The sequence below is a fragment of the Ursus maritimus genome, unplaced genomic scaffold (genome assembly GCF_017311325.1).
Source record: "Ursus maritimus isolate PB19 unplaced genomic scaffold, ASM1731132v1 scaffold_7, whole genome shotgun sequence".
NCBI classification, from domain to species: domain Eukaryota; kingdom Metazoa; phylum Chordata; class Mammalia; order Carnivora; family Ursidae; genus Ursus; species Ursus maritimus.
Genome location: NW_024426885.1, coordinates 69,832,731 through 69,904,819, shown reverse-complemented (window position 1 = coordinate 69,904,819; position 72,089 = coordinate 69,832,731). Strand labels below are relative to the sequence as shown.

General features: G+C 46.4%; 1 protein-coding gene across 1 annotated transcript; it reads right to left on the bottom strand.

Moving 5' to 3' along the window:
- Window positions 1-24,074: 24,074 nt before the first annotated feature.
- Window positions 24,075-64,341, bottom strand: KCNK1 (potassium two pore domain channel subfamily K member 1). The gene is made up of 3 exons (XM_040624256.1): window positions 63,949-64,341; window positions 28,506-28,901; window positions 24,075-25,309 (listed from the first exon to the last, which is right to left on the bottom strand). The coding sequence occupies exons 1-3, from the start codon at window positions 64,301-64,303 to the stop codon at window positions 25,050-25,052; spliced, it is 1,011 nt and encodes a 336-aa protein (XP_040480190.1). The 5' UTR covers window positions 64,304-64,341; the 3' UTR covers window positions 24,075-25,049.
- Between the last annotated feature and the right edge of the window lie 7,748 nt (window positions 64,342-72,089).

The window sequence follows — 72,089 nt, the reverse complement described above, 5'->3', positions numbered from 1 at the left end:
TCTTGGCTTCCCTACCTCCAGTAGAGATAGCAAGGAATATTCCTCTCCTTTCTGGTCTTCTGCCGTCAGCCCCAGTCCATTCACTGAATGCTGGTCCCACTTTCCAGTTTCCAGACATGCCTTGTATTGTAGCCAGGTCCCTGCGATGTCAGGAATTCTGGATGTGTTTGGCTGGAGTCAGGAGGTGAGGGGTGCCAGGGACACAACTGCCAACTGAATCTCAACCCTCGAGCACCCACTCGGTTCTCTATCAATCAGCCTCCAAGAAACAGAACTTTCTTAGAGTAATTTGTACACTGTGGATACCTTTTATAAGACCAGCCAGCCTCCAACTCACAGACCACAAAGTTAGAGGAGGAGATTTCTTCCCACCCACGGCTACCCAAACCTCAGAATTACTCTGCATGCCAACAATGGACTGAAGGATAGAGCTTTCTCAAACAGTACATTTTTTGCCGAATGTCTTTCCCTGTAGGAATTCTATTCGTGTTATTTCCACTACACCAAAAATCCTGCTACTTTTTAGATGGTGGAAATTTTTTTTAAAGATTTTTTATTTTATTTATTTGACAGAGAGAGGCAGCGAGAGAGGGAATACAAGCAGGGGGAGTGGGAGAGGGAGAAGCAGGCTTCCTGCTGAGCAGGGAGCCCGATGTGGGCTCATGACCTGAGCCAAAGGCAGACGCTTAATGACTGAGCCACCCAGGCGCCCCAGTGAGCCACCCAGGCGCCCCTAGATGGTGGAAATTTTAAATAGCAATTGCTTGTGGTGGAGGGATGGGGGCAATGGGGAAGGGGAAGGAGTTGCTCATCTCAGATATTGAGATAGTGGGAATCAGTGAGATCGTGGCCATATAATAATCTCCTACAGAGGAGACGCCCTTGCTTTGGGATTCCTTCAAGAAACACTCGTGGATCACCCAGTGGATCTGGGGAAGAAACAGAGAACAAGACAAAACCCCTGTTTTGTGCAGCTTACATGCTGTAGGGAAGACAGACAACAAACACGTAAACGACTGGATTTTTTTTAAATTGCAAAAATGCAATAAAAGGAAATGAACCGTGTGATGAGATGGGAGTGGGAGGAGCCCTTCAGGGAAGGTGGTGAGAGAGCACCTACCTGAGCAGGGGGTCAGTGGGCTGGAGCTGGGACAAGGAGGCCAGGACCAAGCCAGCCACACAAAGATCGGGGTGGGAGGAGTGAAGAGGGCACTACTGGTTTTGGTTTTGTCTTTATTTTTTTCCATTGGATTTAAGACACCACTAAGAAAGAAAAAAGCAACGTAATTATCATTGCAAATCACCATTGATTGCAGAACACATTTTCATTCCAGAGATATTAAAATGTGTTGAAATTTATGTCTTCCCATCAATGTAATACACCAAAGCAAAAGCTTAGAAGTGAAAAAAAGGCTTGGCTGCTGGTTTGAGCAACTGAAAAGAATCTGATAGGTTTGTAGCTAGTGAATTGAAGGAGAAAAAGGTGTGAGGTTTCAGGAGGTAAAAAGACAAATCATGGGTTTTGGGCTTAAGCATAAAGGTATGATGCTGATGCCCTCTGCTGAGATAGGAGAGACTTGGAACTTGCCAAGACGTACATTTTAGACAGTTCTTATATATTTTAAGTGGCAATTAAGACCAGGCAGGTTAAAAGGAGATTTAATACTCATTTAAAACTCAAGGCTTATAAAAAGGCTTTGTTCCATGTCTATCAGGAAACCAGGGGTCCGTGAAATTGTTAGCTGAAGAAATTGAATACGGTTAACGTTGCCTTTTTTTATACATATTTTATGCCACCTGCACACCATGTCACATAATCAGTAAACTGGTAGAGTGCCAGAAAATGCTTCTGTATTACTTTCCTTCTGAGAGGAGGTAGATGGAATTGGCATGTCATCTAGAAAGCCGAGTTCCTTCAAGATTTACGGTCCAGTTTCTCTGACAAACTGTTTAAAGTGGTGAATTTTTCTTGGACGCCATCGGCCAGCACAATCATTGTGTCTATAGGGCTGCTTATAGCAAATGCCACAGCATCTCATATCATTTTAACGCTGTGTCCTTCCCAAAAGGCACTTAGCGACTGCAACTGTTCCCTGCAATTATATAGATGAGAAAACTGATGTCTGGCTCCTGACGACATGTGCAGGTACCGGAAGGGCTGCAAACGGCACCAGAGCTCTCCAACTGCAGCCCTGGTCTTTGGCCCCAGACGCTGAAGTCCTTGGTTCTTGATCGCCTATTGGTGCTACCCCACCCCTAGGCTCGTTTTGTGTTTCTACAGTGAAATCCGGGATACGTCCTTCCCCACGCTGTACTTTCTTAAATAGATTTTGCTAATCTTGTTTTGCTCCCGCCACCACGAGATGACAAAAAGCAGCCATGCTCAAGGTCGTTGGTGCCCCAAGGTAACGACGGTTGCTGCTACGTCTTAGAAATTGATCAGCCTTGCTCTTTGAACATTGTTTGAACAGAGGTTAACCGATCCTGCTCTCTGCTTCCAAGCACTCAGATCCAGAATGTATTGTTTTCACCCCAAGGAAGTGTAACCGTGTTAATTTTCTGGGAAAGACGAAGAGAAAGTGCTTTTTCATCAGTTAATGAACATTCAGCCAATAGTTTTGAAGCTTGGATAATTATCAGACTTCCTTGGAGGGTTTTAAAATAATATCTGTTACTGCCTTTTTATTATATTGAAATCTCCACATTTATTAAATTAGATCCTGCAGGAGTGGGAAGAAGGGGAGACACTTGATTTTTTTCTAAGCTCCCTAGTAATTCTGATGATTATGCATTTGGGAAATGCAGCCTTCAAAAGCCCTCTTAAAATGATTACAGCTGTTCTCCGGATTAAGCCCTTGACCCTCCTCCATCTCTCACCCCCTCAGAGACTTCTAGAGAGCTCATTATCCCATCCTTCTCATAAATTAGACCCTCTTCCCCTGTTCTGGTACCTTCATAAGCATTAAACAGGTTCCAGTCTTCCATCTTTAAAAACAACAACAAAAAACTTTCAACCCCATACTTTTCTCCAGCTAAGCTCTTGTTTTAACCAGACAAGGTTTGCTTTTCCACCCCCTGTCTCCACTCCTCTGCCTTCTAGGTTCTGCTCACTGCCCCTCTGAGCTCCACTAAGTCACAGTCCCTACCCTTTGCTGGTAACTGGACGCACACTTTTCAGTTTGTATCTTCCCTGGTGTCTTGGCATCCATGACTGCTAGCCTCAGCTTCCGTTCTGGAAAACTGTTTGCTTGGCTTTTGTGACACCACACCCCTCTGTTCTGTTTTGTTTTTATTGTTGTTGTTTCGGACACTGCTTCTCAGAGAATTGAACACACCCCTTCCACATGACCCTTAGGATTGTGTTTCTTTCTTTCTTTTTTAAGATTTTATTTATTTATTTATTTTGGGAGGGGGGCAGAGGGAGAGGAGAGAGAATCTTACAAGCAGACTCCGCGCTGAGCACAGAGCCTGATGCGAGGCTTGATCTCACGACCCTGAGATCATGCCCTGAGCCGAAATCAAGAGTCTGACGCTTAACTGACTGAGCCACCCAGGCGCCCCTAGGATTGTTTCTCAAAGGAAGATCCTCAGCCTACCTGGATCAGAATCACTGTAGGTGCTAATGAAAAATCTAGAATCCTCGACTTACTAAAGCAGAATCACTTGGGGTCATGACCTGAGAATCCGAATTGTTAGCATACATTTTAGGTTAGAACTTCCCACAAATGAATTACACAAGATACAGATGTCCCTGGTCCCCCTCCCCCAGCTTTCTAGTGGCTGGTGACAAAGGCCACAGGCCCTGGGCTGGTTGTTCTCCTTCATTCATTTATCCCAGGTCTCTTAGCAATAGGATCATTGCCATGGACGCCAAGAGCTGAGAAAGTTTGGGAAGCACCGCCTGGGGCAATTTTTATGCACAATCAAGTTTGAGGACCCCTGCCTTCAATGTTGTGTCCCTTGGGTTCTCCTGTCTGGACCAGCTTCTTTCCCTACTACTCTACACACTAGCCCAGGACAGTTCCATCCACTCCACAGCTCCAGCTCCCACGGCCACAGATTTGCCTGGATCTCCTGTCTGAAACCCCTCTGCCTACTTGCTTTTTGGCTGATAACCGGGAAATGTCCCAAGGGTCCCTCAAAACCAGTCTGTATCAGGCCCGGGATGAAAAGCAAACCTCCACGTGTCCTAAATCAACCCATCTGGACACTATTCTACCTTCCCAGAGCCTAATAAATTGCTTTGATTATAACAGTTGGGATGAAACTTACCTCCCCCATGAGATCGTGAAGTTATTTATGGCAGGAACTTCATTTGTGCCGTTTTAATCTATCTTGGTGCTGTTATATTACTCTTCACATAAAAGATACTCCATAAACAGTAACTTCCGCCGGAACCATTTCTGAGTTAGCCCAAGGAATCAGACAGGAGTTGGTTTGAGTTCATTGCTCCCACTTAGGAGCTATGTGACTTTAGAGAAGTTATTCTATTGTTCTGATAACTGAATTTTTTAACCTGAAAGTTGAGACAAGAGCTTACAAAGAACCCAGCAAAGATGCCAGGCATATAGTAGGTGCCCAATAATGATTAGTGTCCTCTCCTAACATTTACCTTATGAGGCAGACACTAGCCGCCTATCGTAGAAGAGAGAAGGCAGACTCAGTCAAAAGAACATTCTCAATGCCATCTGGGAATCAGATAACATATGTAAATTATCTAAGTGGGGCCTGGCACATGGTAAGTATCCTCCTAAACGTAAGCTCAAGACATATTTGTTGCTAAAAGAAAGTTATTTTAAAGTTGCTAAAATAAAGTCACTATCCTCATTTCCATGTTTTGACATGTGAATATACCATTAAGAGGTTTCTGCTCCCCACGTAGCTTGCCTGTCTTGGGCGTATATTCAGGCCATTTTTGCCAGACACAAGAACTCAGGCGGGATGAGACATGGCTCCTGTTCAATGGCCTGACAAAATCATTTCCTAGCAAAATATAAAAATCCATCTGGGAGAAAGAGAAAAATATAGCGTGAGATGTAGCCAAACCACGTAGGGCAAGGGGATTAGGAGAAAACATTGAGATTGAACAGCATTACTCAAGGGAGCAGTTTCGAAACAACAACAGAAGAATCTAGAGATGAATGTCACGTCGGTACATAGCGGGTGGTGGGGTGGAAAGGAGGAGGGAGGAGGAGAAAATTGGAAACAGCAGGGACAGAGCTATAACCGGCATCAGCAGAGACACAAAGGTGAAACCTGGTGCGGGAACCGGGTTGGGTTATTAGAGGACCAGCTGATTGCAGTCAGGAGAAATGGGCTCTGACTCAGTGCCAACAATGATGGACATAAAAGGAAGCAAGTGGGACCTGAAGTGGCAGTAAAATTGAAGTTAGGCAGATGAACATGTAGTCTAAGACCCGTTCATGCACGCATGGGCCATTCAATAGCAGTACGGTTAGTCCTTACTGGGCAGTAGGCACTGTGCTAAGCGTGGCATCTGGGACTTTATTGATGAGACATACAGTTGAAGGGTTTACGTGGCATGTTCTTTCCCCCTCCACAGCATGATTGTATTTCCCCTAAATACCTAAAAGGAATAAGCGGCGCCTGGGTGGCTCAGTCCCTTGAGTGTTCGCCTTCGGCTCAGGTCATGATCCCAGAGTCCTGGGATCGAGTCCCACATGGGGCTCCCTGCTCGGTGAGGAGCCTGCCCCCTCTGCCTGCCGCTCCCCCCTGCTTGTGCTCTCTCTCTCTGACAAATATAAATAAATAAATAAATAAATAAATAAACAAACGCTTTTAAAAAATACCTAAAAGGAATAAACAAAAGAAGAAATTAGGAGTATGGCTCGTCTGGGATGCCAAACGGAAAGCAGCTTCTAGAGGCATAAACACCAGGACCTCCTAACAACAGTAGGACCTTCTCTACGTCCGGATCTGTCCAGGGGGTGAGTCACAGACGAGCGTATCCGTGCTCCGAAGAAACGAGAGGAAGGTAGAAGGAGATCTGCATGAGGTCCTTAGCGTTCAGTCAGTGCGTGGTAAGCGAGAACGTGCAACCTGCTAGAACGTTTTATTACTAACCCGCCACTTTGAAAGAGAATATACAAGTACAGTATTGCTCTCAGAGAGGAAGACATGCTTTGCAAGCGAACCTGTCTGTTACGTGTTTATATCCATATGTATTTACGCATCGAGACAGGAAACATGAGGTCTCTGTGGCTCGCAGAGCGTCTTAGCGGTATCAGTTCCCATGGCCCGATTTCTCAGGGGCTGACATGACGAAGGTCTGAGGTCATGTATCATAACAGAAGAACCTCGAAACTAAGAAACTGAGCTTACACAGGTGGCTGGTGCAACCGTTCTTTCTTTCCTGTTCCGGCAGGATGGGGGAGGGTAGGTAGGCAGGGCGAGACTGAGAGAGAAAGTGAGAGAGAGAGAGAGACCTTTGCTCTGGAATGTGTACAAACACTCTCTGGGAAAGGAGGGGAATGTTCCTACTTTTTTATTACCCACTTGAATGTAAGCGAATGGCTCCACCGGAGATAAAACTTGAAATTCTCCAGAGCAAAACACGATCTCTAACTTCCGAGGCATGTTTGTCATCCAATCATCCTTGAATCCAAGTTGCCAGTCATTTTTGCTCAGAAGACCTTGACTGTGGATAAATATGAAAATGTTCCTGGAGAATTATTTCCCAGCACTAAAGAACTGATGTGTCTTAATGCTTGAGTAAATTGTATTGATTCTCTTCGTTCATTCCTATTTTCTAAATAGTTCCTTTTCTAATGTGTCCGTACAACCCTGACTTCATACCCTTTATTTACTTTGCTCCCTCCCCCACACCATGGTTCTCCACCTGTTCTTCCTAGAGCCTTAGTGTTTCTGCAATGGGCCCCACGGAACTCGAGGGAAGCTGGGGTGTATAGTAAAGGAAGGGCCTCTTTCTTTGAATCCCTCCCCATTTCAATACCCAAACATCGGTAGCTTTACTTTTACCTGTTCTATTTATAGGGTGCTTCCACATTTTAAAAATAGTTCTCATATAGGGAGCCTGGGTGGCTCAGTCCGTTAAGTGCCTGCCTTCGGGTCAGATCAGGATCTCGGGGTCCTAGTATCGAATGCCTCATCAGGATCCCTGCTTGGTGAGGAGTCTGCTTCTCCCTCTCCCTCTGCTCCTCCCCCCACTCATGCTTTCTCTCTCTTGCTCTGTCTCCCAAATAAATAAATATAAACTTTTTAAAAAATTAAAATACGTTTATAAGAAGAAAGGGACTCCTCTTAGCAAAGTCTTTTAAAGGGCAAAATTTTAATTTTGATGAAATCCAATGTTTCAGTATTTCCTCTTCTGGATCATGCTTCCGATGTCAAGTTTAAAAAGTTTTTGCCTAATTCTAGATTCTCTGAGTATTTTCTACTTATTTTCTAAGTGTTTTGTGTTTTATCCTTAAGTCCATGGGCCATTTTGAGTTAAACTTTGTATAACCGTGCAGTTATGAAACTTACCTCAAGACAAGATTTTTGGCCTCTGGATGTCAATTGCCCCATTTGTATTTGTTGAAAAAGTTGTATTTCCTCGACTAAATTGTTTCTATACCTTTGTCAAAAGTTTGTTTGTCATATTAGTGTTGATTTATCCCTGAGTTCTTGACTCTGTTTCATTGATTGATACGTCCATCCTTCTATCAGTACCACTCAATTTGACTGGCTGTGTAATAAATCTTAAAGAATCAGGTAGATTAATTCTTCCCTTTTCATTATTTGTCAAAATTGGTTTAGCTCTTTAAGTTCCTTTCATTTCCATATAAATTTTATTTTATTTTTTTAAGATTATATTTATTTATTTTAGAAAGAGAGAGTATGTGTGAGCAAGCAGGGGGAGGGGCAGAGGGGGGAGGGACAAGCAGACTCCGCGCTCAGCATGGAGCTTGGAGTCTGATGAAGGATTCCATCCAAACCACTCTGAGATCATGACCTGACCTAGAACCAAGAGTCGACGCTTAACTGACAGAGCCACCCTGGCGCCCCTCCCTATACATTTTAGAATAATTTTGTCTATATCTACAAAATGTTATTCTGGGGTATGATAAAAATTTGGATTAAACTTAGGTACCAGTTTGAGGAAAGTTGGTATCTTTACTATGTTGCTCTTCTAATCCATGGACATGATCTGTCTCTCCATCTGGTTCTATCATCTTGAATAGCTTTCATTAGCCTTTGTAGTTCTCAAAATACAAGTTCTGTACGTACTTTTGTTAGATTTACATCTAAATATTTCATTTTTATTTTGAGTGGATTATAAATGGAATTCTATTTTAAATTTTGTTGTTTATGTGTTCATGGCCGGTATATAGAAATACAATCGATGTTTATCTTGTATCCTGTGCCTTTGCTGAACTCATTAGTTCTAGAAGGCTTTTTTTATAGTGATAAAATATGCATAACATAAAATTTACCATTTTAACCATATTTATATGTATAGTTCAGTGGCATTAAGCGCATTCACCATCACCACTATCCATCTCCGGAACTTTTTCATCACGCCAAACTGAAACTCGATAGCAGTTAAATAATAACTCCCCATTCTCCACCTCCCCCCTAGATGTGGGGCAACCACTATCTATCTCTATAAAGTCGATCATTCTAGGTACATCCTATAAGTGGAATCATAAACGGTATTTGTCCTTTCGTGTCTGAAGTATTTCACTCAGCACGTCTTCCAGTTTCATCCGTGTTGTAGCCCGTGCATATGTGCTAATGAAGCAAGCTCCATGTTGTAGCATGCATGACAATTTCTCTCCTGCTTCCTTCTTTAACCAGTCGAGCTGTCTATATTATTTTATTATACAAAGACGAGTCCTCTATAATACCAGAACACATGGACATTTTATTTCTGTCCTCATTGCCCTTTATTTTGAAGGCAAACAACCCATTGGTTAACTTTTTAAATTCAATTTTCTTTTCTTTTTTTAAAAGATATTTATTTATTTATTATTTTATTTTATTTTTTTAAAGATTTTATTTATTTATTTGACAGAGATAGAGACAGCCAGCGAGAGGGGGAACACAAGCAGGGGGAGTGGGAGAGGAAGAAGCAGGCTTCCAGCGGAGGAGCCTGATGTGGGGCTCGATCCCATAACACCGGGATCATGCCCTGAGCCGAAGGCAGACACCTAACTGCTGTGCCACCCAGGCACCCCCCTCTTTATTATTTTAGAGAGAGAGAGAGCACACATGAGCAGGGGGAGGGGCAGAGGGAGAGGGAGAGAGAGAATCTCAAGCTTACTCTGGACTGAGCGCAGAGCCTGATGCAGGGCTCCATCTCACGATCCTGAGATCATGACCTGAGCCAAAATCAAGAGTCAGACCCTCAACTGACTGAGCCACCCAGGAGCCCTTTAAGTTCAATTTCCTTAAAGTAGAATAGATACTGTATAGATGCAACTAAAGCTAAAATTGCCATCTTACCAGAATGAAGAATTTCCTTCCTTTCAAGGCGCAACAATATTTTATTGTATGTGTATACCTCATTTTGTTTATCCATTCATCCATCAATAGCCGTTTGGATTGTTTCCATGTTTGACTATTGTGAACAATGCTGCTATGAACATGGGTGTACAAGTGTCTCTTGAGACCCTGCTTTCAATTCTTTTGGTATAAACTCAAAAGTGGAATCACTGGGTCATATGGTAATTCCATGCATTTTTTTTTTGAGGAACTCCCATACTGTATTTTACACCAGCTGTGCCATTTTACAATTTACAAGGGCTGCAATTTCTCCACATCCTCACCCACTCTGTTGTTTCCTGTGAGGGTTTTTCTTTTTAAATACTTGCATCCTGATAGGTGTGAGGTGGTATCTCACTGTGGTTTTGCCTGCATCTTCCTAATGCTCAGTTATCATCTTTGCATGTGCTTGTTGTTCATTTCCATATCTTCTTGGAGGAATGTCTAGTCAAGTCCTTTACCCATTTTTTTAAATTGGGTTGTTTGATTTTTGTGGTTGAGTTGTAGGTCTTTGTATATGCCAGATATTAATCCTTTATCGGATACATCATATGCAAATATTTTCTCCATTCTTTGTGTTGCCTTTTCACTCTCTTGATAGTGTCTTTTGATGCACTGAAGTCTTTAATTTGAAGAAGTCTGATTTATCTATTTATTCTTTTGTTGCCTGTGTTTTTGGTGTCATATCCAAGAAATAATTGCCAAGTCCAATGTCATGAAGCTTTTCCTCTATGTTTTCTTCTAAGAGTTCTACAGTTTCAGCTCTTGCATGTAGGTTTTTGATCCATTCTGAATTACTTTTAGTATACGGTGTTAAGGTAAGGGTAAGGGTTCAAATTCCTTCTTTTGCTTGTGAGTTCTAGAAAGTATTTGTAGATTCCTTAGGATTTTCTATATAGACCATCATATCACCTTCAAATAGAGATAGTTATATTTCTTTGTTTGAGATACTTATGCATTTTATTTCCTTTTCTTGTCTTGTTGCACTGGACACCATTAGTATCCAGAATTATGATGAATAAAAATGGTGGTGGCAAACCTCCTGGCATTGTTCCCAATTTTAGGAGGGAAGTATTTGGTTTTTCATCATTAAGTATACTGTTAGCTGTAGGGGTTTTTGGGGTCTTAGGGGGGGTTGTTTTGTTTTGTTTCTTATATATGCTTTTTATCAGGTAGAGGAAGTTCTCCTCTTGTCTGAGACTTTAGTTTTTCATGTGTTTCAAGTGTGTTCATAATTGTGTTTTATGATGGCTGCTGTAACATCTTTGTCAGAGAATTCTAACATCTGTATCATGTTGTCATTGGCATCTGCTGAATCTTTTTTTCATTCAGTTTGAGACCTTCCGAGTTCTTGGTATGAGTATTTTTCATTTATTTATTTTTTTTTTTAAAGATTTTATTTATTTATGTGACAGAGAGACAGCCAGCGAGAGAAGGAACACAGCAGGGGGAGTGGGAGAGGAAGAAGCAGGCTCATAGCAGAGGAGCCCGATGTGGGACTCGATCCCGGTACGCCGGGATCACGCCCTGAGCCGAAGGCAGACGCTTTAACGACTGCGCTACCCAGGCGCCCCAGTATTTTTCATTTAAAACGTGAACATTTTTATATTATATGACTCTCTCTTATTTAAACCTTCTGTTTTAATTGGCTTTCTCTGATATAGCTTAGGCAGGGGAAGGTGAGGAGCACGGCCCCATTACTAACAGGAGGAGGTGCAAGTCCAGGTTTGCCATTTGGCTTCACTGACACCTGAGAGGAAGGGGGCTCAATGTTACTTCTAGATGGGGGTGGGAATTCTAGCTCTCCACGTGGACTCCACTGACACCATTGTGTGGGTGGGCTGGTACCGTGGGTGGTGATTAAAGTCCTGACCTACTAAGCCTCCTCTGACACCATCCCAGCAGTAGAAGGAGGGGCATCTGTCAGGTGGAAGTCAGGCTCTACTGAGGCTGTTGGAGGGGAGGGCAGTGGGTCAGAGAGAAAGCTCATTACTTCCCGGTATGCAGTCCCTAGCCCCTCCTTTTGAATTACCGGGGTGACTGCATTGGGGCGCCTCACTATAGCCTGGTGAGGATTGAAGTCTAGGCTTCCCAATCTGCCTTTGCTGGCATGGATGAGGTGGGACCGCAGTTTTTTTTTCTCCCTGTGATTTTTGCTTGCTGTGTTTTCCTGGCTCTACTGTTCAGAGTCTTCTTGTGTTTATCACATGTATAATGTCCAGGGTTGTAATTAGTGAAAAAAATAGGGAAAAATACTTTATTTTATCTTCCTGGATACAGAATTCTTTTTTTTTTTTTTGAGATTTTATTTATTTATTTGAGAGAGAGAAAGCGAGCACAAGTCGGGTGGGGAGGGACAAAGGGAGAAGGGCAAAAAGACTCTCCACTGAGCAGGGAGCCTGACACGGGGCTCTATCCCAGGACCCTGGGACTATGACCTGAGCGGAAGGCAGACACTTAACCAACTGAACTACCCAGGCGCCTCATATCTTCCTGGATACAGAATTCTAAGTTTGCTTTTACTTGCTGAGAGACTAGATCTTAATTATTCCCATCACAAAAGAAGACAGGCTGATTCTGTGATGTGATAGACGTGCTAGCTGACTCTACGAAGGTAATTATATCGTCATATATAAATGCAACCAATCAGCGCGCTGTGAAACTTACACGATGTTACATAGCAAGTATATTTCAATTAAAAAAAAAGGACAGGGGCGCCTGGGTGGCACAGCGGTTGAGCGTCTGCCTTCGGCTCAGGGCGTGATCCCGGCGTTATGGGATCGAGTCCCACATCAGGCTCCTCCGCTATGAGCCTGCTTCTTCCTCTCCCACTCCCCCTGCTTGTGTTCCCTCTCTCGCTGGCTGTCTCTATCTCTGTCGAATAAATAAATAAAATCTTAAAAAAAAAAAAAAAGGACAAGAAGGGAAGGCAAAGCTGGGGATGAGGAAAATGAAACTTAAATAGTTAAAGCTTCAGACCCCCACAGAACCTCTGGCAAAGCCTATGAAGAACTCACATTGTCTCAAGATTCTGCCTCCTTTTAAATTATATCACCCTTGTGGATTGTGAAAGTGTCAGACCTTCTCAGTAGGTTGTGAAACAGTCTAAACTTGAGAAAAGAAAGTCATGTCAAAGATTTTGAGGAAGCAAGCTGCTAAGTGAATTTCATCGATGTTTAAGAAATCAAATTTGGGGGGGTGCCTGGTGGTGCAGTCGGATAAGCAGCCAACTCTTGGTTTTGGCACAGGTCGTGATTTCCAGGTTGTGAGATCAAGCCCCGGGTCAGGCTCTATGCTCAGCGTGGAGTAACAACTCTCTCTCACTCTCCCTCTGCCCCTCACCCCTGCACGCACTCTCTCTCTCTTTTAAACACATAAATAAATCTTAAAAAAAAAAAAAGAAAGAAAGAAAAGGAAAGAAATCAAATTTATGGTCAATGCTCTTTTTAAGCAGAGGCCAGCATGGAGGGGCTGTGGGCAAAAGTCATGAGGGGTCACCCCAGCATTTCAAAGGACTCCAAATGCGCTTAGCATCCCCCCTACATGTACCCTTTTGACTTACTTATATCTACGATACAAGCATATCTCTTGCCCAGATATTGTCTACACATTGTTCCTAAAAGGCCTCTCTAGATTTTGATAATAACAATGAGTCAGACACTGAGTTAGGGAAAGCGGGTGTGACAGCCCCGACTCCGCATCTCTGGGCTGCAGAGTGACCAGGCCATGTTTGGAGTCTCCTCCGTGCGTCGACAAAGTGAGTTCACAGCTTCCAGGGCCTTCAGGTTCCCAGGATAATGAGGAGAGGTTCCAGCTCACCTCATCGAATGCCACAGCCATTCCAGTCTTGGCCTAGAAGGGAAATGACGTGGTTTGAAGAGCTGACAGGAACTTCAGCCTTCCTTTCTGCCACACTCCTTCAGGAGTTCTCTTCTATGAAGAATGGTGACAATGCTTTGAATGCCTCACAGAAGCGTGTCTCAGCATCCTGGGGGGAGGGGCAGAGGGTGGCGATGAGGGCGAACACTTGTCTCGCATGGCAGGTAATTGGAATCCCACAGAAGCTGCTGCGGTTGGGAGGCCAACGTGCTCTGTTCCATTGCGGCCACGAATCTTTAGACCTGATAACATAGTTTGAGCTTCAAGTTACACCCCAAAAAAGATACCTGTATTCTGCTTTACTGAAGGAAGGCTTACATGTATTTATTTTTAAAGATGTATTTATTTATTATTTTAGAGGGGGGAGGGGCAGAGGGACAGGAAGAGAGAAACCCAAGCAGACGCCGCGATGGGCGTGGAGACCATCTCGGGCTTGATCCCAGGATCCTGAGATCCCGACCTGAGCCAAAACCAAGAGTCAGTCACGTAACTGGCTGTGCCACCCAGGCGCCCCAAGGCTTACATTTCCGTAGGTAAATTAACATTCTCTAGGGGTATTCAATGATCCTTTCATTGCCTTCTCTTGGAAAGAAACTTCCTGTAAAGAGAAGTATGAGTGGTACAGAGGTCAGAGAGTTGTTCCAAAAATTGAATAATGCCTCCCTTGAAGAGAAGAAGGTGACAGTTCTTTCATTCAGTTTCCAGGAAGTAGTTGAGTTGGATGATCTAATAATCAGATCTAAAGATGGAAGGTGAATTCCCATTTCTTCAGCCTGGAGATGGCCGCGTCATCATCAACACTAAAGGAAAGGAGTCTCTAGGCAAAACATCACTTACTCTAAATGTGTCAGCTCAACCAAGACCACCCAAACATCTACTTCTACGGATAAAATTATCTTGTGTTTTTTGGAACATCTTTCCCTCCACCACTAAGACAGACACTGACCTGTCTCATGGAGATACCGTGGGCATTAACTATAACACAGTGTATGTGGAGTGCTTACCACCGTACGGAGACTTAGATCTGAAGTCGTGTTCATGTTTGCGTACAACGAACACTGCCTGCTACTATGTAACATGATCTGACTCCACTTTCAGTTGTGATCTGGGCAACAAACAAACACTTTTCATCAGCCAGGGGCCAGTCCCGTTCTATATGGAGGAAGACCTTTGATGTCAATCAGAAAACTTGACTCGGTTTCCTGATGTCATTAATTGTCCTCACAACACTAGCTAGAGAACAGCCTCCCGCCATCTGCCGCGCTTGCCTGCTCCCAGCCTGCTCCCCGTTCTCATCTAAGCGTATCTGATCTTGGACAAGATCCTGTTACTCGCCAGCCTAGAACCCTTCAGTGACCTCTTGCCGCTCCTAGGCCACAGACATGGCTCCTTCACTTCCCCGCAGGTCTGCCCCTCTGGCCTTAGCTCCTAGCAGACAACCCCCCCTCTTTAGTTTCTCTGCTGGGGCCACACTCATTCCCCGTGATCATCTTCAGGGGCCTTCCATGGCTGGACCGTCCTCCCCTCCTTGCTCACCTAAGTGAACTCCTGGTCATTTCGACCTGTGACTAGGTGGAATCTCTCTCACAGGCTCCCAGAACACTCCTCACCTTTGTTCCGGATCACCCTGCACGGTGGCTACTTTAGTCATTGGTCCCAGGTTGGCCTCCCTGGGAGACTGGCTTGGACACCTTGAAGTCCATTTGTGAGCCGTATGTTGGCGAGTGCTTGCAGGGGGCATGCTGTAGCGTGGCTGGCCCTTGGAATTTTTCCGAAATGGGGCCAGAGGGCTGGACCTTTGAACCTGGCATTGACTGTCATTGGATAGACTCCTGGGAGGAGATGTCACCTTGGGCAAGGCAGCGTTTTTCAGCAGAGGATAACAATTGAGGGACTCAGCAGTGAGCCATTAGCTGGTGACACTGCAGGCAGGTTGTAGGGGAGGCAGTGTCTCGGGCGGTCTCTGGGCCCCCGTAGTGCAAGCTTCTTGAGGACAGTGTCTTTTGGTTGTGTGAGTGGTCAGTGTAGTACTCGGCACAGTTGGAGTTCTCAGTAAATGCTTGTCAAAGAACAAATGAATCCAGTCTGTGTGACACCTGCCAGGTTTGCCCAGGACTGTCCTGGTTTTGGCAATGAAAGCCCTACATCTCAGGAAAACCATCAGTCCCAGGAAAACTGCGGCAACTTGTCACGCTACCCCTAATATTCCGAAGTACATTACTGACCTTGAACAGAGTTCACCGTAACTTCTGGCTCACCTTGTCCACAGCCTGTTTGGCAGGGATTAGATGGAATTCTGTCACTACCCTGAGAGAGACAGACCTTGACTTTGCTTCAGGTTTTCTGCTCATAAGACTTAAGTCCTACAATTCCTTTTCAACGTCGAACCTCTGGTGTCTGACTTACCTTTGTACAGCACTGGCCATGCCTGTAACCCAGCAGTCCGTCCAGATTACTAATCTCAGGACGCTCTGGTCTAGCCCATCCCGTTGTCACTAGAACCTCTCTCATTCTCCTTCCACTCTCTCTCCAGTCGCTTGAAAACTCGGGGATGTTGTGTTATGTTGTCTCATGTTAGGTGCGGCTTTGCGAAGGAAAGACTGTGTCCTTTCAAAACTGTAGGCTCAGTGGGAATCCCAGGCTGGCCTGGATCGGGGAAAGATGGATCCGGGCCAACACCACGGGAGGATGGCGTGGTCCGTGGTACCCCGTTGAGTCTGGTCCACTCAGAGAAGTGAAAGGACAAAAAAGGCTTGGGCATTTTCTCAGAAAAAATTGCAAAGAACAGCATTGGGCTCTCTACAGTTCGGTCCCCAGTTAGGCTACCTGATCTCTGTAATCCTTTCCAATGCAGCCTTGTAGGATAAAATCTGAAATGCAGAGGTCTTGGGTTTCTCAGCAACTAGGATATTTAGCTCCATTGGTGCACTGCATTTTCACGCTAAGACCGGAACAATGAAAATAAGAATATCCTCTCCTCACTTCAGTGCTGGCCTCTGACCTAAATGTCACAGCCCTTCAATAACTCCCTTTATCTTTGCACTTCACCAAAGAGATAACTTATTTTTCTATCAATTCCCACTCCTTATGAACGCATCTCATGGGAATTTAATTAATTTTGATTGATGATGTTCCTGATGTGGAGACGACTGGTACTTGTTCCATCCTAAGGAGGATAAATTCAAATGTTAAAGAGATGAGCAGCTAGTCCGGCATCACACAACACATAGACCTAGAATTTTGAGGAGCAAGAATAATCTCTAACATCTTGGCATACCTACAGATGAAAATACACTGTCTTCTGGGGTGCCTGGGTGGCTGAGTCGGTTAAGCGTCTGCCTTTGGCTCCGGTCATGATTCCAGGGTCCTGGGATCGAGCCCTGCGTCGGGCTCCTGGCTCATCAGGGAGCCTGCTTCTCCCTCTCCCTCTGCCCCTCCCCCTTGCTTGTGCATGCGTGCTCTCTCTGACAAACATACAATTTTTTTTTAAAAAGTAAAAGAAAGAAAGAAAGAAAGAAAGAAAGAAAGAAAGAAAGAAAATACACCATCTTCCTTTCAGGGATGTTCACCTACATATATTCATCAAAAGAAAGAAAATCAGAAACATTGCCGTTCATACGCACTCCTGACCAACTTTCAGGAATGCTCGTCACAGTGCATATTTGTGCTATTATTTTATGAAGATACAGTTGGGAAATGGTGTGTGAATTTAATGGAGTAACTACGACCAGCCGTTATCAAAGCATCAGTGTGCGGTAAGGTTCATGCAAAACTACTCTGGTGGAGACGATTTCATCTTTCCGATGATTCAGGAGGTACGAAAATCTTCTGCATAGTCCCAGTGTAACTGTCGGGAGCATTGATTATCATTGCGGGGAAAGAGCCCGTTTAAAAAAAGAAAAATTCCTAGTTGATAGCTTGTCTGTTACTCCCTGGACATAGGAGGTCATGAACTGCCACATTTAAACAGGCACAAGAAAATGTTGTTTCGGAGTTATGTGGAAAACCGTCTGGCTGCTGGTAGCGGATTTGAAAATGATCTTCACTGGGATCAGGTCTCACGCCCTCACTGAAGAGTCAGTGCTCCTCACAGGACCTGGGAGGGCAACCTCTAAATCTGGGTTTCCCCCGGCGGTCACAGGACTAACACTGAGCCTGTGGGGGCTTCTTGGACAGAGAAGTGATTTTGGAATTGGATACATTTGACAAATAACCTTCGCCAGTTACATGGGATAGAAAAAAATAAAATGTGTAGTATAATGTATTACTATAAAACAGCTGTAGATACAATTGGTTCTGTAATTAGCCATCATTTCACCATTGAGCTTCCTAAAATTAAGACTCTAGCCACGTAAGAATAAAATGATTGGCATTAGATGTCGTGTATGTGTAAAACTTGAATTCTATGCAGGACACAAAAAGACATTTAGATTACGGCTAAATATTTCAGAAGGAATAGGTAGGCCTCTGTCTTGTTTCCGATTAGTCATGTATGCTGTTGAAACTGTTTGGGGCGCCCGGGTGGCTCAGTCAGTTAAATGTCTGCCTTCGGCTCAGGCCATGATCTTGGGGTCCTAGGATTGAGCCCCGACCTTGGGCTCCCTGCTCAGTGGGGAATTTGCTTGTCCCGCTCCCTATGCCTCTGCCCCCCACCCCCGCTCATTCTTTGTCTCAAATAAATAAATAAAATCTTTAAAAAACTAAAATGTTTATCAGACCCACCGTGTAATAGGCGTTAAGGCCACCACCCCATCACTCTGGGTATCTGTGCTGAGAGCCTCTCCTCGTCTCTTTATCCCTCTTCTGCTTTCATAAAACCAACACGTCCACCTTGTAGCTAAATCCAATGTCCTTTTCTTTAACCCATTTGGAATTTTCTAGTGGTCAACACTTTGACCGCTTTCTGTGTCTTGATACCTTCTTTCCAAATGCCAGGCACCATACTGGGGTTTTTGCACACATCATCTCATTGAATCTGTGTGAAGTTCTGCATTACGCCAAACCCAACATTATCTCCAACCAAACTCATCTTCCCTTCTCATCCTGTACTTTTAGGCTTATTATTCATTTGTTTATTGGCTAAATTGGTATGAGATAAGCGCTTTTAACCAATCCCCTGCCATTCGGAGACCTCCATTGTAATAACCAATTACTGTCAAGGTTAAACAACTCCCTCCTTTTCACTTTCTAAGCCATTCTGTAATGTCACGCCTCTGAGCTTCATATCAGTTTTGGGTTTGAAAGCTCCCAGTTTGCGACCTGTTGTTATATGCACAATAAACTCCTACTAAATACGATTTTACTTACCTGGTTTCAATTTTCCCTATTTCTGGATTTTTGACACCATCCACCCCAACTCCCAGGGACCTCTTCCTCCTTTGAGTTCATGATCATTTTCCATCTGCAAGACACCACATAGCATTGGAGTTTCACGGCCCTGCATTGCTGATTGGTATGCGTTTATTCTCCACGTACAAAACGGATGAATTCCTTGAGAACCTGCACCATATGTCACTTCTACAGCTCTTGGTATCACCTTGTCTTTTAGAAAAATGCCTAAAAGTGTTTTTGTGTGAAGATTTATTTATTTTAGAGAGAGAGAGAGTGTGTGTGTATGTGCATGTGAGCGGGGCAGGGGCAGAGGGAGAGGGAGGGAGGGCCTTCATGTAAACTCTCGGCTGAACATGGATCCCCATGCGGGGCTCGATCTCCCGACCCTGAGATCATGACCTGAGCCGAAAGCGAGAGGCAGATGCTCAACCGACTGAGCCACCCAGGTGCCCCTACAATTGGTTTTCATGGTAGCAGCTAACAGTCATGAGAGGGTTTGCTGCTAAGTGCCAGGCGCTGACTCCTTGCATCGCATTCATCTCCTCCCACCCCTGGAAATGCCCTCTTGTAACCCTTGAGCTGTAACCCCTGCAGACAGCCCTTAGGTTCACCTGTTTCCGCAAGAACCAGCTCCTTTTAGAACCAGACTAAGGGGGAGCTCCTTCTTCAGTCTCTTCACAAGGACTGGGGTCCCCAAGGGTGATCTGGCGGGGCGGGGGGGGGGGCTTGGGGATGTTGAGCCACGTGCAAAAAACTGGGAGGGCAAGTCCAAAACTCAAGTGTGCAAATGATGTCAAATCATCTTGAATTTTTCACACACTCATATCCCATCTATTTGCCTATAAGGGCGATGGTTCAGTCACTGTAATACTTATTTATAGTTTTGTCATTGTACTAATTTTCAGTCACTGCTTATAATAAATTAAAAAAAAAACGAAACAAGTCTAGGTTTTCAGATGATTTTGGTAGCTTACATTGGATTTTTTTTCTTTGCTGTAACAACAGTGTGTAACTTCTGCAGCAAACTCTCCATTCTTTCTCCCCCAGGATAGCATCGTTCTTTCTCCTTAGCCCAGAGGTGAAACTGTCGGGAGATGACCCTCACGTGGACCTCTTTCCAGCAAGTCTGACGCTCCAAGTGGGATTTACTGACATGGATTCTCACATGTTATAGACACAGAAATAAACACACATGATTTTACCATTTTACGACCTGGCTAAAAAGCTATTTACAAGCACTTGACCTGTTACTCTACCTAACATGTATAGAATGCCTCTTTCCTTTCTGCCTTCGATATGGCCATAAACTTGAGATTTACAGATCTGCCAGAAAGAAACCATTTCAAATGCAGGTTATTTGATTTTTTTTTCTTTTCTTTTTTTTCTTTTCTTTTCTCTTCTTTCTTTATTTCTTTCTTAAAGATTTTATTTATTTATTTTTTTGAGAGAGAGAGAGAAAGAGCACTCAGGGGGAGAGGAGAGGAACAGAGCGGGGGGAGAGGGAGAGGGAGAAGCAGACCCCCAAGTGAGCAGGGGACCCCACGCTGGGCCTGATCCCAGGACTCCCTGGGATCCCTGATCCCAAGTCCTGGGCTTGATCCCAGGACTCCAGGACCTGAGCCGAAGGCACATGCTTAACTGACTGAGACACCCAGATGCCCCTATTTGTTTTTTTTCTTAAAGTCCCTCCACAGTGATCTGAAATATGTTCTCGGTGGCACAGCCAGTTTCCTGCAGACTGATGTATGGGGCTTGTCCTTTTCCAGCCAGTGTCCCTTCCTAGGAATGCGTCACCAACAGGGACATGTGGAGTCAACACCTGGCCTGGCCCCGGGCTCTGCTGCTCTCTGTCCCAAGATAGGGGTGCCTGGGAGCCTGATCTCTTTCTCAGCTCCCCAAATTCAGAGGGAGCAGCCCAGGGAAAATGGTAAGACCATTATTAAAAAAAAAAAAAGACTATTATTTTACTTCATTACAGAATTCTAACCACTAGTTCACATGCCATAAATTATGCAGTGACCTTTAAAATCTGGCTTGGTCACTGCCCAATGGGTGGCAACAAGCTTAGTCCCAATGTCAAGGTCCCATTGTCCCAAACTGCAATCCCCACGCGGTGTACCAAGCTGGTAACCAGGGCACAGAGGAAGGCTTTCGTTATTCAGGCGAGCCCATAAAGAAGGGCACTCCTCCCACATTAATGCAGCAATTGAAAGCAATACTGTTCACCCAGAGCAAGAACAGAGTAATGCAAGAGTGTCAGGGAATTTATGCTGATGTCTCTGAGCACCTGCAGACTCATTGGTAGGTTAAATATCTCACTGCCAAGGGGCTCTGGTTTTCCAGCCTATATATATACATATTTTGGGAAATCCATTTCCCATATAATTGGGAAAATCCATTTTCCCAATTAAGTATTCATACTTCTACAATCATGCAGGCTGAGCGTGCCCTGCCGTTTCGCTCAGAATGGAAAAACTTGCCATAAGGGAGAGTTGTCATGTTTCTGGAGTGTGTGACCATTTTCTTAAGTATACAAAAGGGCGGTCAGGCAGCCAACTGTCCCCAGACTCTGAGTGGCACTGGAGGCCGAGGTGGACGGTGCAGGAACCGTGGACGCTTTTAGGGGAACGGAGAGACAGTGCCGACTTAAGTCCGCCTGAAAGACGGCAGAGTGGGTACTGCCAATTTGCACCAGACTTTTAATATTTTTGCCACCCGCACGTTATGAGAAGTGCAGTAACTCAAAATTCGAGAACTATTGGGTAGCGGTGCTCCCCTTTATTTTCTGTGGGTTGGAAACCAGGTGCAAAGCTAAGTGTGGTTGAGTTCTGAGGGAAGCAAGCCAGGGGCTTACTTCTTATTAAATGCATTTCACTGCCGGGCTGCAAAAATACTTAAAAAACTTTGTACTTACTTCTGGGCTCTCTACTGTGTTTTCGAAAGCCGAGTTTGCCTGACAGCAAGTGAGATAAGTGAGAAGTTTGGAAAATCGTCTTCAGCAAACAATCTCCTGTTTTGCTTCCACACAAAAGGCTTGGCTGTTCCAAATTTTCATCAGGTAGAACTCTCGGAAAATAATACACCACAATGGGGAAAACTTTAAATGTATTAAAGAGACAGACTGAAAACCGTACTGGGCAGAGCCAAATACACGGTAAGTTCTAAATGATCTCAGGCTCAGCACTGTGAGGCGGTTTTGTTTCTAAATTTGCCAAGGAATGATCTGGTTGAGTCTGTACACATTTCTGAAACTCCATCCCAGAAGGTCGGCCTTCCTGAATGGAGGATATCGGTATTTATGGCAGCTCTCCTGGGCACGGAGGCTTTGACGAGTCACAAAATGCATGTATCATATGCCACAGAGCTATGCTCCCTGCATTCCGAGTAAAAGACAGAGAATCTTCTGGCCACCAGCCAGTGCATGCTTGTGCCAACTCGAAACGAGCTCTTCATTCAAGCAAGTATCTGCTGCTTTTGAGAAGATGTACTACTGGTAACTGGAAAGGGTTAACTTGAAGAAAAGCTTTGCACTGAATATTTATTTCAGTTATTTTGACGTCTCCAAATGTGTACAGATTTCCCCATTCACCTTCCGAAAGGCACCGAAGGCTGGTTTGTAGAGTGTGGGCAGGACTGGTTTTTAGGTAAGAAAAGCAACACCCCCTCCCTCTCTGACTAATCCGACCATTCCCATTTTTTTCTTAAGTCACTCCATATTTATCTGTTCAGAAAACATCCTCTTTTCCCGCCCACTCATCTTCCTCTTCAACTTTTGAACAAATCACTTCTTAAATCTCTTGGGGGCGTGATCCCTGCAGAGACTAGTCTCATAAATGGAGTCATCTGGGCCCAACTTCGTCTGTTCTTTCCTGTTCTAGCTTCGTTTGGAGACTGCTTCTAGCCCTTGCTCTACGGGGCCTTGGACGGCTGGGAGGTCAAGAACTCTTCCTCCACCTACACTGTTCTCTGCTCACACTGAATGTATCCTCTGGTCCAAATCAACGTACCTGCTGGACACATGTGACTTCAAAGTCACCCCAGGGGTCCTCTCCTTGAAAGACGAGGGTTTCTGCTGCTTCTCTATCTTGAAGGCATTTCGTTGGATTCTTTAGAACTCAATCTAGAACACTCTTGCCCAGAACACTCTGACTCATCACTCCAAATCCTCTTTGCTAGTATTCACTCCCACCTCCAACTTCACCCTCGCTCACCTCCAACTAGAAGGTTCCAAGGTCACCTCCCTGCTGCCCATGGCTCATCCTGCCCCCGCAGGTCCTGCTTCTGTTCTCTGACAGTTGGCTCCTCCTTCAGGACCACAGAGTGGCATCTGCCCATCGGCTGAGGACAAAAAGCCAGCACAGGGGAGATACTCTGCCTTACATTTTGCTTTCCACAGGGCGCGGGAGGCAAAACTTGCTCCCATTTTTGCACCTCCCCCTTCCCAGTCAAAACAACAAAAACAATTCGAACCACCATTAAGGGTGAGTGCATTCTCTACCGATTCATAAAATTACGCTTTGAAAATTAACTTGACACTTGCACGACTTGATGACATCCTGATTCAGAATTTTCCCTTTCTGCTCTTCCCCCCTCTCCGTGTTTTGCACTCCCCTCTCAGATCAGTCACGCCCTGGTAGCACACCCGTTCTCTTTTCTTGCACGGAACATGAAGACGCTCTCCCAGTGTACAACCCACCGTTTCTGTGGCGTTTATCCTGCAACACCCCTGTACCATACCAAGTGCTGTGGTCACTGCGAACTTTCCAGACCCAATTGTGTCCTTGATGCACGCCCCTATCTGCTAAAGAGTCTCTATTCCATCCCTGAACCGATCACTGACCCCCGCCTAAGAGCAGTCTCCGCCGTGGAGACACAGCGTGGGACGCGCAGAGAAATGTGCTTACAGGGTAATGTCCCCAGATCCAGAGAACAGAACACTTCTGGAACCCAACATGGGAAAGGGTGGGGGGGGGGTCTCCTGGAGCTCTGGAGTGGCATGGATGTCCGGAGCTGAGGTACTTCCTTCTTAGGGTTTTGTTGCTCTGAGGCCAGACGGGATGTCCTACAAGAAAGAAGGGCCTTGCTTATGGAAGGCCAGCAGCCAGCAGCCAGCAGGACACGGCTGGCAACGGTGTGCGTGGGGCCGCACGTCTCGGAGATGTTCCGAGCGAGCTCCCCAAGGCTCAGTGATCATGCAGGGCCTTCTCCATTTTCTCTTCGAAAACTAATCGTGCCCTGTGTACAGCATTGAAATGCTGCCTTCCTGGTTTCTATAAAGGAGTAAATACGGACATAGTGTCAACGCACAGGAAGGCTTTTCTTGACATAGTAAAGCAGAGGATTGCAACCCGCTATGACTTTTATTGATTTCAGCTTGTAACTTTAAAAACCCTCTGATTAATTTGACAGAATCTGTTCATTCGGGGTTTCTAGGTTCCCGTCCCGGGCTTTGTAGACCAGGTGACTACATCACAATGCACTTTCAAAACAAAATAACTTCCTTTCCAAACTGTATTCTTCATTAGCTGTTCCCCTCCAGAGAAACGCTTACCAACAGTTGAGACACTTGATATCATACTCTTACAAAGGGTAGAAACATTTACTTTTGCAGAATACCATCGTAACTCACTCTTAAGTGTATTACTTCCCTTATTTTATTGTAGCAACTCTCGATTCTTTAGTACAAAGAGAAATCAAAAGGAAAAATATCTACAATCTTGGGTTATGAAGGATGCTGGGATCTGGTGACCTAAACCATATGTACAAGATATAAACATATATATATACTTGTATGTACACAGTTACTGGTTGCCTATTCATTATAAATAGTAGGTTTAAGTTAGAGTCTACAAAAATAATGATTTGGGATGGGCACGTGCAAACAGGTACACATAAGCTTATTTATAAAACACACCTCTATGCTTCTCTCTTTTTTTTTTTTTTGGCTCTTAAATATAAATGTTGCTAGTTAGCCATCAGCTAAAATGATTTAAATGCAAATCTCAAAGTCCCCAATCAAAAGTATAAAATCTGCTTCTACCCACAGCAGCGCCCTTCTTCAAGTATTCCTTACCTATCCGTAAAGTCTAGGTAATTTTGTCACATGTGAATTATAGGTACATATCCCATTTCCTCAGATACCAGTCGTCCAGAGTAAAAGCTTCCCTTGTTCCATTATTTTGTTTTTTGTGGGTTTTTTTTTTTTTTTTGCTAAATATTTCAAACAGTAGGTATTTGTTAAAAGATCATCTGCATTCTCATACAAATAAACAAGACAAAGGCTCTTTCTCCCTGCCCCGACCCTGGTGCTCCGGGGACAAGCGGCAAAGCCCTTAGTTGCCCGCAGAGCCATCGGGGTGGGCCAAGGACTGCGGGCCCACAAAAGGCTCGTCCTGCCTCCGATCCTCCTTCGGGCCGGCGGCCTGGTCGGCGATGGACGAGAAGGACAGCTGGTCGTGCTCTATGATGTGGACTCGATCCTCGTCCTTGTCCTTCTTCACGTAGAACATTTTTCTGAATTTTTTCAGCTCGTGGAGCTCACAGAAGGTTTCCAGAACTACCAACATGGCAATGAGGCCCAGGAGGAGGTAACCTGAATGAGAAGAAAGACAGCGTCTCAGTGGGATCGAGTCACGGATGACTCCAGTGGCGACAGAGGGAGTGATGAACCAATTCTCCTGCCACTTTTCGAAATTTCTGGGAATGTTCTAAGGTCCATGGCTCCAGAGAACCAGAGACCCAGAGAAAAATGAAGAATGACTTAACTTTCTACAAACTTGGGATTATTCAGATTCACGGGGTAATTTTTGAGAAAACAAGAAACAGTTGGTGCTGACGTGGCGTCATAAAGAGAAACGCCATCCCGCACTCACCTGACCCCCCAAGGGCGACCTGCAGGGAGAGGGCTCTTCACCTCCTCCACTGCATAATCAGGGGCTCTCAGACAGCCAGTGACATGTCAGGGCACTGGGGTGGCTCAGTCAGTGAAGTGCCTGCCTTCGGCTCAGGTCATGATCCCAGGGTCCTGGGATCGAGTCCCGCATCGGGCTCCTTGCTCAGAGGGGAGTCTGCTTCTCCCTCTCCCTCTGCCCAACACCGCCCCCCTCTCCCCCCGGCTCGGGCTCTCTCTCTCATGCCCTCTCTCTATCTCGAATAAGTAAATACAATCTTTAAAAAAAAAAAAAAGCCAGTGACATATTCCAAGAGTTTTGTCACAAGTGCTCAGAGCAGAGCTTGACACCTTAAAGACTCAATACATTTATCAGTTTTTCCACTAGAAAGTAAGAAGTATGGCAGTAGAAATTATAGTTTAAGCTAGATGAAAATCCCTCTAGGAACGGATGCTGACGTGAACCAGTCTTTGTACGGCGATTTGCACTTGACTGGAGTCCAGCTGCAACTAAGCCATCCATGATGGGACAGTCATTTTGGGGGAAACGTGGACCATTCACTGATTAACTCTACCAGCTTCTTACTCCGAAATAAAAGATAACCCGTGGATTCAGGTCACATGCTATTCCTTGAATTCAGTGATGGGACAGCAGTGATTTTAAGTCAGTTGCAACACATTTAAAATCAGTTTCCATGAAATAAAAAATTCACCATGGAAAGGAACAGGGAAGTAAAACTGAAAACTAAAAATAAGAAAAATCCCAATTTCATGGCCCAGTGGTAAAATGCTTGTGGAGGATTCTCAGAAAATAAGTGAACCAGCTAGAATGAGCAGCATAATAGGAATAAGGAGGCCGATTATCTCACGAATGCAGAGGGACAAAGTTCTAGCATCTTTACAATTTGGCTATTACGTTTTGATGACAACATGGCATACATTAGAAATAGCAATAACAGGGGTGCTTGGGTGGCTCAGGCGGTTAAGCGTCTGACTCTTGATTTCGGCTCAGGTCATGATCTCAGGGTCCTGAGATCGAGCCCCACATCAGCTCCATGCTCAGTGGAGGTCTGCTTGGGATTCTCTCCCCCTCTCCCATCCTGGCTTGTGCGTGCGTGTGTGTGCTAGGATAAATAAATAAATCTTTAAAAAGGAAACAGCAATGACATTGTTGGACTAGTTGGGAATTCCCTTCCTTTTCCTTTAGCCAGTGTTTAATCAAGCCCTTGAATGCTGACAAAAATATCCGTGCGGTTTCAGGCAAAAGCTGTGGGATTTTATCCCAATCATAATCTAACACACTTTTGGAATATTCATTTGCTCCGTTCAGCACATACGCTATGTAGACCACTAAAAACAGCTGGTTCACACGGTAACGAGTGTTAAGATGATCTAAGGACTTAGCATTATACGAAAAACTGAGGGAGTTCAACAGTTGGGCAGAATTTATGAGAAGACAGTGAACACAAGAGAAAAGCAGAGCTAGCAAACACACCTGCAGAAACATTCAGCTCCTTGAAGTCCTAAAAACGCTAAATTAAAATAAGGAGGTAATAGTTTACCTAATACATGAAAAAAAATGTTGAGATAATGTTTATCGGAGCTACTAAATCGGCAACAAAACACCCCTCACGCTGCTGGCCCACATGACCCTGTGAGGGCTGAAACCGCTGCGCTCAGGTCATTGTGGTGAGAGCGTAAGCCCGGAAATTCCGTTTGGAAAGCAAAGGGTCAAGATGTTCCGTGTGTCGCAAGAAAGGCGTATTCACTTTGGGCCAGCAATCCCACTTCTTGGAAAGATATCCAAGTAGGAAAAGTACAAACATAAGCAAATAGTTACGACAGTGTTGTTTATGACGCCCCCAAATGGGGAGCAATCAAAACAGTCAACAACAGAGGCCTGGTTAGATTACCGGAGAGCCGGTGCTGAAATATTCTGTGGACATTACAAAGAATTATGGGAACGGGAGGAAATAGGAGCTCATGCTTGCAACTATTTGGTAAACATTTCTGGAATCTGTATGGTAGCTGGGTACGGTAGCTGGGCGCCGTTCAAAGCACTGGCGTTTATGACTGAGGTCTCTGCCCTGCGTGAGCTCCTGGTTTAATGGAAATGTCCAAATATACATAATTCAACTAAGCATGTTGTCAGGTTAAGACTACAAGACAGGAGCCAGGACACAGCATCTGACTGCCTGAGTATCCACTATGATCTCCTAGGAAACGTGACACGAGCCGATTCTTGAAAAACTCTTGAGACAGCAGAAATGAAAACTGTGTATGTGTTATGATGTAAAAACTAAGAGTTTCTTGAAAACAGATTTCTAAGTTCTTCATATCCACATCCAATTAAAAAAAAACTGTTTAAAAACCATAAACCACTGGCCATCTGATTTTGAATGCCTACTTTCCACGTACAAAATTCCGAAAATTGTTCACATATATTCTAACTTCTTGGAAAAAAGAACCAGATGGACAAATGAGATAAGCAACTCTTTTTTAAGATTTTCCTGGTAAATTAAAGAACATGACTGATAGTAACAGGCTACATCCTAGCCCTAATTTTCTGGAACTTAAAATAGTTAATAAAAACAGCAAAAAAAATTTGAATTAAAAGTTGGTAATCTAGTATATTCTATGTGGTGCATTTTTACACTGTAATTTATAATGCCTATTACGGTTTACTAAGAAATTGGTTACATTATTAGTTGTTAGTGAGAAACTGATCAGCAGTTTCAAGGTACACGGAAAAAATGTCTCGGCAGTAATATTTTTGCATAAAGAGCTTGAAAACTTATCAGTGAAAAAGCCATCAGGGCTTTTATGAATGACACTATTCATAGATAGGCAGGGTGGGGCGTGGCCAAAGGGGGTGGGGTCTGGGAGCCCCGATACTCACACGTGATCCCAATCTTATAGAGCTCTCTGAATTTCTGATTGTAGCCTTCTCCAGGAACGTAATCCCCAAGGCCGATGGTGCTCAGGGAAATGAAACAAAAATAGAAGGACTCGAGGAAGTTCCAGTCATCCTCCAGGATGGAGAACACGGCCGCCGGGATGAAGAAGAAGCAGGACACGGTGACAAAGCCGAGGAGCACGGCGTGGACAATGGCCACCACCTGCTTGGAGAAGCCCCAGCGGACGTGGAAGTAGAGGACAGGCCTGCGGGTGACGTGGATGGTGACACGCTGGACCACCGCCGTCAGGAACAGGAGGGTGAACGGAATGCCGATGACTGAGTAGATGATGCAGAAGGCCTTGCCTCCATCCGACAAGGGCACGGTGTGGCCATAACCTGCACGGAGGAGGACGGAAACCGAGGTGAGCAGGAAGAGGGGGACAGAGTACACATCCGGAAACACGCGGCTGCCTGCTGCCTGCCCCTGTCCCCCCCAAACCGAGGCAAAGAGTCAGACCTCGGGTCTGATACTTCAAAGGCTCGATCAGAATATTTCCTGCAACAAAATCCCACAGAGGATGTCACTGCCCTTGATGAAATCTGACCAGCTCTTTCCCACACACCCGAGCTGGTTTTGAATTCACTGTCAGGCTCGAACAGAAGCTCTTGTGCGAAGGGGCAGGTGCAGCTCGCTGTCCGCGACCGGCCAGGCAAACACCTCGGAGGATGCCTACTTCCCCAGGCTGATGTACCCTCGCCCTCACTCCCCCCAGGGATCCTCGTTAGCACCAAACACCAGTCTACACTTGTGTCCAACACAAACCGCTCATGGAATGTTCTAACAGGGGTGGCCGAACTGTGGGCTGGCGAAGGAGCCTCCAGGAAGATACAGACATCGCAAAAGGAGAAAAATGAAGATTAAGGCACACCAAGCCACAGAACTGAGCATTTCTTTTAAAAATATTTTGCTCAGCTATTTGGCTAAATGGCATGTTCAGAAACTGCAACTTCCCCCCTTTGTCATTTCCAAAGGCTCCAAGATGCCTAAGTTCCCCCAGATGAACATTATAAAAACACACTAGGCCCTAATGGTCCGAACACAGGTCTGTCTGACTTTCCACTAGGTTTGAGCCGTTCCCAAATTAACCACAGACTCTTCATCCAACAAACGCCAGCAAGAGGGAAGCCAGGGGCTGAGGCTCTGCGCACCGGTTTTAAAATCTCACGAGTACTTGAAGTACTCGGATGATCCCGAAAGGCCTAACATGCCTGAACAAGTCAGTTCAGGAAAAAGCCAAGAAAATGCTTTTTTTTGAAACTGGATCCTGAAGAAGCCTCACATATGCGATTATGATTGAAACGTGATTTCAAAACCTGATTTCTACAACACAGCCTCCTTAAAAATAGACAACTCTGAAAACCCTTCTGCGTCAGATCCCCAGATTCCTGGCTTTACGGCAGTTCCTGGGGTAGGGCCCAGGGATGGGTGGTCAGTGAAAGCTTCCCCGGGGGTTCCCATGCACACTGTCCGCACAACAGTCAGGGGGTTATCTGCCGGCCCAGGAGGCACACGGGTGATGAGTGAGCTCCAGGGAGTCCCAGAAATCTGCCGAAATTGTTGGCACCATGTACATCCCCACGTGCCTTTTCTGGGACGAGATTCTGGAATCTTAGATTCTCAAATGGTTAAGAACAGTCGTTCTGAGCAGCAGTGCTCCTGGCATGCCGTGCCGGGTTCTGGGCACGGCTGCAAGGCAAGTGGGCAGGTCGGAGCATCCGGAGAACAGGAAGGATGGGATGACATGGCCAGTGATGTTCCCGCCACAGAAGGAAGCAGGAGAAATTCGGCTCTTGACCATGAGGCCCTGGTAAAGTAGCCACGTCGCAGGAGACCGGCGCCGATCAGAGCCAGGGGAGAGCTGAGGCATCAGGAGGGATGTTCTCGTGGTCAGAGATCTCTGGAAAGGACATTTCACTTGACCATGAAAAAGCCACTGGAAAGTGATCACGAATTTGGTGTCAAGGTCCTAAGAGACCACAGGGCTCAAGCAGGGACGCCAGGGAGGCCTTCTGTCGGGGCGGGAATTCTGGACAGGAGTTGAACCAGCTGGACTCGGCAAAAGCCTGTAAGTCCATGACTTTATTATGCTTTTGGGTAGTATTTTTATAAATTATCTTTTCTAAAAGTAGAACACACCGATTTCCTGCGGCCCACCTCTTCTGTGCCATCTGTTCCAATAAATTACATGACTTCAGTTCTAGTAGGAAAAAGAAGTAAACAAATGTCTAGTTTTAAAACATTTCAGCCTGTAATTTCTACTGTCCAACGACAACAGCTCTTTCCATTGGAATGGTAACTGACTCTCCACTGACTAAATGTTATCTCGGAGCAACGGAGATAATCATGACAAGCCTCTAAGCCCCGCCCCCCAGCAGTAATGCATTCTTATGCCAGTAATATGTTCCCAGTAAGAGACTGAAAATCACCAGTGTGTCGATTACTCACCGAAAGCCTGTTTCTTCTCCTGAGGTTACAGAAATAATTTTGGTTAATGGAAAGTAAAGTGTTAGATCGACATTCCCCTGGTATTGTGCACACTTTCGGTGCGGGCCGGACGGGGAAAACTACACTCCATGCAGAGTGCACAGCAATTCTTGCAGCAGAGGCCCTTGCTGCTTCAGATGGAGACCTTCAGCGCTACTGAATTTTAATGAAGTGGTGAATAATCTACTCAAGTTCGGTCGATTGAGTCCCCAGATGAATCCCAAAGCAGAGCTCGCATTTTAAAATCTATTAAAATCCATTACAAACCATGAAGAATGGAGCAAAGTATGAATAAACCTTACCTATTTGGTGTTCCTTCCATTTTTCTAAGGCCATTCATATAATCCGGGGACATTGTAGGCGTACGTGCATCATGGGGGTGGGGGTCGTACTAAGGATAGTGTCCTAGGAACTGTGGCTTCCCGGTTGGCTTTCTAACTACAACAGCCCCGACGCGCGATGCTAGCTAACCTCCAGTCTGGGGCTCTGCCATGCTGGAGCCGGGCCTTCTGGTTTTTCTGGTATTTAAGTCCTCCTGGACGAAGTCCAAGACAGGGAACCTTTGTGGGCTCCTATTCGGGTCACTGGAGCAAGTCACCGACAGGCCACTTCTTCCCACGTGTCACATGTTTTTGAGCGAGTGCAGTTTATTGGTACCCCTCTCGCTGTGATCCTGCGCATGTAATACGTATTGTCACTTATTTACATTATTTAGTATGATACAGTACAACACAGACACTTCCCACTAAGTGAGCTTGACCCCTGCTTACGAACCGTCTACATACGAATCCCAACCTCGGATGTCAACGCCAGTAGAGGTACTGAAGTAAATTACCATGTTTCCTCTCCTGTAAAACAGATTTGAATTTGCAGTCCTGCCCTTTCGCTTGTTATTTTTTTCTCTGTCAGCTGTGAGCCCCTGACCGGGAGGAAATCACGTCCTCCTCTACTATGAAGCTCTCCAGGCTAGCCACTCCCGGTGCCATCCAATCCACAGAGAGCAAGAACGCTGGGGCTGGGACTTCAAGTCTGGGGGGCCACAAATTCACTGTCCGGCAACGAAGAGCCTTCTGGTCGCGCTGACTTTGCTACTTTCATCGCACCTTTTGCTTGAAATACATTTTTGTCCCACAGTTTCGGTACGTGGTTAGCTTCTAGACACCCCGCACACAACAGGTCTCCACAGGTCCTAGTTTTACAGCAACACTTTTCAAAGACCCACATGTTCGTAAACTCAGTTCATCCCTTCCATCCGGGTCATCTCCAGGACAGGGAACGTCCAGCTTCTCTCACTTTGCTTATAACGGAAGTTGTTTCCAAGGGAGAGAAGACTCAAGGACAGTCTAAAGAGAATGAATAAGAATATTGGCAAAAACAGAAAGTGGCTTCCATTCCGTGTGTGTGAGGAAGGAGGCACGGATGGCGAGAGGTGACGGAAGGAAGAAGTCACCGGAGGTGCCTACGTTGTCCTTGGCATCACTGTTTTCTGTCCCATTCATTTAGGACTTTTCAAATACTTCTTGTTGCTTCTATTCCATCACGGATGGTTTCTTAACATCCAGAAAGAGAGAGGGGCAGTGGCCTTCCTAGTTAGGACATTGCTAGGATTCTTTACCTCAGAGTGGCCATTCTGAGCGACGGACCCCATTAAGTAACTGCATTTAGAAACCAGAGGATCCTAGCAAACGGCCTGAATGTCATAGACAGGAGCACCTTGCCCAATGGCAGTACTGAACCAGAAAGTGTGACTTGGGCAAGGGGCACCTGCCGCGCATCCGTCAGCCTGAGGAGGCTGAGAGGTTCTGGAAAGGATGTAGGTGAGCTCAGAATACCCAATAAAAGCAGCCACTGCTTGCCGCTTGCTGGGTGCGTGCTTGGGTATACGCAGAACTGCACATTTCATGACGAGATTCAAACCCAGGAGTTACTATTTCTACTTTATGAAGGAGAACATTGAGTTTCTGAGAGTTTAGATAATTTGTTCAGCCAGAAAGATAATGAGAGCCCAGAATCTTTCCACTGTGCCACCTAGATCGGTTATGCGGTGACAATGCCTCTAAAGTCAACTCAAGTCCAAACCTTACTTCTCAGGAGCTCATGGTGACCAAGTGGCAGTGTGGGCCATCGCTGTAGGAATGGCACCGTGTCCTGCCGGGGGCTCCACGGAGCTGCCTAGGAGATGAGACTCAGGAGAGGACAAGAGCAGGGGGACCAGAGATCAGGGTGGACAAAGGACGGCGCAGCTCTCACACAGAGATGGCAGGTGAACGCAGAGCCTGGGTAATGCTGCAGGTATTGGGGGCCGGTCAGCACAAAACCAACAAGGGCCAGAGAATGTGAGCACAAGCCAGGTGAGCCCCATGTCCTGGCATTCCGCTTTAGAAATGACCTGGAGGAACCACCATGGTGAATGGCAGGGTCATCAAGGGAGAATAAGAGAGAAGGGTGCCCTTTAATTATGAGAGGAAAACCATGATCATAACAACTTGGAAAGTAGAGTCTCCGCAGCATAACTAAGACCAAGGCGCTTGGTGTGTGAGGCCCCAGGCCGTGGGCAGGGTACCTCTAAGCACCATCTCCTTTCACAGCCCTTTGAGATAAGCACCCAAGTCCCTCTTTTACAGAAAAGGAGACTGTGTAATTAGTTTAGCAAAGTTCTAACAGCGAGCATGTGAGGGAGGCAGATCTGAACCCTGTGGTTACCAATCTTTTCAATCAGGGCCTAGGGGAGGAGGAACAAGGGGAAATAGGGGGTGGAGGCCGATTACCCAAGTACGTGGGAAATAAAAGCTGGAGAAATCCCTGGATATTTCTAAGGAAAGGAATCCTCTGAGATAGATCAGACCTAGGACCTAGGACCGTTTAGGGCTTGGCTACCCCACGCCAGAGCTTCCAGAAACTCCCCAGCCCTGGTGACCCAGTAGCCCTACGCCAGGGCCAGGCTACAGAGGCCGAGCACTGACTCATCCGGATCCCCCGTCGGACTTGAGACTCCTGTTTTCTGATTCACTGTTGCTTTTGTCTTGTGGTTACTCCCAAGATTTCTTTCCACCTTGGCTCTCACCTAAGTGAAATCATTTCTGATCTACCTGGTCCCAGTTCCACGAGGACAGGAGTAAGGGGGCTCATCCATCCCTGTGGTGACTGCCATCCACATCCTCTCTCGCAGACATGAGCACCTGTTACAGAGGAGGCCTTGCTGTGGGCGGGCCCTGGCGTTCCCATGCCAGCTGCTGCTGGGCACGCATGCCCTTGACAGCACTCCCTCCCCACCCCCTGGAGAGGGGTCACACACCTGCTCGTGTGCATGCTCCCACTGCCTGTGGGTCACACACAGACCCATCCTTCCACCGCTGGGACACCTGCAGAAAGGGCTAAAACGGACTCAAAGTCTGATCGTTGCGGAAAATGGCACAGCCGAAGACACACACATTAGATTCTTGTCTGTGTTTTTCATTATTTATTTTTATTTCCCCTCTCCCTCACTCCTGACCGTTTCTTAGGAATTTTGGCAGCAGGACCACAAAGTGCAGCTGAAGAAAGCAACAGAACAATGGGTCTAGTTTTTCCTAGAGCCCCAATATTTTAGACGAGGTTTCCTGATCTGTTGACTAAAGCGGTACTTCCTCCACCTGCCACTTCGCTCAGGTCTGCCTCAGGTTCGACAGAATCACCCCGCAGCTGTGACTACCGCGGGGCTTAAAAGTGATTCTATTGGAAAGGCTTCCCAGTGATGCACTTTGAGAACAGGCTTTTAAAATTCATGCTGTCGGCACTTCTCCCCGGGCACGGACGCTGGGCAGACAACTCAGGATCTCAGTTTCTTTCCCCCTGGGAGCAGCTGGGCACCTTGCCCTGCGGCAGACAGGCTCCAAAGTAATAGAAAAAATGCTGGATGACAAGGAGTACTTGACGCTGAATTTCCACTTCCCACCCCTGCGCATCGTCAATATAGATCTTGCCTGGCCCAAAGCTTAACTCCAGACTAGATAAAGCCAAAGTGGTCCTCAACTCTCACATGGTAGAAAGGGTTGGAGGAGACCTAGACATTTGCTGAATCAAACCACATTTCCTCATGCCTTTATAGGGATTCAAAACAGTGATGTCCCAAGGGTTCCAGGGACTCTGGGAGGAAAACACAGGTGTCCACCTGGCTTGATGGGAAAATCTCCACACCTTTTAGAAGGAGAGGTTCCTGAAATAAAGTAAACATTTTTTTTTCCCTTTTCCATCAGACTGTAAAGACTTTAAGGCTCTTGAACTCTGAGAACAGAGGAAAGAAGGTGCAAACAAAAACAGGCCATTGCAATACCACGCTTGTAAACTAAGTGGAGCTTCGGGGAACGGGCTGGGGAATCGGATTTCCTAAATTGAATCCTGGCTCTGCTTCTTACTCGCTGTGAGGTCCTGGAAACTTTATGCCTTAATTTCCTCATCTGTCAAATATGAGTACTACTTCCTACCCTCACGGAGGGGTTATGAGGATTACAAAACATAAAATAATCCACATAAAGCCATCAGCACAGATGCTGGAACCTACGAAGTCCAGTGATGGAAAAATCCTCTTTTGATGCTGAAAGAAATAGCTAATGGAATCATCTTGACAACATGTATGCTCTTTTGGGTAGGTCACACCCTTTCTAGGCACCCTACTTAGAAGTTGTCTGTACTCTCACCTCTGTTCTCTGCATACATTTTAAATTCTCCTCACATCCTTCAAGACCTCTTCTTCCACATTGATGGCTGAAGCAGTCCCTGCTAATGATTGAAGACCTAACAACAGCACTTCTCGGATATAGGAACTTTGTGGCCGCTCTGTAATTTGGGGGGCTACTAATGACCGCCCAAGAGAACGAACCAGACTCCCTTTCAGGTTCTCATTCCCTCCCTTGTAAGCTGATTCAATATGGTGGCCATTCACCACAGTCCCATTTTCATGGGGAGGTACCAGTAGATTCCAACGACCAAAGGTAGGGAAAACTTCAGGTCCCCTCCCACAAAATTCCTCTACCAGGTGTGGCACATTATCCAAAAAGAGGCATGAAATAGTTACACAACATGCTGTAAACTCAGGGAAATTCAAACTGTCTCTCCTCTAGGTCCTTGAACAAATCGTTAGTTGAAAGGTTTGCTGGAGTCAGAGGCAGCACTCTTCTTGAAGCCGGATTCAACTACCTTCTGCTCAAATCAGGTGACAAAATCCTCAGGTCCTTTCTTAAGTGGCAGAGCACAGAACAGGACCGAGTCCTAGGCCTTAAGTACCATTGTGAGGGGTACCCATTTGCTGGACGCACAAAGATCTTATACCCGCTCCATGTAAGAGCAGACGAACGACATCTCGACATCTCTAGTTAGTCTACATAACCTGACCACCCCCATTCTTACCCACGCAAAACACCCCCAGGACTCCTTGCACTAATTAACGGACTCTCTGGTGTAGCTGTTTAGGTGCCTGCTGAGGCAGACTTAGGAAAGTAGATTCCTAGTTAGTCTTTCAACTGATGACTACCTTTCCCTCCACTATTCCTGATTAGAAACTTCACCTGCCGACCTCCCTGCTCCTAGAGTGCAGATTCATTGAGAAGAGCACTAATCACATTCTCTACGTGTTAAAACACAACAATCCTCCTAAGTGTCTGACAACTTACAGACCTTTCCTTCTAGGGAATCTTGTTGCTCTGGGTTCTGGGTTACGGCCCAATCAGGGCAGGCTCGCCTTCCGAAACAACCATGAGTGGGGTCTTTGTGCTGGGAGGCTGGTAGCTGGTGTGTTTGATTACAAATATACAGACTATGATTTGCGGACTGAGGGGGCACAAGCCACCCACTCGGGGCTGGCAGGGAGCCCCCTCAGCATCCGAGCTCTCCTTGGGGAAGTGAAAACCACGGGGTCATTTTGATGGAAGGCGCAGTTTCAATACACTCACACAAAAGGGAGTCAAAAGATTTACTGCCTACAGATTCCGGAAACGGGGACTAAGCCAGGGGAAGGGTAGTCCTTCATCCCAGGACTTGAGAGAGCAAGGGATAGAAAGCAGAGGTCCCTAACTTTTCATTTTCTTCACGGGCTCCACTCTAAGTGGTTTCTTTCTCTTCTCTTCTCTTTCCTCTTTTCTTTCCTTCCCTCCTTCCTTCCTTCCTTGAGGGGGAGAGAGAGAGAGAGAGCACAAGTCGGGGGGAGGGGCAGTGGGAGAGGGAGAGAGAGAATCTCAAGCAGACTCCATGCCCAGCGTGGAGCCTGACAGCAGGATCTGAGCTGAAATCAAAAGTCGGATGCTTAACTGTCTGAGCCACTCAGGCGCACCCTAAGTGGTTACTTTAAAAGGTGCTCCAGAAAAAGCAAAGTGGGACATGGGGCAGGAATCCTAAGCTCAGGTTCTTACTTCAGTGTCCACGTTCTGGGTATGAGCAGGGTCGTCATACTGTCAAATGGCCGGGCAGTGACTCAAAATAGCCATTTTTTCTTCAAAATAGCCGTTTTCTCTGCACAGACTCGCACAAGAAGAGTCTCACCTTTCTGCCTTGGCCGCAGAGTAAAGAAGGTGGGGAGCACGGCTATTTGCACCCACCAAGGCCATGGGCCTTTGTTACTGTAAGCCACCAAGACCTGGGGGCCACGTCACCACAGCACCGCTTTGCAAAAATGGACTAATATGCCAGGAAAAAATAAAAAGAAGGTGGGGGAGGCATGTGGGACGGATGAAACAGGATGGCAGAACTGCGTGTGGACAGCTGGCCTGTGGGTAGAGGGAGTACTCATTATACAATTCTCTAATTTTGTATAGATTTCGAAATAACCTATAATAAAAAGTAAAAAAGTTGAGGCTTTGAAATGTGGACATAAGAATAGCTTTTCATCTAGACAACCTCTGAGGAAGTTCTAGGCTTTCTTTACTCCTTAAAATCCTGCTTTTTACAGCCAGTACCAGAAGTATAACAAGGGCGCCTGGGTGGCTCAGTCAGTTAAGCATCTGCCTTCGACTCAGGTCATGACCCCAGAGTCCTGGGACCGAGCCCCATGTCGGGCTCCTTGCTCAGCGGGAAGCCTGCTTCTCCCTCTGTCTTTGCCTCTCCCCAAGCTCATGCTCTCTCTCTTGCTTACTCTCTCTCTCAAATAAATAAAATCTTTAAAAAGCAACCCCATAATCTCCTCAGCTAGAGGAGTTAAATCGCAGATTGTTCTCTGAGGGCACACACTCCTGGGCCATGGGCAACCTATAAGTACAGGGGCTGACCGGATAGAGTCGGGGGTTTCCTCACAGCGTTTCCAGGGGTTGAAAGCAAGTGGCTGTCAGCTCCCGTATGTGGGACAGAATTCTTGAAGAAGCCTAGGTCCACCTGCAGGGCTGGAGGGGCACAGCCCAGGGACCACCTCCTGGTCTTACCACCTAATTTGTCACTGATGTGCCATGTTCCAGAAAATGCTATTTCCGGATACTGCAGGAACAGCAGTCAGCTACAACACAGCTCCCCACACACGTGCTGAGCCGGACTTCCATCATCCTACGAGACTACCACGGTGCACAGGGATTCCTTGAGAACGCTGGTGTGTATCAGCCCTGAACGGGGTCACAGAGGGGAAGCAGGGTAAGGAGGGCGGGGGGTGCTGAGCAGGGCAGAAACTCTCCCATCCACCAGGGCACAGACACCCTCCTCCGAAGGGACCTCACCATGCTTATCTGGCTCTCCACCGGGCAGCTGTGTCTGCCGTGCAGTCATTTTAGCCCTAAATTTCAACGAATGTTGGCTGAGCCCCGACTGTGCCCAGGCAAGGGCTTTGACAAGACCCTTGACATTCGCCCATGAAGCAGCCGTTGAGTCCTCACGCTAGCACAGCCTCGCTCAAGGGGAAGGACAGGCCAGACCTCAACAATCCCACGCACCCAGGCAAACACCAAGGGGATGTCATCTGGAGCAAAGTCCTATTAAAAGGAGAAAGATCTAAAGGAAAGGAACAGAGGCGCTGATGACACACTGTTTATGAAACAGACACGTTAATAAGGGGATTTGGGTACCACATTGCAAAAGATTAAATATTTAGTGCAACAGGGTCATTTTGAACACAAGTCTCAAACCCACAGACATGCTGGGTTTGAGGTGGGGAAGGCAGAAACAGCAAGCCTACAAGAGGCCTCACGGGGGCTTCACGTCTGGTGGGAAGACTGGCAGGTCGGAACGCCTCCCTTCCACCAGCTCCATGCGAGCTTTTATCCAAACCAGTCTGCTGAGTCACGTCTGCCTGCTCAAGGGCACCGGTGGTTTGCAAAATCCTAAAATGAACGCTATCCTCCCGGTTCGTCACTTCTAAGCACCATTTGACCAACTGTGTCCTCCTCCACCTTGAACCACTTTCTCCCTTGGCTTGAGACACAGCGACTCTCCCTGGCTGTCCCCCGAGCGTAGACCCTTCTCAGTCTCCTCCCCTGGTCTCTCCTCCTCAGTGGGCCCACCACGTTTGAGCCCTCATAATCCACTCCACCGACACGCACCCCCTTTCCTGACTCTTCTGCCTCGTGGCCCACAAGAAGAGAAACACGGTGCCAACCCCAAAACTATGGCCACCCCGAGAGCTGAGTGGGATTAGAGGCTAGCCTACCTGTGATCTCTCTAGGCGGTTCTGCCCTGGGCAATACCATTCGGACCTGTGGCTTTCAACAGCCGATCATTAACCTCACCTGGGGATGTCTTAAATACCTTAGAGATTTTCTTAACAGCTCTGGGATGAACTGTGGATACTGATTTTTTTTTTTTTTTTTTTTAAGTTTCCCAAGAGTCACCAGTTAGGGCTGGGAATTACTGATGACTCCCAAATATACTTGCCTTCGCCTTTTTCTGAGCCCTGCTTGTGCTCTCTCTCTTTGACAAATAAATAAATAAAAATCTTAAAAAAAAAAAAAAGATTCTTAATTATATCTGCAAGGACCCTTTTCCAAATAAGGTCAGAGTTCAGGGGTTAGGTCAGGACCACAAATTTGGGGGGCCACCATTAACCCACTACAACACTGTATATTTTAATAGTGAAAATTATACCACATCACTCATTAAATCAAAATGCTCCAATGACTTCTCTTTGCAAGTACTAGAAAGAGAATACTATCTTAAATTCCTTGCTATGTTTTATAAGACTCTGCAGGATTTGGCTTCTGACTAATTCTGTGACCAAATTTTCCCACTACTATCTCCCTCAAGTACCACCCTGTGGATACACCAGCCTTGTGTCTACTCTTCAGAAAGTCCAAGCTCTGACCCCAGAGCCTTTGCACGTGCTGTTCCCCTGGTCTTCCAGGACTGGTACCTCCTCCTCCTTCTGGTCTCAGACTCAGTATCACTACCTCAAGAGAAGCTTCCAGATCACCCTCTCTAAAGTAGCTCCATGCCCTCCCAGTCACTGAAGCCCATTATCCTGTTGCAGTTTCCAAACATCATCTTACTTAGTTATGTGCTGACTGCCTCCCCAACCAAAACCGAGACAGCGGCCTTGTTCATCTTGTTTCCTGTTGTAAGCCTAAGCGCCCGGAAGAGCTCCCTCATAAGTAGGGTGCACTTACTACATATTTGTTGACTGTGTGAGTCCGGAGGCTATCTGTCTGAGGCGCATCATAAAACCCCGAGATGGGTGAGGGTTCTGCTGCAAAGCAATGTGATATGCAATAGCTCTTTGGGACTGTGGCACCATGGGTGACTTTGACTTATACTTTCCCTCCACATTCTAAATATTCTACACTGAGCATGACTTGGGGGGGAAGGGTGGAGAGGGGTCTTGGGTGACCTTAAACAATGCCCTGTCTGGAGATGATGCTAGAAGCAGTGCCCACATCTGGACTCAGCCACATCACACCCATGCAATGGGGGCACAGGGGTGGGGCAATTTTAGCTACTCCTGACCACCTGATCTAAGACCCAACAGGCAGCCCACACCCATTTAAGAAATCCAGGTCTCCATTCACCCCTCACCTGGTATCACTGTCTGAGGGTAAGATCAGGAGAGCGAAGTCCAGCAAGGGAGGAAGTACAGCCTTTAAAGGGAACTCACTCTGGGAAAAGGGCTAAAAATAGGAGCTCATCAGACAAAATGGTGCACAATGGAGGGAAGAGTAAAACTGAATTCATAGAGACATGATTTCCAGTTAGCGTGCAGTGAGTGGGCCATTCTCTCGCCCCTGAACTCCCATCCAGCCATTTAATTTCAAGTAATACTTACAGGAACCCCCTGCCCCCCACCCAAAGTCCCTGATCCATATATACTCTAAGCCCCCACCTATCCCATCAAACCCAGGGCTCCATTCCCACCCCCTAGCCACGGACCACAGCTACCTCTAACCCAGCATCCAGACGGACTGGCCAGCGCCTGCCCCTGCATTCTCTAGGTTAGAGAGCAGTTCCGCTGTCCACCCACGAGCTGCCTTACAGTCATCCCCAAATCTTTCAGCCTTCCCCCTAATATTCGAGTGGACACCAAGAGCCACTGACTTTGGAAGAATTTCCCCAATTTATTCCTTTTTCTCTATCACCCCTGTGATGTCTTAGATGAGGCCTTTATCATCCATCCCTAGTACAAAGAGCCCTGTTCGCTTTTCTCCTACTCTGCCCATCCCCCACACTACCATCTCTCACCGAAAAAGGATTGAGATTGAGATCACTCAGGTGAACCCTTGGTGCCCACGTGTCCAGTCTCTCTGCTTGCTCAGGGCTGGCTCAAAGAGAACCTGGAGATGTTCTCAGGACACACTCTGCCCCTCACACTTCCACGGTTTTGCACACGCTGCTCCCTTACCTCTCTCTGACCTGTCCCCAAGCCCCTCACGTGTCGGTCCCTGCATGGTTCCACAGCAAATGACGCCCGGGACCCAGAGGCTAGCAGAGCTGCACACTTCCTTCCCTTGCCCCTCCCCCGAAGCCAGGAGCTGAGTGCTTGACATAACTCTGGCTAAGGAGATAGGAGTGGGAATCCACTGGAGGGAACCTGGTTCGGCGAGAGCTTTGTTTCTTCCTGCCTTTACTACAGACAGCTAAGCTCCAGGGGCTGGCATGAGGGTGAAAGGCCCCTGGGATGAAGGGACCAGCCAGGCTAAGCAGCTGGACCAATGCCAGCAACTGCTCATAGCCAGACCTTACCGCCAGAGAAAAACCGTACCCATCAGTGTAAGCCACCACAAACTGGAACTTTGGCAGACCACAGCTGAAAGCAATCCTAACTGGTACAGTGACTTGTATTATAATGATCAGTTTACATGTTTCTTTAAGATATGCTTGATCCCTGGGGCTCTTAGCTTATTTCTCTAATTCTAGAACTCAGCACAGAGCCTTGCAGGTGGCGAGCTCACACAGCTACGAAAGGCTAGCAGCATCGTTCAGGAGGAGAGCAGTGCTAAAAGGCTGTTACCAGCAGACAGGAGACAGACCTGACCTTTACTCTCAACATTTTCCCAGAAAACTACCTCCTTTGGAACAATTTACAGGGGTACCTCCCTAAGATTAAAAATACGTATGTAAAATGTAACCAAATTTCCATCATGGGGAAATTAGTTCACATGAACAGAAAGTAACTTGCAAGGTCAATTCATTTTACCATTAACATCGAACTATAGTTAATGGCTTCCATGTCTGTTTTATCTTTCAACGGAGATGAAATTATCAATATAATGAGTCTGCTGAATTCAAGCTAATCGCTAGGTCAAAAGCAAGGCTGGACTTCCCAAAAGTCCCTAAGAGGGTTCAGCAACAAGAATGCCAGTTACAGCTTTATTCCTTACCTGGTCAGCTTGCAATAAGCCGGTCTGAGTTAAACCCACACTGACACCGATGATACTGTACAATTGCTATTTCCTATAAGTGTTTCCACGCCTTTTCAAATCTGACCGTGGTGAAAAAAAAAGTTATATTTTATCAAAGGACTAGTTTCCAATTTATTTAAATGTTACCAAAAATGTTTAACGCCTCAAACAAGTATCATATGTCTTTCTCTCACTGTTGCTTCCCACACATTTGGGGGATTACAGTCTTTCTGTTTGGAGAAGAGAATTCTGAACTCAGATCTCTCTTTGGATACATTTGCAAAGTCCCCTTTGCAGATCCTCATTGGAAAAACGAACATATTGAAGTAACAGCAGTGCCCCCCAACAAATGCTTAATTTGTAATCTCTCTTTTCCATTCATCCCCAAAGCCCCAGGTCAGCCACGGCATAAGGGCAAGAATGAGGCAGGAAGAGCTCCGCTGAGGATCTCGATCAGGTGGGTTCCAACCTGGCCCATGTGTAAGAAGGTATCAGCATTTGGTACTGCTTTGCAGAAAGTTTTCAGGATAAAACCCAGGAGTACAAAATGAAAACCCAAACCGAAACCAAGCAAACGTGCAAGCAAACCACAATGCGAAATTCATGGGGTGACTGACAGCCTGTTGTTTTGTAAAAACTGGACAGCTTAAAGAGGACTGACACCCCTCCCCAGATTCCCTTGGGACGAAGATCAAGTATTCAACCCAAACACACTGAGAATGTTCACTGCTTTGTCAGACGAGAGATTCTTCTAACTTTAAAGATTCTTGGCAGATAAGTGAGCAGGAAGTTTGGTGGTAAAAAGGAGGGTGTCCCTGGTGGGAGAGGTTCCACTAGGCAACATGAAGTTGGAAGGTCAATCCCTCCCGTATCTACAACCCAAAAAGCAGGAATACAGTTTGACTGTGTTGGTCGTGATGTTCAGGTGTCTAGGACGCTCCCACGATACGCCAAAGGCTTTAAGAAAACGCTGCACGTTCTTCAAAGAAGCAGGACCAGAGCCGCACTCCTCTTGTCTTATGGAAAAGGAAAAAAGGGGCAACACAAAGAGAGCATCTTAAAAACTGCAAAACAGTGTATTATTAGGGGTCAACTGAGTGGTGAAAAACACTCTACATAGAAAGAAAGAGAGAGAGAGAGAGAGAGAAAGAAAGAAAGAAAGAAAGAGAAGGAAGAAAGAAAGAAAGAAAGAAAGAAAGAAAAGAAAAGAAAAGAAAAGAAAAGAAAAGAAAAGAAAAGGAAAGAGAGAGGTGGGTTGGCCCATTCAGGGTCCCATGAATGAAAACCTCAAATCCTGTATATTCAACTCAAATCCTGCATATTCGCCTCTTCTCTTGGTGCGTCAGGACCTGAGCCCAGTCGTGGAGCCAAGAGTCAGGCGTAGATACACACGTGGGTGCAAAACTCTGGGGAGAAGGCTTCTGAAGATTCTTGGTCAGAGGCAATTAATTATCATCGGGCTTACGGTCACCTTCCCAACCAGTGCGCAGTATCATTTGCTTTGCGGGCCGTTACCCTGGGGTAGCAGGAAAAACCTATCTGCCACTTCTCACTTCTATGGACACACACACTCCCCCTTCGAGCCAAACGTAGGCAGCACAAGCTGCTTGGAGGAATCATGTGAATTCCTCCCTTTCTAAAAATATTACTTTCTGGCAAACAACGCTACCGAGCAGGGCTCAGCTTAGTCATCGAGCCCGTGGCTGCCGGGCTGGTACATGCATCCTGTCCTGCGTGGCACCAGCTGGGTCCCCCCAGCCTCACACCTGTGCCATAGGGCAGCCCGGCCGGAAGGGACCATCAGGAGACCCTTCTCAGAGGAGGCCCAGAGGCTGGCAGCCTCCAGAATCTTCATGAAGCTGGTGCACAACAGCATTTACGTCGCAGTGCTTTGGTCCCATCTAAGGAAAGGGAAACGTTCTTGCATGTGCTAAACTATCATTTCTAGAGCTGGCCACTTCTTCTGTTTTGTTTTTTGAAATTGATCATCAAACACACACACACACACATACACACACACACATACACACACACACATACACACACCGCAGAGAGAAGAGAGTCACTTTTTCTTCTTTTGCTAACCCACCCACAGCTTAGTGTGACATCAGGAAACAGCTGTCATGAGCTCCCCTGTTTAGGGGGCAGGCACGCTGCAGAGTCAGGGGACGTGGAGGCACATGGGGCGGTCTCCCCACTTTAAAGCATCTCAATCAGACACTCCATGGCTTTGTTTTACTACTTAAGACATGTAAGCTAACAGCGGTGGGTATCCAAACCACTACTATACTAACTTTTAAAATCAATGCTCCCCTTGGATAAATAACCCAAGGACAAGGTAAACCCATCATTCCAGAGAGTCTGACTCCTCTGGTTAGGGGAGGGCAGATAACCCTCTATGAGTTTTGTTTTTCCACAGCCCCGAACATTCCATCAAGCATTAATTTCTATAATTTGCATGATAAATATAAAATATCATACTTAGTACTCATACTACATATCTCTCTCCTCCCCCACAGCTGCTGAGAATCTCTGCTTTTAGGGACCTTAAATGTTAAGTCCAATCAGCCCAATAAATAGAACCATTTAAAATGTAAAATAAGTTTCTTGTGCGTCAAATGACTGAATTGAATTTATTTTTAATCCAGAGGCTCCCAAAAGGACATGACATTCTAAAAAAGCAGAATTCCTGTGGTATAGGTTTCATACAGATGAGAATCTCATCACTGGCCAGGCCCTGGGAAACACACCGCAGCCAGGAAGATCCCACTGGAAAGTGTGATAATTCTGTGTTTAAGAAAAGATGAACACCCGCCACCAAGCGGAAATTTTGATTTGGAAGAGCTCAGAGGTTAGCTTGGAAGAAATGATGGTGAAAACTGAGAGATGTGCAGAAAATTGGTGAAGATCGGTGAATTTGTCCAAGTCCTTTTGTCTCTACTTCTCCTTAACATTGTCCTCTCACTGAGAAAACAGAAACCCACAAAAAAAAAGCTCTCACAAGAATGCACTGGCCCATCTCCCCACTTGTGCCAGTGACCCCCAGCCCTTCTCTTGCGTTTCTGAGGCCAGCTCTCCCCAGGAGAGGGGGTCTGGGGACCCACTCACCCAGCCCAGGACACAAGCCAGCAAGTCTGCCTGCTTTCCATAAACACTGTTAACTGTCCTGTCTTATATAAACACACTGACCCTTCTCCCAACCGCCACTTCCCTCCCAGATACCACCCATTTTTCTGTTCCTTGGAAACCAGTATCGACCTCCTGCCTTCAGTTTATCACCTCTCTCTCTCTCTCTTTTTCTTTTTTAAATAGACTTTACTTTTTAGAGCAGTTTTAGTTTCACAGTAAAATTGAGCAGAAGGTACAGAGAGTTCCCATATACTTCCTGCCCACACATGCACAGCCTCCCCCGTTAGGAGCGCTCCCCGCCCGGGGAGGACATTTGTGACAGTGGATGAACTCACACCGACACATTATCATCTCCCAGAGTGTCCGTAGTTTACACTGGGGTTCACTCTTGGTGCTGTACGGTCTATGGGTTTAGACAAATGTATGCACCATTGGAATGTCATGAAGACCAGTTTCACTGCCCTAAAACTCCTCTGTGCTCTGCTCATTCACACACACACCCCACCCAACCCCTGGTAACTGCTGTTTTTACTGTCCCCATAAGTTTTGCTTTTTCCAGAATGTTATAGTTGGAATCATAGAGTACGCAGCCTTTTTAGTTTGCCTTCTTTCACTTAGCGATATGCATCGAAGGTTCCTCCAAGTCTTTCCATGGCCTTTCTAGTGATGAGTAAATCCATCCATTCTGTATGGACCACAGCTTATTTACTCACACACCGACCTAAGGACACTCTCATTTTCTTTTGAATTGAACTCAGATTGGGCTTTTACCCCCACCAACCCAGGACCTTGTCATTGCTAAATCTTCATGGCAGTCTCAGCCTTCACCCACTGACCCACCAGCGGCATCTGACACCACTCACACACACCTCCTCGCAATGTCTCCATTATTTTCTTTTAAAGATTTTATTTATTTGTTAGAGAGAGAGAGCACGCGCACAAGCAGGGGGGAGGGGCAGAGGGAGAAGCAGGCTCCCTGCTGAGCAGGCAGCCAGATGCGGAACTCGATCCCAGGACCCTGGGATCATGAGCCGAGCCAAAGGCAGATGCTTAACCAACTGAGCCAGACATCCAAACATCTCCATTACTGATTGCTTGTCCTCCGGGCCATGGCAGTCATCTGGCTTTCCCACGACATCACCAATAGCCTGTCTGGCGTCTCAATCAATCCCTCCTCTTCCTGACCTGTGACACTGCATTGCCCAGACTCACACAACCAACCATTGCTTCAGTGTCTCCATTTGGCTGCCCCGCCCAAGGCACCTAACTACCGCATGGCCAGGAGAGCTCCTGGGGCTCCTTCACCACCTCCTAACCTGCTTCTCTGGGTTTGTCCCCTCTCAGCCTGTGGCACCTCCATCTCGCTGTGGCTCATGCCAAAAGCCCTACGGTTATGTTCTCTCTTCTGATTTCCTTGCTTTCACCTTTGTCTAATCCATCAGCAAATCCTGTTGGCTCTACCATTGAAGGATGTCTGGAATCTGACCGATTCTCACCATCCCCCACTCTACTCTTGTGGTCTAAGCCATGGAAATCTCTCTGAAGACCACACTGATGGTCTACCAACAGGTCTTCCTGGTCTGTCTTGCCTACTATACTCTGTTCCCCAAAGAGCAGCACAGCGACCTTAGGATACAAGTCAGACTGTATTCCTCTTCTGCCTCAAATCCTCCAGCGATGTTCAGTCTCTCACTCACAATGAGACCCAAAGTCCTCATTACGGCCCCTACGGTCCTACACGATATGACCCCACATCACATCTCTCAAACTTCATCAGCTAGTGTATCATGCTGTTCACCCAGCTCCAGTCACACTGGCCTCCTAGCTCCATGACAGGCACACTCCTGACTCAGGGCCTTTGCACACGCTGTCCTTGCTGCCTGGAATGGTCTTTCCTCAACTATCCATTTGGCTGGGCTTACTCACTGACTTCAGGTCTTTATGAAAAACTTCCTTAACTCAGAGAAGCCTACACAAGCCACCTTCTATAAAATACCGATGATCCCCTCAATTCAAACCCTACGTCACCTTTCCCTGCTTTATTTTTTTCCCTTAGCATGTATTTTATTTACTTATATTGATAATACTGTCATTCTTCCCTTCTAGGATGTACATTCCGTGGTGGGAATCGTGATCTACATTGTTCCCCGATGCTCCTTGGCACCTAAAAATGTGCCTGCCACCAAACAGGTGCCTGAAAGGCTTTTTTATGGAAGTATTAAAGAGCGCGTGAGTGAATGAGAGAGTAAATGAATTGCACTTGGCAGAATCAAATCCATAGCTTAATCTTTAACAAAAACCCAAGTTCCTGGGTTTGGTGCCTCACTGACATATTATTAACCAGATCACATGGGAAGAAGTATCAAAATTTCAAATAAAATACACACAGCTGTGATATTCTACTGGGTTAAACTTCCTGTTTTATTCAACCACTTAAAAGTACGAAAAGCAACAAAAATGTGACCGTCTTGGAGCCAGGTTCCCCTTGGGCAAGGCGTATATTTGCTCTGTTTATTCCCATGTTTCCAGCCTAGCAGAGGCCGGCTCACAGTGGGAACACAAAAGATATTTGTGGCTTGAATGAACACTAAATGTGGCTTTTGTTTTGGTGAGATGTCAGTAGTTATTGAGTATGCTAGGCTGAACACACCCTCAGGGGTACGCTGGGCTACTCCCACCTATGCCGATATTCATGTCAAACATTTCCATGGAAAAGATATATTTTTTTCCCATTCAAAGGCTGAGAAGTGCTATTAACCATATTAAAATGGTTCCTGAAATAGAAAAAAAAATGGGTATTTACCTGTCAGCTGTCATGAGAATTACAGTTTTGAAAAAAACTGTAAAAATAAAAAATTTTTATTTTTTTAGAGCAGTTTTAGATTCACAGCAAAATTGAGCAGAAGGTACAGAGAGTTCCCATACACCTGCCCCCACTCATCCCCAGCCTCCCCCATTATCAACACCCCCTCCACTGGGGTGCATCTATTATCATCGATGGACTGCCACTGACACCCCATCATCACACAGAGCCCATAGTTTCTATTGGGGCTCACTCTTGGTGCTGTACGATCTGTGGGTGTGGAGAGACGTGTAATCACAGGCATCCATCATTGCAGTATCATATGGAGTAAATTCACTGTCCTAAAAGTCCGCTGTGCCCTGCCTACTGTTCCCTCCCCCCAAGATAATTCCATCTTAAAGCACTGGCCTATACAAGGGGCAGGTTTGACCAGAGAATTACGACATCTACACCTTCTTCTTTTGGAGTTGGGCCCAGGCTGCTCATTACTTGAGTAGCAATGAGGGTGATAATATGTCACTTTCACTTTGAAAGGGAAGAATCCTTTCTTCCTATTTAAAGGGTTCCATCTGGATGAAATGACCACTTCTTATTCAGATGCCTGAACCGGGCACACTGGCAAAATGAAAAACTAATCAGGCATCTGTCTGCTCCCAGGAGACGATGATCTTGATTTTCCTTCAGCTTTTCATTAATTGATTTGAAGGAAGCGTAAGCGCAGGATCATCAGCCCCAGTACAGATTTCTGGTGATCCTTTTACCAGAGAGGAACCCGAGGCACTTCACAGAGTGAAGGACACATATGCTGGGCAGCCGTGGCTGTAACAATCCCGTGGGCCCTGCTTCTACGGAATACCCCACCACCAAACCTCCTCGACTCTCTCAAAACCCGTCCAACTCTCTCAAAGTCCTCCCAGGACCATCAGAGCATTTGGACTTGGGTCCCCATTCTGCCACTTTCTAGCTGCTTCCGGTTAAACAAGGCACTTACATTCCCCGGTCAATTTCACATCTATGAAACCCAGTTGATGAAGGTCTGCTCTGCTATCCACACGCGAATGTTTTAACAATCAAAGAAAGTAGTGCTAGTGAGAGCAGCTTGAAAAATTTCACAGCGGTATCGAAATGTAAATATCCTTATAGAGTGTATATTTCTTACTGTCCCCTCCTTATATTATTCATTGCCATTGCCAAACATATGCTGCCACAATTTCTCGCACCCAGAAGAGACTCCGTAAGTGAATAAATGAGACTATGGATTTGCTGTGGACAGATGAGTATTCTAACACCCCACCCCAGCAGCCCCTCCTAAAAGCCACGATGGTTTTCCCTTGGCGCCTACCATTAACGATTCAGTCCTGTGCCTCTGTACTCCTCCTTTCTAATCTCCCCAAACCTCAAAAACTAACCAAAAATACCCCCAAAAAGCAAAATATGGAATTTCAGACGCTGGAAACTATCAAAACTCGTCTCCCTTTCAGACTGTCTCTAAACACTAAGTAAATTTACCATTTTACAGCGTATTATTCAAGATTTTGGTCAAATTAGCACCACAGTTTATTCTTCTACAGAAGAAGATCAAATAGGACTCCACGTTCTCTCTTACAAAACTGGCAGATTTCAGGAACGTAATAAAGTCCAATATTCTTAGATTCATTAGATTTATTTCTTAAATTCCACAGAAAAACAAACATGAGGTTTAAATGGGCTAGCAACATTTCCCAAGTATAATTACGTTAATCTGGCTTTTTATGTACTGAACTACAGGGAAATGCCCTGGGGAAGAGCCCTATAATATATACTCTAATGACGCTTTCTTCTTAAAATGTCAGGGTTTTTGTGTTGCTTTTTTTTTTTTTTAACATACTTTTACTGTTTCATACCTGCCAGAAGGGTGCAAATGACAAGTCCTTCTAATGTAGGGTAGATTTCTAAGGGTCACAAAATGAAGCAGTATTGGCTGTAATGCTCACATATGGAGTCATACCAGAGTTCACAACGCCTAATCCAGCCTCTGCAGGGACCCCCAGGGAAACTCCGCCAAAGGCAGGTGGACACGAGACGCTGGGGAGCCAGCTCTCTTAACATTTCCGAGAAGAGAGAGTACAGTCTCCTGGCTCCCGTCTTTAGAGGAAAAGACTGGTTCAGAGATGACAAGCTCCCCCCAACTAAGTTCTGAGAGCTGACTTGCAAGGGAACTGAGGAGGAAGAAATGCTGGAGGCCAAGCAGAGATGCGGGCCAGGAAGTGCACCTGGGGCCCCTTCTGGGAAGGAGCACAGACCCACAGTCATCCGAAAAGAGTGGCTGTGACCTTGAGATCGGCACATGAAAAACAGAGGCTCCCAGTTAAGTGAAGGACAAAGCAGCATGCCCAGCGGCTGGCCCGCAGCATGTGGTCGCTAGTGGTAGTAATTACTGGAATCACGAACCAGACCCCCCGTGAAGTCCAAGCAGCAAGCAGGAGACAAACCATTGTCAGGAGAGCCAGCGGCAGCATCTGCACTGATCTCAAAAAAAGGATAAAATCCAGTATTGGTAGGATTATGAAAAAATGCACCCTTTGAAGCCTCTTGCCCATTAACTGGCCTTACCATGCTACCTGGGCAAAATGACTAATTCAACACTCTCTGTGATATCATCAGGGAATTTGGTTGTTTGCATGTCAAAATGTATTAGCTTCAAATTAGAACTGATATGTTTGCGGGGGGAGGGGGAACAGGGCAACTGTCCACGTAAAAGTGAATTTGTGCAGAACACATCATAAAAGGCATCATTCTTTTGGGCAGCTGCCTTTGGGGGAATAAAGAAAACATTCCCTGAACTGAGTGGGCAGAGCACAAAGTAACCTACGCTAAGAAGCTCTTCAGCCAAATGTCATTTTTGCACTGAGCGGAACACAAAGCAGTGTTTTCCTTCTGGGACGAGCCAGCGGCGCACACGCAGCAGCAGACAATGAGGGGGACTTCCTGTCACGGTGTCGTGGGCAGACGCTGCCTGGTTTGTGCTGCCGGTGCCTTTTAGGGCCCAGGTGCCTTTTAGGGCCAAGGCCTCTGTTGGGACCAGGGCAGCCATTCCTCCAACCCCAACCAAAGGGCGCTAAACCAGAAGAAAGTCTCCATTGCTAAAGCTTTTAGAAGACACAACTCTCTCTACCTGTCCATTTAATGGAAAATGGAGAACAACCTGCTGGGGAAAAGGTAGACCCTATGGGCATTTAATGAGAGCGAACAGAGGACTAAGCCCAATGCGTGAAACATCAGGATGTTTCTTTAGGAACTCACACAGCTAGATTCTAGCCCAGCTGCATCGCACAGATGAGGATATGAGTGGGGGCTGGGAAACACCGGAGAACAAATAAATGGTCTGTGTATCCCAATATACACCACCTCTTAAGACACACAGAGCAGACAGATGAGGATGGGTGACTTGATCATACTCTTGGACAGAAGGGAGAATTTTCAGAGCCACCCTGCATACAAGCCAGGAGGACATCGATTAAACCATGCTGAGCTCGCAGACCTCCTCGAGGTGTAGGCACAGCCAGACTTTATTTTATTTATTTCTTTTCTTTGCTTCTGAACTGATAACTGTGGAGCTTAAAGTCCTATCATTAAGGAGAAACATAATGAGGAGGACCTAACTCAAACTGTGCCTGAGAGCCCTGTTCTCAGTCGTTCCCCCCCACAGCGACCCGAACACTAGCTATCCAGCGATGGGCTCACTCTCGTGGGCATACCCTGATGCTGTCAGAACCCCACCATTTGGTGGCAACGGGAAGCACGCTGATTTTCAGTAACCATCACGCCTATTAGAATTACTGGTTACCAACCAGATGTGTAAGACAGACCGTGAATGATGCACGATTCTCAGGGCCAGGTCTCTTCCTTTTCAAGAAAGCATGTTAGAACGGAAGGAAGGGTGACATTACTCTACGAATAATATTCAACCTACTCTAATTGTTTCAAGTAAGCCTTCTGGAAATACCAATGCTCACTTGCACAAGCAGCTCTCTATGTCTTCTATAGGGCTCTTTATTGCTCTGAGGGTACAGATGACCCGGGAGCCTTGGAGTGGGGGCGTGTCTGACCCCGACATTTATCAGAACCGATGCTCAGAGCTTAGATGGCAGGTTTTAAAGACATTAAAAAATCTGATCAACTTTGTTTTGCTTGTCAAACAATTCAGTCTGCTATCATGACAACTGCGTTCCCGGCTCCTGAGGGGAAAATCCATCCCTGTCCCAGGTTATGAGGGGATACTGCTCTGCGCCATTCCTGCCCCTGTCTGGCTGTGCGCGGGGGCTGGGACACAGAGTGGGGGACGGTACGGGGTGGCAGAAGCAGCCCCCTGGCTCACACTGCCCCGCCAGCCCCAGGGAACAGGACGCAGCCTCGGCAGGCGGGAGATGATTACCAGCACACGTGAACACACAAAACACAGTGAAGTGACGTGAGGGAGGGAACCTGGGAGAGCGAGTTCAGGTGCAAATGTGTCTTTTCAGCGTCATTCAGATCACCTTTACAAGTCATAGGTGTGAGGCCACAGATTCTGGAAGAACAAATGTAGATTTAGGTCATGATCCAGAAACTACCAACCAACAGCACTTGGGTTTCTTTTCTTTTCTTTTCTTTTCTTTTCTTTTCTTTTCTTTTCTTTTCTTTTCTTTTCTTTCTTTTCTTTCTTTCTTTCTTTCTTTCTCTCCTTTCCTTTCTTTCTTTCTTTTCTCTCCTTTCCTTTCTTTCTTTCTTTCTTTCTTTTTCTTTTCTTTTCTTTTCTTTGACAGATTGGCGTCCACACAGCAGTGCTCCTCCCTACTGTTTGGGGGTGTGAACGCGTGGGCTGCATCCGCACCCTCCCGCCGAGCGGGGCATCTGTGCAGGCTGCCCGTGGCCGGGGCTCGTGTCCTGGCCCTGGGGAGGCAGGAAGGTTCAGGGTCTCCTCGCCCAGCTCAGAACTCGGTGAGGCCCTGTGACAGGGAGGCAGAGGCAGGACAGCCTCTGTGGCGCCTTGAATTAACTTAATCCCCCTAACCACAGTCTTTAAATAATTGAACGCCTTGGTAACCAGTGTTCAAACATTTAAAGAATTTCAGCTACAAGAGTGTTTTAACCTCTCAGTTCTGGTTTCAAACATTCGGCTTTCTCTCCTGTTGGTCACAGGCTCAGGCGACATCAAAAATATGGTACTTGGGACCAGAAAGGCACTCCTTGGATCATCAATGATTAGCTGGGAGCCATGTCATTCAAATGGGATCATTCCAAAGGGTAATTCAGCAAACTTAAAACCAAGCAGAAGAAATGAAAATTACTCAGGTGGTTTGTAGAGTCACATGATAATTTCACCATCTGTTACAAACTGTAAATATGTTTATTTGAAGCTGATCCAATGTTCTAAAATGCTTAGATCGAGCCCTCATGGGGGAAAAAGAAATTATGTTTTTCTTATCTACTTCTGAAAAACAGAAAAGACTGCTTGGTAACTTATTTAATGTTAGCTGCTTCTAAAAAATGTACTGAAGATATTTATTTATTGTTATTCTTTGGACTACATATAATGAAATTTTAAATCGAACTATTATGTCAAATACTAAATAAACTTTTGTTAAATTAAAAAAAAAAGAAGCAAATCCTTCTCCCCCACCTCCCAGTTTTCCATACAGACTTATGTAATACTAATTTAGAAAACAGTATTACAGTTTAGATACCCTTTCTTAGCCTGGAAGTTGAAGTATTTTAAATTACTATTAAATGTATTTATCAAATGGCAACTTGGCCCAGAGAATTCACCTGCTCCATCTGGAACACCTTTTCCATCCTCTCTACCTATGGACACACTCTTTCTCCTTCAAGGCCAAGTTCAGTTATCAAGCCTCAAAAGCTTGCCTCAACTCTGCAGTCCGATAAATGACGCACGGGATGGAACTTGACATCACAGCTATTCCAGGGCGAGCCCGGCCCTCGTTGACACCACATCAGAGGGAGCGCAGCCTCGTGTGGACCCCGAACATTCAGTAGTGACCTCAAGTTTGACGGGCACACGACTGAGCTCCAGACCCTCCATCCAAAACCCGCTCCTTCCCGGGCCTTCTCTGTCTCCAGGTGGGACTCAGACCGAAAACCTCAGAGTCGTTCTTGACTATTCTTTGTCCAACACCTCATATCCACTCCATCAGCAAATCCTGTTGGTTCCAGCATCCATTTGGATCTGAATTCTGACCACCTCTCACTGCCCACTTCACTGCCTGCTCTAAAAGCCACCCACAGGCCTCATCTGGGGTATTGTAAATGTCCCGCTTTGGGCCCTCGGCTTCCACCTTTGCCCTCCAACACCAGCCTGAGCAAACCTGGTAGAACAATGGGGTCAGATCACATTACCCTTTCGCTCAAACTCTCCCGGCGCTTTCCACCTCACTCAGAGAAAAGTGGTCGAGGACATCCTGCCCCATCTGTCCCCTTCCCTTCTCCTTGACCTTGTCCTGCGCTGTCTTACTCAGCTCCAGCCATGATGGCTTTCTAGCCGCACCTCCAACTCGGAGACTCTGTTCTAGAACAGTTCCCCAGATAGCTGTAAGCTGGCACCCTGCAATTCAACCCCATTCACACACGATCTACATGGAGACAGTGTCAGATCCCGCAGGTGAAGGGCTCAGTCCCACAAGACTGCCCTACTCAGACACCCGTCAAGTCCAGGCTGTCAGCAGTATTTCTGACTTTGCAGCTGTAAATCCAAGTTCCCACGATCCCTGCCTCGGGATCAATGAATTTGCTAGAGCAGCTCACAGAACTCAGGAAAACAGTCTGTTCGCTAGGTCACCAGTTTATCCTAAACGGATGTAACTCAGGAACAGCCAGAGGGACAGAGATACATAGGGCGAGGTTGGCAGGGCCCCAAGTGCAGGAGCTTCTGCCCCTGTGGAGTTGGGGTGTGTCCACCTCCGAGTGTGGATGTGTTCACCAACCTAGGAGCTCCCCGAATCCCGTGCTATTGGGGTATTTATGGAGGCTTCCTCATGATGACATGACAGAGAGTTAACTGCATTTACAGCCCCTCCCCCTCTCTGGATGATGAGGGCGGGGCTGAAAATTCCAAGCTTCTAAGCATGGCTTGGTCTGTCTGGTGACCAGCCCCCCATCCTGGAGCACAGACAGAGCTGCCTTATAGAACAAAAGATTCTCCTGGTGCTCTAATCAGGGACTTACAAGGTTTTAGGAGCTCTGTGCCAGGAACCACGGGGCAGAGCCCAAGATGGATCTTCGATTCTCTCCCACTTAGTCATCTTATTTACGGTCAGTCCTTCCTCCTAGTAGATAGATGTCCAGGAAGTCAAGATCCCTGAGGGCCTGGAGCAGTACCTGGTGAACCTAAGTGCTCGATAAATACTTGCTCAAGAATGCACACCTCTCCCTCTCTTTAGATCACTTAGGGCCTTCCCGTGTACTGAGTGTGTATATGAGGCACCCAGAACGGTCTTTACATAAATACCTGCAGAAATTATTGAAGCAACGTGGGCCTCTTTCCTTATCAAGACAAAGAGATTAGATCTAAGAGCCCTTGAAAATGAGTAACATCTTTAGAAATTTCCTCCTTTTACAGAAGAGGAAATAGATTCAGACACAGGAAGAAATATTCCTTCCTTTGCATTTATTGAAGACCTACTAAGTGCTAGGAATGCGACATGAGGCCAAGACAGCGCTCATTCTCAAGACCTCTGTTTTGGGGAGACAGACATGAAAACAAATCACTCAAGGTGGTAAGTGCTGTAACAGGAAGAATGGAATATTCCAACATAAGGTGGAATACAAGGTGTCAAGGGATGAGCAGGTAGGGGAGAAAGAACTGGAACAAAGGGCATATGGGTGTGGGGAGACAGGGAGCAGAGCCCACTTCTGTGCAGCCCCCAGACCCGTGCATGCCCCAGGGCGGCACTCTTCCCTGGGATATGGGCGCCTCTCCAGCTCCCCCCCTCCTCCGTGCACACTTGGACGAAAGGTCTCCATCAGACTATGTTGCAGACTCAAACCAGAGCCCAACTAAATCTCAAGAAGCTTCCATAAAGCTGAGTGGAGAGGAGGCTAAGGTGTCACCTTGAGTAAACAGCCTAACTTGGGTCCCCATGCCACCTAAGCATTCATAAGGGATGAGCGTTATAATTACGCCTCCAACCCTTCTTTTTTCCTTTCCTTTTTCCTTCCCTTCCCTCTTCCCTTCCCTTCCCTTTTGTCTTCCCTTCCCTTCCTTCTAGTTGAAGTACAGCTGACACATAACATTCACAACATTACATTACTAACAGGTGTACAACACAGTGATTCGACAAGTCTATACTTCAATTCTGATTTCTAACCTGAAATCCACTGACCACACTCGGAGAAATAAGAACGAGCACTTTTTTATCATGTGTTTTTGTTTGCCCTGCTCTGTACCCACCGACCATGTTCATGTTGACTTTACATCACCTGGGTCGCTGAGTCCCTGGGGAGCTTTCTGCCTAAAGCTCATCACCAGGTACCAACAACCGAAGCTGCACAGGCTTTAGAATGCAGGCTTTCGATTCACAAAGCAAGTCAACCCTGGCCAGAGGGCCCAATGCAAGCAGTTAGAATCTGATCGGGGAAGCAGGCAGACGGTAGCTGGTGAGGAAACACTGCCAGTGTCAAACACAGCCCAATTAATCTCTCTGGTATAAGAACTGATTCTGTTTCACAGATTAAAGAATGGAAACATGCATACAACTAGAAAACACAAGACGGCTGGTCTGACTCTCGTTCAGGGACAGAATCACAGTCCTTTCAGCGGTACTTCCTCTATGCCTCCAAATCCCACCTGACCCCAGTCTTCATTTTGACCTTCATTTTGACCTTCATTTGGCCACAGAGAGTGGCCTGCAACTCTGAGGACAAGGAATCCGCCCAGAATAAATAAAGAATCAGAGCACGACCCGAGTCTGGGAGACTAGAGGACACCCCCAAAGCTGCCTGCTTTTTGATAAGGGGAAAACCCTTAGCTCCCACTGGTAACAGACAAGGTGATCGCGGCTCAGTCAGCAGAGAAGTTAAACACTCCGGCAGCCCATGGATTTGGCTACAGTTGGGATCAAATGATGTCTCCTGAGAATAAAATCTAGCACAGTGCAATTCTATGCCAAAGAGAGGATAGGATAGGGACAGTCTCTCTGTCCCCGAAATGACTTGTAGGTAGCTGAACCACATGAAATCGCCGTATGGGTCAAAATCAGGGGCGCCTGGGTGGCTCAGTCATTAAGCATCTGCCTTCGGCTCAGGTCGTGATCCCGGCGTTCTGGGATCGAGCCCTGCATCGGGCTCCCTGCTCAGGGGGAAGCCTGCTTCTCCCTCTCCCACTCCCTCTGCTTGTGTTCTCTCTCTCTGTCAAATAAATAAATAAAATCTAAAACAACAAGAAACAATCAAGCACCAGCAATTTCACATGCTCCATACTTAGAGTTCTCTTCTGCGCTACGGACGGCAGACGCTCTCCCCACCAACAGCAGTCCAGGGAGCAGTGTTATAAAACAGCTTGTCCTGAAAGGCACCAGATCTCCCACTAGGTTACTGGGACCACAGGAAATTATATTCTTGACAAGATTTACAGTTAAGTCATAAAAGCAAACACATAATTTCTTTCAAGTTATTGTCATTTATAACAGCAACAGTATGTTCCAAGGGCCATAAAATAGGCAGAGATAGCAGCAAATATATAATGTTGAAAAAAAAAAACCCTTCAGAATGCTAAAGCACTGATGTTTTACAGACAGGGATGGGCTTACACAATCAGCACTAGGACATACTGTCTCTGACCATCACTGGGTGGAAATGTTTCTAGGATTTATTACACATTTCTCTGCCTTCTTAAACAGAGGCATATTCAAGTATTATCCTTGATAATTCAGGGGTATCAATTATTCTACTGTATTCTAAAACGATGATGTCTTATTCGTGCATATGAAGTTGTTGGTTGCAATGGTAAAGACATAAAAATTCTGCTTCTTGGGGACACCTGGATGGCCCAGTTGGTGAAGGTCTGCCTTTGGCTCAGGTCTTGATCTCAGGGTCCTGGGATAGAGCCCCATGTTGGGCTCCTTGCTCAGTGGGGAGCCTGCTTCTCCCTCTGCCTCTGACCCTGCCCACCACTCCTGCTCTTTCTCTCCCTGTCTCAAATAAATAAAACCTAAAAAAATAAAAAAATTTGTTTCTTGTGCTCCTATATTTGTTTTTGTTTGTTTTAGTGCAACTTAAAAAAAACCTACAGAAAACAGTACTTCTGTGTTAGTCTACTAGGGCTGCCATATAAAGTTCCACAGACTAGGGGGCCTGAACAACAGCAGTTTATTTTCTCATGGTTCCGGAGGCTGCAAGTCCAAGATCAAGGTGCTGGCCGGCGTGGTGTCTCCTGAGACCTCCCTCTTGGACTTGCAGATGGTACCTTCTCATTGTGTCCTCGTTCTAGTTTAATCACTTCTTTAAAGGCCCTGTCTCCAAATACACAGTCATGTTTTGAAGCATGGGGTGAGGACTTCACCGTATGAGTTCTGGAGACACATCCAGCCCGTAACAACCTCCTACGCCTGGACGCTATGCAAATTTCAAGCTAAGTCTTAACTCAGACACATCTGGATTCAAATCAAGGCTACATCACTGCTCGTTTTGTGACCTAGGTAAGGTCATGCAACCTAAATTTAAGTTGCGGCCTCTAAAGTGAGGATAATGACACCTATACCTCGAGATAGGTCTATACATAACGTGTTCAAGTTTGTTTTTCAAAATATCACTTTATTTTTCTGATTTTTAAAGTATTTGTCTTTTACGACCTTTCCCTTAGGCTTGCCCATCGCTGTGCCTTTCCTTCTTCAAACCAGATAACTGAATTTGTTAGAATGAAACATAAAGGCTCAGAACCAAGACCAAAGGCTCGCCTGTGAAGACAGTGCAAACTTTAGCACGTGGGATTTCAGATCTCTTCCAGCTGACAGTCTGCTTGTTTCCGGTGGGATTTCTTTCCTCCTTGGCATTTCTGTTCCAGATATAATGCAGCATTTGGCACACACGTTACATGAGGCAATTCTAATGTGAGGTGTGGCTTTGTCAGCATTAAAAAAAAAAAAAAAAAAAAGAGGCAGTGTCACAGATTGGACCAGAAACTAGTGATGATATCCAACTTGATAAACAATCATTTGCTTTGAGGGGCACCTGGGTGGCACAGTCAGTTGGGCGGCAGCCTTTGGCTTGGGTCACGGTCCCCGAGTCCTGGGATCGAGCCCCACATCAGGCTCCCTGCTCAGTGGGGAGTCTGCTTCTCCCTCTGCCCCTGCTCCCCCTGCTTGTGCGTTCTTACTCATGCTCTCTTTCTCAACTAAATAAATAAATAAAATCTTCAAAAAAAACAAACCAAAATAAAACCAATCATTTTCTTTGGAAGTGGTTGGGATGGTAGCAACTACCTTAACTGCCGCACACCACTGAAAACACAGCACCAGGAAGTCTCAGATGCTAAACTGTCTTAGAGAAAGTTTTCCAAAAGGAAGTGGCACTTAGCACCCCTCACTCCGAGGTCCTTTCAAGTCTCAGTTTTAAAGCAGGGCTCTGCAAACTTTTTCTGCAAAAGGCCAAGCAGTAAATGTTTAGGTTCTGTGGACACAAGTGGCTTCTGTCACAAAGACTCAACTCTGCTGGTGTAAAGATTTGGCCCAGAAGCCATCATCGGCGCACTGTTATTCGCTTCCAAAAGCTCAATACGTACTTGTTGTGAACAATGACCCGTTTCCCCAACTGAAAAGTTTGAAAACTCGTGGTTAACCTGGCACCCCCCATTTCCTTCTCCCACCTCTCTTCCTGAAAAGAGCCAGTGCTGTAGTAGCTCTCTGCCTGATGAAGCTAAGCCACTGTAAAACAAGCCAAATGAAGTTCCTTTTCTGAGCACTTTATTTTTATTTGTTTATTTTTAAATAGGCTCTACACCCAGCACAGAGCCCAATGCGGGGCGTGCGGGGCTTGAACTCATGACCTTGAGGTCAAGACCAGAGCTGAGATCAAGAGTTGGACCCTTAACCAGCTAAGCCACCCCAGCGCCCCTCTGAGCACTTTTAGATAACAGTTCTAAAACCTCTCTTCGTAAAAAGGGAGAAGGCAGCATCCTGCTACCAGGCATCAAGCCGACAGCTGACAGCAAGCGGGACTGAGCCATCATCTGGACCCCTACTTACAACGCAGCAAAAGGAAGTAATACACAAAACTGTATTTTTACCAAACATCAGCATGATAGAACCCTGCTTAGGGGGATGCATGAAGAAGAAAACTTACAGTACACAGACATGACAAATTGTTCTTAATTATTTCTTACTTCCCAAGAGTCACCTAGATGCTCCTTCATCCTTCAAAAAAACCCCACAGTATCAAAGTTCTATAGGAAATACCTCAGTCTAGAACGCCTCCTTTTGTCTTTATCCAGCCCTTCCCTCTGGAAAGGCAAAAGTGTAGTGAGCTTTCCCCTTCCGTCCCCATACAGTTCCCACGTAGGTGTTGCTGTATCTTTTTTTAATCCAAGAGAAGTAAAGAGATGTTTGGTTGTTTGAAATAATTCACAGAGTCCTTGGCAGAGCAGAGATTGAAGACAACATCCCTGCATCACCAACCTAAGTCTTCCTCCAAAGAGACCGTGAAGACTTTACCAGTTCCTTACAGAAATGGGAGCTGTACTCTCTGAGATGAAAACATTCTCTCATAAGCCCATTCGCGTTCCTGTGTTACAGTGATTTCTACAAAGAACAGCAAATTTGTGATGCCCACCATTACGGCTCTGGGCAAGCCAGGGCTGACTGCCCTTATAGACAGGGGACAATAGCTCAGTGATTTGCCATCGACAGTGCTAGAAGAGTTAAACAAACAAAACCACAGCAGGCCTTATAGCTCCCTGAAAGAGAAGCACGAACCACAATTCCACTTCAAGTTGTCTGGTATTTTTCCAGAAAATATTTTTCTAGTAATGAAGCAGACTGGCTTCATTCAACAAACTGTCTGACAACCCCCCCCCCTGCCATCACACCAGTGTGTTGGTACCACCTGGGACATCAAAATGGGCCAGATCCTGGGTCAACACAAAACCAGTAGAAGAGTATCTTTGATGTAGAGAATTCTGAAGCTTACCGGAACTCTACTGGAATTAATAGTCAATTCTACCAATGACGAGAATTCATTGACTTCCTAACTTTACAAACCGAGGGGCACATTTTTCATCTGGTGTATCCTTAAGTGCCCCTTGCACCAATTTCCTAAATGAACTTTAGTTTTGCATGAAAACAGACTTTCTTGGGAACTACAATGTAATATAAATACCAATAATAAGACATCTAACCCCACTTTCTTAAAAAAAAAAAAAAAAACAGAAACTGCAGTTTTCCTAATTTTAAAAAAGGGGAGGAGAGGGAACCTGGTAAGTAACTCTCTGTTCAAGATGTAAATTCCTATTTTTGAGATTTAATTGGCTGCATAGACGAGATGAGGCATAAGGAGTGCCAGTCATGGAAAAACCCACCCAGTAAAAGCAAACACATTCTTTTCCTCATAACATCGTTTTTATCCGGTTCTGTCTTTAAATACCATTACTTAGAAAACACTAAAAGTGGTAATTACTCTTCACAATGTTTACTCAACACCGTGACCCAGTTGGAGACCTTCTGTAGCCTGGTGGAAACCTCAGTGCTGCAGAGAATGAATGATTTTCAATTTAGAATAAATGTACTTCAAAGGAAAAGCATGGTGACTTCTAAATGGCCTGAGGATGGGAGCCCACTAAAGACGATGGAAGCAGCCCCAAATAAAATTAAAGACTGGTGTTGGCAAAGTTGAAAAGATCGCACGTCGTGTTTAGCGCTAAGCTTAACATCGTCTCTAAAATATCACGATGCAAGCTAGAATTCCGTTTACTGCAGTTTAGGAATGCACCCTAGACTTCTAAATCATCGTTTTACAGGATCTATATGGAAAATGTACTATTACTCAGTACCACTTATTACCAAAACAATCAACTGGGTTTAGCCCAAGGGGATTACAAATAAACCCTGAGAGGTGCCGAGGGGGTGGAGTGAAGGAAGAATTGTTGCAACACAAAGTTGATTCACCTGCTCCGGAGGTGGAGGTGGGGGTGGGGGTGGGGGTGGGGGTGGGGGCGGATCACACGGGCGCAGATTCCAAGACTACCCCGGTAACTAGAAACAGTGTGACCTTGTTCAAGCCAAGATGGACTGTTGAAAGATTTGATCTCCTGGATAAAAAAAGGGGGACTTCTCTGAACGTTCTTTGAGATACTTGCCAAGGTTCAAATATCAATTCATAAATAAGTCCAACCAAGTGTATGTGCCTCACTCAGCCGCTGGGAAAATTCATCCTTCATTCATCTAATCCGGCACAGTAAAGGCGCCCGGGGCACCCGCCGGCCTCCGCCCTCACCGAGGACGCTCCTCCATTCGTGAGCGTCCTGCGGGGTGAGTAGTGTGGGGGAAGTGTCGCTGCGAAGTTTAAGGGTAGCCTCGCACACCTAAAGTTAAGTTGAAAAAACTGCTGAATCAGGGTGCCCCCATTTTGCCAGATCCAGGCGATCGGATGCTCCCTTCCCTCACCCATCCTCCTACTCCGAAAAGAAACCGGATCCGCCTGTCCGCTCAGACAGAGGTCACCTGCGAAGAGCAGAGTGATGTCATTCGGCTACCCCTACAACCGCCCGCACAACAGCAAAGAGCCAAGAAATCTATGCATCACCAAAAGACAGGGCACCCTCCGGAAGGTGACCCTTCAGCGCAGCCTCGGGCCTGCGGGATGGGGTCGGGAGGAGGGTGAGCGCACTCGGAGCAGTGGCTAGTTTCCAGCATCCCCTCGCCTCGCCGCGCGGCGGCCGGGATGCTCCAGATTCCTACCGGACAGTCAGGTGTAGGGTACCGCGAAAAACGGGACGCAGCCCGTGAAGCCCCTGTAACCACCGAGGCCGAAGGCGTTAGGGACCACTCCCCCGGAGTTACGGGCGGCAACACCCAAGGCGTGTCCTGTGGCCACCAAGCCGGCTTCCGGCTCCGCGGGGTGTGCGCACCGCGGGAGGGCGCCGAGAAGGGCCCGGACGCCCGGGGCAGGGGGGAGGCGGGGCGCGGGAGCAGAGTGGCCGCGGCGGCCGGCGCGGCGGCGGGCCTCTACCTGTGGTGGAGAGCACGGTGCTGGCGAAGAAGAGCGCGGAGGTGAAGTCCCAGTTCCAGTTGCCCGAGGCGTTGCTGAGCACCGACACGCCGTAGTTGCTGGCCTCCAGCACGCGGCCCAGGAACTGCTCGAGCTGCTGCTCCGACAGGCACTCGTGCTCCTCCAGAAAGCGCCGCTTCAGCTTGCGCAGCTCCTGGCGCAGCAGGTCCTCGTAGGGCAGCTCCACCGACGAGAAGACCACGGCGCCGAAGACCAGGTAGAGCAGGTAGCCGAGCACCAGGAAGCCGAAGCACCAGGCCGAGCGGTGCCGCTCCACCAGGCGCACGCACGAGCTGCCGGCCAGGGACTGCAGCATCTTCCCCCGCCGCCGCCGCCGTCGCCGCCACAGCAGAGGCCCACGCCGCAGACCCGCCAGAGCGCGGCCCGCCGCCCCGCCGCCGCTCGGCCCCGCCCCGGCCCCGCCCCGGACAGACCCGGCCCCGCCCCCTCCCACCGCCCACTCCTCCACGCGCGCCCTCCGAGCTCCCCGGCGGCGCCGTCTGCCTGCGATTGGCTCGCCCGGGAGAGGTTTTTCTTCCTTCCTTTCCTGTTTCCCCGCAATATAAAAGGCCCCGATGATGTGGCGCTGACGTGGTTGCCGGCTCAGGTAACCGGAGAGTCGGCCGAGACCGCGTGGCAAACTTGGCCCCGCCGCCCGGGCTGGGCGCGCGGCCCGGGTGCCCCCGCCCATCGCGTGGTCCCGCGGAGTGGGCGCGGGTCGCTGGCGCCCAGATCCCCGGCCCCGCCGCCGCAGGCACCTCCTGCTCCCTCCCGGGTTCTGTAACCAAGCCCGGGCGGACCGCGGGCGGGGTGTGACAGCTTGCGTGGCAGTGCGCTGCCTGTCCAAGCCTCTGCTCCCAGCTACACCTGTTTCCCACCTATTTTTTTCTTAATCAAAGCCTGTATTACAGAATAGCGAGCTCTAGAATTCTTTCCTTCGTCTGCCTTATTGCCCCAAGGCTCGAGCAATCCGGTGCCAGTGATGATGGTGAAAATACCAAACCTCAAGTTTGGAAGGCACCTTGGTCATGGAAGTCTCTTCTCCGCCCCGCCCCCCCCACCCCTCCCAAGGAATCTGAGAGTAAAGGAGAATTTCGGTGAAGTCACATTTCTGAACTCTCGCTCTTTAAAACAGGGAGAGGGAAGGAAGGTCCCAATGTGCCAACTAACAAGAAATTGAGCTTTCCCAAGTGTTCTTTTTGAGGCGACAGGGTCAGTGAGCCACCTTACTGTGGGTGAGAGTAAAAACCGGTGCACCCTTTTGGAAAGGCAGCTTGGCAATACATTTCCAGAGCCTTGAAGCGTTTCTGTACTCTGACTCTATGATGTCTCCTAAGAACAAATAATAATGCAAAGATGTATAGACAAGGCTATTCATAAATAATACATATATATTATATATATGCAATACATATGTGTGTATATATCATGAAATAAGTAAGAATCAGGAACGATCAAATGTTCTAAGTAGGGGAATGGTTAAATAAATTATGGTAGCTCTACAGCGTGGCTATCATATAGCTATTAAAGATGTATTTGAAGACTATTGAAGCCTAAGCAATCTTATGGATTGAAGATACACAGTCTTATGTAGAGAATCTCAAATACATCAGCTGGCTCCCAGCAGGTGTCTTTGAGTGATAGTGGAGTACATAGGTGACTTTCATTTCTTGCACATTTTTATAGTTTTCAAATTTTCTGGAGAAATGTGGTTTTTTTTCCATGAAATTGATCTACTAGGCAGATAGAGTTCTATTTTACAATACAAAATACAAATATTTTATATCTTTGAGATTCTCCCAGCTGAACCTGACCTAACTCATGAGATATAATCACAAGGTTGCTGTTTTCAGACATTAAGTTCTGAGGTAGCTGTTTGTGTACTGACAGATCCGGAACAGCATGCGTCTCGATTATGCTGAACTTGACACATCATCATTAGAAGGTTTCTCCAGATGACTTTGTCATTGTCTCCCGTATTTCACTTCTCTGACTTAGAAATACACAAGTATTTCTGTGGTTTTGGCTCTCAGAGTGGACCTGAGTCTTGAGGACTGAGGTTGGCTCTTCTCGGCCCACTGCTCTGGACACGTTGTTCACCTGTCATCAGGGAATTTGGCAATCTCAGCAGTGTAAGGACTAGGACTTCTGTCAGCTGACTACTTCCCTCCTATGACCACGCGAGCTGGAGCTGACGTCTCTGCCACCCTACCCCCTCCTCAGCATAGCATAGGTCATCCCTTGCATTTCTCAGAAAAAAATAGGAATACGGAAGAAAACTCAGAGGAAAGGGTGGAGATTCACAAGAGAGGAGCAAGGGTGAAATGGGAGGGGGTGTGTCGGGTGTGAGAGACGGAGGGACTGCTTTCTGTATTGGTGTTCACATTAATTGACATAATTTGGAGACAAGCGACCAAGCTTTGTGAGAAACAAACCTTGCCCTTGGCACAGAGCCTTGCAAGTTAATTAGACTTAGGGATAATGATGTAAATGATCACTATTGTGCTGTATGATAATTAGACATAAATGGCAGGCAGTTTCTGAGAATAGGTTTAGTTCTCTCAACAGGTTGAGATGATGAGAACAATTTGTAGAGATGGTAGGTCTATAGGAAAGTCTTACACTTCCAAAAAGTGAAATTCACAAACACAGTGTGAGGGAAACCCAGCCCATCGGCAGGGAGTACAAAATATTAGAATATTAGCTTTTATAATTCTTTTTCTGGGTTTATACCCCAACGAGTTGAAAGCAGGAACTGGAAGAGGCATTTGTGCACCCATGTTCACAGCATTATTCACAATAGTCAAGGTGAGGAAGCACCCAAGTGTCCATCAACAGATGAATGGATAAGCAACACATAGTATAAACTTACAATGGAGTATTTTTCAGCCTTAAAAAAGAATGAACTTCTGACACACGCTGCAATATAAATGAACTTGAGGACATTTTGTTAAGTGAAATAAGTCAATCGCAAAAGGGTAAAAGCTGTATGATTCCACTTACAGGAGGTATCTAGAGTAGTCAAATTCACAGAGACAGAAAGTAGAATGAGTTGTGTTTGCCAGGGGCTGGGAAGAAAAGGGAATGAGGAGTTAGTGTTTAATAGGGATGGAGTTTTGGTTTTGCAAGATAAAAAAAATACTGGGGACGGATGGTGGTGATGGGGTTGCACAACAATATGAATGCCCCTGAACGGCACGCGTAAAAATGGCCAAGACGGTAAATTTCATGTTATGTGTTTTTTACCATAATTTAAAAAAATCTGGCTTGATAGTAGGAAGGCAGTCTTTAAGAATGGGCTGAAGCTATCCCACCAGCCCACGAGCTTCAGGCTGCACCCCGGATGTGGGTCTTTGAAGTAGACATCCTTCACTTCTGGAGAGAGTCGGACAGTCTGAGGAGTGGGGGCACTCAGTACAAGAAACCTCAGTGACCTGGCCCAGACCCCCTGAGGTAGACCTGCCCGGTGATGGGTCTGGAAACTGAGTTTGGAGAAATGGCAGAAGGATTCCGGGCATTTGCCCTGAGGAAAGAAAATTTAGGATGATCTGATTGCTGCATGCAAAGAAAAAAATATGTGAGTTCATTTTGTGTCTTCCAAAGGCAAAGCTAGGACTAACAGGGGGGGGAGATACAGGTATAGGACTTAGAAATCCCTGTAAGAGAGAATGTTCTAATTATGACTTGACTACCAGCGGAATGAGCTGCCTCTAGAAATAGGGAGCTCCGGCCACGAGTGCTCAAGCAGAAGGCAAACAATCACAAATTAGAAAGATACAATGGGGAGCATTTAACCTAGTAAGGTTCTCTCCAAGTCTGAGATTTTATGGGTGCAGCAGTTACAAGGTCAAGGGTGAGGGGAGGACAGGCGCGAGGCCAGTGAAATACAAAGTTGCCCTGCGCTGCCTCTGACAATTGTGGATGCCTAACCAGGAATCCCAACATGGTCCAGTCCTTGAGCCCCTAACTCCTGGTGGTACCATGACCACGTGTCAGGGGACCCTTACACAGTAGACGCCCAGCTTCTCTGTCATCTTTGGCAAAAGGGTGTTGCCATGTCCCCTCACTGTGGTGGGAGGGGTCCATCCTGTGAGAAACGCAGATCAAGTACAGCCTATAGGTAGGTCCTCCTGCCCACGCAGGCCTGTGACACACTGTCCACCGTGGCCTGAGGGATGCTCGTAATTTCCCTGCTCTCATCTCTGTCTCTTAACCATGCCTCCGATCACATTTTACCTGTGAGTCTCAAAACAGAATGGATCCCTACTCACCTCTTGCTCAGTATGCCCTCCATGCCCTCCATGGGTGCAAGAAATAAGGAGGGAAGGGGAAGGAAGATGGGGTTCTCCCGGAAGCAAGAGATCAAATAGAAGGGGGAGAAGCTGAAGCTCAAAAAAATTTTTTTTACTTAAAAGAAGAGCCATTTTAGAGAGTGTTCTAATGACATCCCTTGCTCTACCCTGCCGTGCACATTGGGAAAGTGTTTCCCACGCCCAGCAGCACACTCACCTCCCCCACCTCCCCCTCCCCCCTCTGTCTCCTACCTGCGAGCTCCTGCTGACCTGAGCTGTGGTCACCTCGCTGCTCACCCAGCACTTTAGCATTGTCCACAACCAGGTCATGTGTCCACAACCAGGTCATGTGTCTCAGCAGCGTGGAATGGGCTCCGCCAGGCTTGGTTATTCCATGATCTCAGACTACTACAGTGGGGGAGGTTATGGCCCTCATACTGGAGAAGAGAGAGAAAGAAGAGTTGGGCAATATCTTTGTTGCCTCCTGGAGTGGTCCCGCCTGGGGGCTGGCTCTCATCAGTGCTCCCCCCACGTGAGAGAGCACATGGCCCAGCACCTGGTTAAGCTCTTGGACGGCTCAGCACAAGCACTTCGTAATTGTTGTGTTTGCACACGGGAGCACGGAGTGTCTTCCAGAAGTTTTCCAGCACAGACTGGCTTCGAGCCAAAGGTCAGTGGTTTACCTTTTCAAGAACCTGCCTATTCAGGGAGCAAATCTTCAGATCTGGTCTCATCAAGATTCCCCCACTAAATCTTCCCGAACTCTAGGGCCAAGACTCCAAATGAAGTCTGTAAATTCTCACTCCACACTCTTCGGAATTTGCTCTATTAGTCTCTCCCTTCCATCCTGGAATAGTTTAATTCCCTCCATATCACATGCCACTTCCACTTAAAATTTCCTGTACTGCAAGACCCTATCCAGATCTGCCGTCGAGGCCACCTTTTTAAACTATCTAAATTGGGGCACCTGGCTGGTGCCGTCGGTTAAGCGTCAGACTCTCGGTTTCAGCTCAGGTTATGATCTCAGGGGTATGAGATCAGGCCCCCATCAGGCTCTGCACTCAGCGCAAAGTCTGCTTGGGGTTCTGTCTCCCCTCTGCCTCTGCCCCACCCCTGCTCTCTCACACTCTCTTTCTCTCTCTCAAATAAATAAGTATTAGAAAAAAAAACCTATCTAAACACACAAAATCCCCTTCCCCTCTCCATTTATCTCCCCCCTGATTTCATGCTACACACATGATCTGCTTGAGTCTCTAGGTCCCCTTCCAGGTGTCATTATTTTTATGAGTACGGTTGACCCTTGAACACTGTTTAAACTTCGTAGGTCCACTTATGTACGGATTTTCTTCTATACAATGCAGTACTGTAAATATACTTTCTCTTCCTTACGATTTTCTTCATAACATTTTCTTTTCTCTAGCTTACTTTGTTATAAGAATACAGCATATAATATATAGGACATATAAAATATGTATTAACCGACTATGTTATTGGTAAGGCTTCTAGTCAGTAGTTGGCCATTGGTGGTTAGGTTCTGGGAGAGTCAGAAGTTATTTCTGTGGGTTTGCAACTGCATGGGGGATTGGTGCCCCTAACCCAGCACTGTTCAAGCGCCAACGGTAGATGCTTCGTCTGTGAGAGTGTATACTCTTGGGAAGGATCCCTGTGTCTCTTAGTACTTTGTATCCTTGATAGCACTCAGTATAATTTTTTCACATGATGTGTATACCATAAATCCTTTTGATTGTTTGATTAATAAATAGTCACAATGATTACACTTTCCCCAGGCAGGAAAAATCTGTTTAGTGAGAAATATTTTTAGAACCATGGTCAACCACCCTGTGCTTATGCAATAAGTATTGGTCATTGTTTTCAATGTGAGGAAGCTGGTTCTTAGCACAAGGACCTGTCTGAGGAGCCCCAGACAGGGAAGTGATTTACTCCGGGGCTAATTTTGTTCTATTGGATTCTAGCATTTTCCATATATAAAGAAGACTTTTCAGGTTCTTTTTTATTCAATGGAAGGCAAAACTTGTCTATTAGACTTTAATTTTGAATGCTTGCCCTTCACATCAGCTTTGAAATAAGACACAATAGAACACAATAAAACGTAATACACTGTTATAAATGCTAGACGGAGCAGGACTATGGCCATGACCATACCCCTAACATGACTGATTGGACTGGGATAAAGCTTGAACCAAAGCTGGTCAACCAATGATTGTTTGTCTACCAACACATTCACCGCAATTACTGGAGAACCCAGGGGAGATTCTCAGGCAGCGGTGGGCACTGTGGCTGAAAGGGATCAGGTGCAAGAGAAGAAAACTGCCTGTGTGAAAAATAAGAAAGGAAAAGACAGAAGAGCAAGCCTCAGTGAAATGAGAGAGGCAGAGGGAGATTGTGTAGATGGAGCAGTACTAGGCAGTGAGCAAGCAAAATAGCCAGGGAAGACAATGTCCCCAAAATGCTCGACTGTGCAAATGGATGAGAAAGTACAGAGTTAGAGGAACATACAGAATGTTACCTATTATTTTAAGATGAAAGAGTTTCTAACAGAAAGACATTGGAAACAATCAAGAAAGGGACTGGGAAGTGGAGCAGGAAGAAAACCAGGGGAGAACGGTGACCTGTAAGACAAAGTAGGAGAGAGATTAAGCAGGAAAATACTCAGGAGTGTTGGATGCTGCAGGAGGACACACAAGGGGAAGAGTGAGATGTGACCATCAAGGAGCCGTTGGAAACCTATCCCATGTAGTTCTAGAGGGCCTGGGAGCTACTGCAGTTAAGAAAAGTGAGGTGGAGGAGTGAACACCGTAAGCCCAGAACATTAGCTCTGGCTAGTCTGTGGGAGGAGAGGGAGCTACTGTTGGGGATGTAGGATGGGGGCGGGGGTAGTTGTTGTGTGGACATGTTGTGTGCTTAAGATGGGAGAGACTGGGAGACACTTGAGCATGACTGTGCATTGTGGGGAAGGAGCCAATGGAGAAACGGGGTTTAAAGCAAGAGAGGAAAGAAGAGACATTTGATAAAGAATAGTTCCAGAGGAAGTAAGGACGACTGTAATCCATAGCATAGAAGTAGACAAAGAAAAAGAGAAAGCAAGTGGTTGGACTGTTCATTCATTCGTTTATTGCTTCATTTAACAAAGAGAGATTGAATACCTGCCATGTAACAAGACTTGTGCTCGGCTCAGAGAATGTAATAGTGAGCAACATGATTATGTTTCTTGTCTTAAACATATTCAAATGAGTCAAACATTAACTAAATATGAAGAGCAAGGTGCAGGGAACTATAAGGCGGATAACAGGGAGGTCTGTCTGAATATGGGAATCAGAAAGGCTTCCCTGAATCAATCTATTTGAGCTGAGCTGAAAGATGATTGGAATGAACTAAAAGAAAGAGGCAGGACCAAGGGAGGATCTGGAACTAGTGGGAAAAGAGGCCGTGAAGCTGGTGGGGCCAGATCACACAGGACCTTGCAAGGCAGATTAGGAATATGGGTTTTTTTCTTGGAATCCAGGGAAGTGTTTCCAGCAGAAGAATTTACATTTCAAAATGGCCACTTTGCAGTGTGAAGAATGGGCTTGAGTAGAGCAGGAGTGGATGCCACAGAACCATTGGATTGGGAAGGAGTGTTCCAGAAAGAGAATGATGACAACTTACCTCCATGGGTAAATTCAGTAAAGGCAGGGATTACTGTTCTGTAGCCTCAGCACATACAGCAGGATCTGGCACATAGTGAGAGTTCGTGGGAATGAAAATGAATGAATGAATGAATGAATGAGAGCAGAAGGGCATAGACTTGAG

Bases quoted from the DNA above. Each gene is read 5' to 3' on its own strand.
- KCNK1 (XM_040624256.1), bottom strand. From the start codon at position 64,303: ATGCTGCAGTCCCTGGCCGGCAGCTCGTGCGTGCGCCTGGTGGAGCGG. The intron at 28,902-63,948 runs GTAGAGGCCCGC...TCCTCCGTGCAG, and splicing joins CACCGTGCTCTCCACCACAG to GTTATGGCCACACCGTGCCC. The intron at 25,310-28,505 runs GTGAGTATCGGG...CTTCTCATTCAG, and splicing joins CTATAAGATTGGGATCACGT to GTTACCTCCTCCTGGGCCTC.